Source organism: Nothoprocta perdicaria, unplaced genomic scaffold (assembly GCF_003342845.1).
Source record: "Nothoprocta perdicaria isolate Ctin4 unplaced genomic scaffold, notPer1 scaffold_105, whole genome shotgun sequence".
NCBI classification, from domain to species: Eukaryota; Metazoa; Chordata; class Aves; order Tinamiformes; family Tinamidae; genus Nothoprocta; species Nothoprocta perdicaria.
This window is the reverse complement of record NW_020454150.1, coordinates 1023844-1095932: the sequence shown is the minus strand read 5'-3', so window position 1 is coordinate 1095932 and position 72089 is coordinate 1023844. Positions and strand designations below refer to the sequence as shown.

The window sequence follows — 72089 nt, the reverse complement described above, 5'->3', positions numbered from 1 at the left end:
TTCTAAGCAGAAAATGTATATTATAGGTTTGTTTGTGTAATTTACCCGTCCTCACCCTCTTACCCCACAGTAAAAAATACATCTTTAGGTGTGTTTACTAACTAGTGGAATACAATGGCTCCTCCGCTCCATACATCTGGTGAACTAAATGGTACTAATATGGCCTAATAGGATATTCGTGTTTCAGAAAGCTTCCTAATTGATGGGAGCTGCTTAATATTTTCCGAGCGTAGCGAAGGGAGAGCTGCCCTTGTGGTCACAGACACCGTGTGGGGCTGCCGTGAAGGCGGTGGGCGCGTGTGAGAGGCGAGTTACATGTGCAGCACCAGTGTCAGGAGGACACAGGAGCCCCTGTCTCCACAGAAATTACTTGACAAACGATGTGTAGGTCACTTTCAGAGCTGTAGGTGGGGAGGAGTTATTTATTTTTGAAACCTGCCATAGCATAGAGCCTCCACCTCCCCCTGCCCTTCACATGTCACTGCTCGGCCTGCGGCCGTCTTGACTGCCCCTGTGGGTGCCTTATATCAGTCAGGCTCCCTGGCACATGGCCGAGCTAACGGGTGTCCTCCCCGTGTCCACGTGTGTCAGGGGCTGGGGCCATGGCGAGCGGGGCCGGGGCTCCTGGCACCTCGAGGAGGGCCTCGCTCAGCGTCCTGCCCAGCGCGGCCTTGCTGCAGGGTGCTGTGGAGTACCCTGTGCTCCCTCTCCGAGCTCGTTCYGCAAGCGCTGCTGGTGAAACACAGAAGTCTCCTTGTGATCGTGTCGGGACTTCACAAACTCTTGTGTGTGCCTCCCCGTTCTGCTACAAGTGGCAGCATCTGTGTGTTTCTTTAGGGGGGACTGTTGCTAGTTTAACCTTCAGGGGGGTCTTGACTCCTAGATTCTCCATGCTTTGGGGTTCCCAACTCAGAAACCGCTGCTGAGCRTCAGGAGGAACTGTGGTGATCGCCTAACATGGCGAGTGTGTCAAGCAGATCAGGGAGTGCAGGCATTGGGCTTCGTGCAGGAAGACGTGTCATTCTGGGTGCTACCTGGGGAAGACTGTTTTGGGCCCCCCAAAGAATTTGCAGGTRTTGAAAACAGTTAGTGTTGGTGTTTTCTGTGTGCATTGATGTGAGATCAGGCCAAAGAGAGGTACCCATGTGGTTCCAGACCTGTCCAGRAGAGGGCAGGTCACAATTCTGCTGTATGGACAATTCTTCTCAGTTCTGTAAAGGTTTTTTGTTTTGACTTTTTATTTTTTAGGTATGACTGGCTTATCCAGTTGTGGTATTCAATCAGGAAGAGCTTGCATAATTTCTTCTGGTAGTTCTGTATTTCTGCAGAGATAATCCAGATTTATTTATTTATTAACTATTAGGAGRTGAAAATGATACATGGATTGTAGGTGGTAAACTTTTTCCCCTGATTTTTTGATCTGGGCCCTGTACAAGTTRTTTCATTACTTAGCATATATTTCATCACCTTTTTCTTTCCACTCCCTGTCTAATTGCTGTAGTTAAATTTTGGCTCTTGGCTAGAACATTGTCTCAACTTGTGCTTAGCTCGATGGAGTTAGATTCTCTGTTCTTAGAGCAATATAAAAGGAATAAAAATTGAAGAGAGAATCTCAGAGCCTTGCAGGAAAACCTGTTTGAAGGAAACATCTGTCATTAAATTGCAGAGTGGAAGAGTTCAACAAAAATGCAGATCTGGGACAAATCGGATCCAGGCTCAAACTTCTCATGACTCACTAGGTATTAGTATTAAASTACCAGCTAACTGTGTTTGAGCACCACTACCTTTGCATTGCTGGCTAGAATGAAATGGCATTATGGAAAAGGGTTTTGATGGTGGTTGGTTCCCATCAGCGAATTTCCCGGAATCATTTGTTCCTGAACTCTGGTAGCTTGGCAATGGAAGTACAGCCACTTCTCCTGAAGGTGGATCACTGCTGTGTTGGCATCCTGCAGAAGTGCCACTTGCCTAGCAAAACGCCATATGCTTTTTTGTGTACTTCAGGTAGTGCTGAATCTTCATTTGTCCAGCACTGGACAAATGAACCTTCATTAAGGTTCTGTCTGCATTCTTTTTGCCTCCCTTCAACCTCTTTCTGCCTTGTAACAGTTTCTTCTATCACTTGCTGAAATTCCCTTCTCCCTACCCGTGTTGTTATGAGTTTTAGTTCTATTTGAAACTGCAGTTACTYGGAGTTTTACCTCCTCCTTTCGTGCATCCCTGTGTGTATTCACCTTGCAGTTCTGTAGCTTTGTGAGTGTAATGTTTGCCAGGCATATTTCATCAGTTTTAGCTTGCAAAATTCCCAAATCTTGTTAAAGCTTTCCCTTCATTCCATGTCCCAGCCCAAACCTGGCAATTTTGGGATATTATTTCATCCACGAGAAGCATTTTCATTTATATGCACCTTAAAGACACAATGACCTTGGTGTTATCTACAAGCTGTGGATTTTGCTTAACATGTTGTGAAGATTCCTCCCCACCTGCAGTGTACAGAGCCCTGCTCTGTGCCAGAGCCTGCGTGTCCTGTCCTCAGCCACAGCCGCTCAGTCCGGGTTGCTGTAGAGCACCAGGCTAGGTACCTTGCTGGATAAAGAATAACAGAACGTTTGCTTTTCCTGTTTGGACAGTTATTCTGGGCAGAGTGGTGCTATTTAGTGATATTAAGATCACTGAGATGCAAAAGCTGCTTTTAGACTAAATTCCTTTCCCTTCTATTGCTGTGCTGCAAGAACCTCTCTAAAGGCAAAAGAAATTAAACTTTGCAAGTAGGCTAGTGTGGGAGAATGAAGCCATTAGATTTCTTGATGGCTGCTGGAGATTGTGCCAGATGTTGCTGCTGTGGGGCTGAATGAATTTTACCTTTTTGCTCTGTTTTGTTTTCCTTTTGCGGCACTTGCTTCCCGATACTGCTGGCAGCTGCTTTGCGTCTAGTTAAAAACTGAACCTGAGACATCGTGCTAGAACAGAACGAGCATCATTCCTGTGTGCAGTATTTCAAAGAGCAAAAAAATCATACATTTATTTCAGCTAATCTTATATATGAGATGAATGTGCCTTTCATAATGTTACACAATGTAACCATAATAACACAGCCAAGATGGTAAATTCATTTTAATTCCACAAAATTCATAATTGGTGACATCGCCAGTGGGAGCAATTGATCTCAGCCTTCCATTTGTTCTTGACTGTTTCCACTTCAGTGAATTAAAAGAATTGGGCTGTTGGGACCCCACCCTCTGCCTGTTCATACGGCATATTATGCAAGAGCAATAGCCTTCAGAAAATTGCTTGTAATAGACAATGCCTGTGTTAAATAAAAAAGGCAATAGTCCCTAGCCTGACTCGGTATTTTAATCCTTTTTTTTCTCAGGTTTTTATTATACCTGGTGCCTTTCTGTTCTGCGGTGGAGCTAAGGAACAGGTGTAATTCAGTGTAGCTAAATTGCATTATTTGAAATTAATGAGTTCTGTGTTTATTCTTGTAAATTATATAGTTTCTAATAAATCACAGGAGAACTTGCACTTCTGTGYTTGCCTGCATATTACATCAGTGGGGATAATTAACGTCTCGTGACAGTGAAGTCATATGTCAAATCTGAGATCTTATTGCCAGCCTAGTGAAAATGATGTTGCTAGTGACCTATATCATGACCTTATTGATGCAGTACAAGTTCACTCATTCAAGATGTTCAAATCACAGTCTTGTCACTTTATAGACCTCCCTGTTCTCTTGGAAAGGAGCAATATTCATTTATTTAAAATACAACAAAAAGTCAGAGATAATTAATGGGGTAGACCTTAAAGAACATACACTTCAAAAGGTTTTGAAGGTATTATGCAATTGATCATTCCGCTGCTTTTGCTTAATGTTGTAGGGTTTTTTTTTCTGTAAAAGAAAATATTTGAGTGTTCAAGCTATTCATGCTACTTGTGAATTTTTGCTCTAATTTGGGCCAGGTTAAATGACTTGCATCAGAAGGCAAGCGATTCCCAGTGACATGCTTTCCTGCTTAATGTTTTTAACAGTAATATTCACTAAGTAGCACAGATTTCTTGTGTCTAACTCCTTCCTTTCAAGCAGTGTCACCAAATTATCTTTCAAACTGAAGCACTCAGCTGATAATCTTGCTAGGTAAAGGCACAATATTCTGTGTGTATTCCCAGGTCATGGAGAGAATAGGATAAAGGATTCAGTGATGCCTTTTTCATTTTTTTTCCCCAGTTATGATAGAATTGAAAATATTACTGAATAGGTACTGAATAGGTACTGAATAGGTAATTTCTACTTAATCCCTTTGGTTCTTGATGGTTCAATAGGATGCGAGTCTTTCCTCTGCAAATGAGAGCTGAAAGAAGGCATATTTGGAGAATACTGTGGAAACTGCACATAGAAGGCAGCAGTAGGTAAGAACAAGTCAGTAGGATTTTGTTTAGAGACTGAACTTGGGGATGAAGTCACTCAAAAGCAATAGAAATAGGGTATTTTTAGCTCCTGTGAAAAATGCAAAGGTCTTAAGGGAAAAAAGCTCAAAAGTGTCTTCAATGGGAATGAACAGAATAGTTAAGTTTACTCAGCGGGGCTGTATCGCTAACAGCCTCAGACCAAAATCAAGTGGCCTCTGTCTGGAGGCAGCTGAGTAGATGCTATGAGGCTCTTGCTGCATAAAGCCAGTTTTGACAAGGTTAGGTGTAAATTAACTCATGGGTAGCACCTGCTGTCCAAGAAAATTCCTAGTTTTACAGTCTCAGACATTTTATTTTCTTTTTCTTAGCTTCTGGTGGCTTTTGTGACCTTTTCTTTTCCTCTATTAAGATTGCAAGTAAAACTCACTAGGTGACCTTACTTTGTTTGATGTCAGTGAATGACCAGTGTCTCCAGTTTCCAGATACTTTAAAAACAGTGCCTGTGAAGTTAAAGCAGTCTTACTCATTTCACTAGATTTGAATACAAATAAAAAAAAATTACTGCTTTTTTATAATAACTTAGTTAAATATCTAAGTTCTTGTCATGGCATATGAAAATGACAAGCATAAATAGCTGAGCRTAAAACAGAACTCAGGGTCCTAATTTTGTTCTCCATTTTCTTTAAAATAGAACATAGCTGTTAGGAATAATTGCCGTTCAATTCTTGGTAACTATTTATCACTTTTTAAAAATTTCATAGAAAATGATGCAGGAGGAGAAATCTCTCACTTTTATGTAGATTTTTTTTTTTCCCTCCTTATAGACTTCAAGAGCAATTTCCCTTCATTTAAACGTGTGAAAATGGAGTGTTTGGTGATTTCACGAGTAACTTTTGTTCACTGCTCTATCTGGCCCCTGAGCTCCTGTGTGCTGCAGGGAGCTCTGCCTTCCATGCTGAGCAAACAGCCTCTCAGCCGGCTGGAGAGTGAAAAACTAGCATTTCTTAGCTGAAAAAGACAACTTTTGCAGTTTCAATTAAAAGAATTACTGGGATTAGGAAGACAAAGGCCCACTTCTGAAATCAGCTTTAGTAGCATTTATTAGGATCAAGTGATCACTTCAGGTTTCTCATTCTTTTCTAGCTGACTGCCTCCAACGCCTTGACAATGTAGTACTGTGTTGGCACTGAGAAGGGGAATGTATGTTCAGCCTATAGCTGGAACTGCCATGGTTGACAAAACAAATCTGATTGACCATTTAGCTGGGGCATTTTGTGTGTCCATTAGCCTTTTCTGCAGAAAGTGGCATTTTCTGAAGTGAGTTTTAACACTATTATTATTTTTATTTTTAATAGGAATTTAAACCAGGAAATATCTCTGACTGCAGAGCCTCGGCAGCTCCTGCAGCGCCTGCATCTCTTGCTCTAACAAGCAAGAGATCTTCCTGGGATTAGCAGAGTCAGCGTTGTTCCAGCAGGTACCAAGTTGGAGGAGTGAGTTTGTCTCGTTAGTGCAGGAGACTGGGAAAATTGATTTCTTGGGCTGTCTCCTGAAGAACYGATTCATCTAAGACCCGCTCAGATGGCCGCTGCATTAGCAGGTGCTGATGCTGACCTGCAGCTTGCGTTCGCTTGCCTCCTCAGCACCGCGCTGCCTAATCCGCCTAGGAACGGGGCTAAGAGCTGTGTGTGATTTAAAGTTCGTGGGAGATAAGTCTGCTCAGACTTGCTGCCCTGATGAGATTGAACTTGCATTTACAAGTCTGGTAGAACTTAAAGTAAAAAGCCAGCTCTCTCAAGAGGCCATTAGTCCACACAGGGAGAATTTATGTCAAGTAAGGTTTCTGGCAGACCCATTTCTAGGTCATCTACTTGCTACAGTTTAAGGTGCACCCATGCCCATCGATCTACTTCTGTGCCTTCATGTTCTCCTCTCTCCACAGCACTTTTGGCAGACTGTTGTACAAACGTGTGCATTTGCTGATGCATTTGATAGCTGGTACTCCTACATTAAAGCACAGCTTGCAGAGTGTTTGTGCAAAGATAGCAGATGGKATCTGGACTGGCGGAGACATGGACAGGCGCTCACTTCTGCTGGCTCTTCTCCGGGGCCAGAAGCAGCCAGGGTAGTAACGTGTTAATCTGGTCTAATTGCTTGCTTGGTGACTTGCAGTCAGAGCTGTGCATTCCTGCAGCYGTAATTTGTGCTGGGATTGGGTAATTTAAGATCACAAGGCAGCATTAAATCCTTAATGCTGTGTCCTGTTCCCCAAGCCTGCTCTGAGGAGAGGTGAATCACCCCGAGCTTTYTCAGTATTGAGACATTAGAGTCACGCTCGCTGCTATTAGTACTCTGCTGTCTTTGTGTGGAGTAATTAACACCACTTAGTGCCTTAACAATGATGAGAGTCTCAGGCTCTGCTTTTCTTCCAGGGAAAGAATATGTGTGCTGTGTGTGTGTTTATCCAGGGCGAAAATTGTTCTCCTTGTGAAAGAAAATAATGGTGAGAGTTGGTTTTTTTTCACTAGTTCTGCCCTAATGTATAATCATGAGCAACAGCAGAGCAAGCAGGATCACCCTCTATCCAAGTAAACTAGCATATTTGTTTAAGACTAATTACTGAGGCAAATAATGCCTTGCTCTAAAGTATTTATTAATGAAGCATGCAGCCAAGAAAACCTAGTGGTTTCAGAAAAGAGTGTTTATGCTCTCTGTGCACGTAGTTAATACATGCTCTTCAAAATGGAGATATTCCCATTTTGTAGATACTAATATCCCTAAATATGATTGCAAGAGTAAAAGCAACAAGGTAAAAATACCTTTATTTTTCTAATGGGGATTTGCAACCCCAAGACCTCTTAAGCTGCAGGTTGATGGATCTTAGCTTAGTGACACTAACATGGCACTCCCAGGGAAACGTGTTGTGTAATGCTTTAATCATTAATTACCATCATTTATCATGCAGACCTCCTTTTAATGTCCATTAGCATCATATGCCACTCATGAATGCTTATAAGTGTATAAATGTGCTGGTAATCCTGCTGAGTAGGTTTACATTAACTGTAAATTATCTTTTTGACCAGTTGGTTGGCCTTTCTGGCTGGTGGAGTTGTCTTATTTGTAGCATTAGCAATGAGTTTGGGAAATGAGATACGCAGCAAATATGTGCAGGTCTGTCTTAAAAGCTAGAACCAGCTGGTGCTTGGGGATATGTTGTGAAGTGTTAGCTCCGTTGTGCCAGCACATGTCAACATCTTCTTGAGACAAAACACTACAGTCTGTGATCCACACGGCAATGATCTTGTAGGGACCGCCTAACACCCACCAGTTCCACTTACTTTAAGCAAGTTCATTTAACATCCCCCCCAACTGCTTTTTAAAAAATAATCAAAACGTGAAGTGTTCCACCTCTGCCTTCCCCTGCCAATAAATAAATAAGGGGAAGGGAAGCAAATGAAGAGAGGTAAATGCAAGCAGGAGGAGCCAGGTGAGCGTGTCCAGGTGCCTGTGCCTTTTTTGCCCGAGCCTTACGTGGGCACACTCCAGGAGTACATTGTGGCTTTGGTGGAAACAGCATTATGTTCCATATCATTGTATTAATGATTCATGTGAATCAAAATATAACAATCCAGTACATCCCATTAGGGAGCAGTTAGAAAACAAATGACAGAAACAGATATAGAAATAGTAATTTGTGTTACATGTATGAAATGTTTTGTATGAAATGTTGGTCACTTCTTACTGATAAATCTTATCTTTCTCTTGAATTAGCCCCTATTTTTTTATTCTTCCTTATGGTTCAAAACTGAACATTCTTTCAAGATAATCTCCCACCATGTGCGAAAGTACTTTTGCGTAACCAAAGTCCTACAGGACGCACCTTGCTGGTGGGAACTGGATTTAACAGCTCACCAAGCAGCAGGCTCAGTATGGTCCTTCCTGTACTTCCTTTGCTTGCTAGATGGAGCACAGGTTTGTCTGCTCCAGGATGTGTTGTGGGGTGCAACTAGTCACCAAAGGCAAGATTCCGAGTTCTCACGTGGTCTTGCAAGGGATTTCTAAGAGCTAAGATTAAAACATACTCTATTTTCTTGACTCTGATCTCATCAGTAGAGATGAGCATCTTGGGTTTGCATAGTTACCTTTGGTGACTGATTGCTGCCATGAGGCCACGTTCTCACCCATGCGCTGTATAGCAGCAAGTTCACTTGACAAGATCCACGGGAGATGAGTTGACATGTTGTCACACRCAGTCACAAATATTTGGGTGGTGTGATGCATGCTCAGCATCAAGTTCTACATGAAGCTCCACTAACTGACTGGGTTTGTCAGCAAGAGTCAAATCCTGGTCCTGGCAAAGCTGATCACAGGACTTCCACTGACCTTGAGGGGAGAAACTAGATAAAATCTGTGTGTTTAGTTGAAATGTAGAGGCCACGTGAGTTTAGGGCCTTCAGTTTTGGGATATTTGGAAAAGCAGTCGGCTTTCTACATAGGAAAGATGAGAAGGATCTGTACCTTGAGGCCTGTTCTGTGGCTTACTYGAAAAGAACTTGTTCACTCAGGTCAACTCCAAGGAGATGTCCAAATTCACATACTATTTTTGTGCTTTTTTTGCCAAAGCCCATGGAGTAGCTGAGCCCTGGTGAAGGGAGAGAAATCTTTTTACCAGGTGCAGAGTGCAGGATGGGCAAAATGGCTTCTTCCTGAGGAGAAAACTTAACTTTCCTGTTTTGTTATGCTCTCTGAATTCTAGTTTTCCAGTCAAAAGCCTAAGTGGGGCTATGGGAATGGGTCAATAATTGTCTTGAGAAAAAATACTAGAGTGTTCAGCAGATGTCCTGTCTGTCTCCTTCCGGGAGAGATGAATCCTTCTGCTTCCCTTCAACCAACTCTGATTGTGTTTGTGCCTCTCTGGGGCCTTACTTAAAGGCTCTGGAAATATTTTAAAAGACATTTAAAGGGAACTGAAAAATGTTTGACCTGTTTCAGTGTCCCTGTGTTAAGTTACGATAGTACCTTTTCTGTGCAACATAGAGGTCTGGAATTGAAAGCTGGATAAGACCGTAGGAATGTTAAGCTCATTTCAGTGCCATCCCCCTGAGGGGAGCAGCAGAGTTACCTGTGGGTTTGGGTAAGCCCTTCCCGATGAGAGGCTCTAGCAGAAGCAAAGCTTTAGGATATGCTGGATGCTGGAGGTGGTGGCTGCCTTCTGCCGCTCTGTGTGTCTTCCTCCCAGAGCTGTGTGCTGGCAGCTTTAGGAGAAGGGAAAAGAGGCCAGGGGAGGAGAAGTGAATGTGGTGTCAGGCCCGGGCTGCAGGCTGCTTCCTGAAAGTCCTGCTGAAGTCTTCTCCAAGTATGGCTACTTGCACTTAATGTCATAAAATTATATTTAAGCATCTGTATCTACTGACTTTTGGAAGGTCTGTGCAGGCAGACRTGCAGGTGAAGTCAATGGGGCACTTGATCTGAGCAAATTAGGCTGCTTTCATTTACRTCCCTAAATAGGAACGGAGATGCTCATGTCTTACGTTTTCATGTTTTGTACGTGTTGTCTGTTGTGTGGAGGTTTTGGTCTGTTAAAGACCCTGGAAAAGCCGTCACCTCTCGCGTGCTGCCTCCTCTGCCCTCCCAACCAAAGCCCTGGTGACGCTGGCCGTGTTTGAGGCCTGGCCGAGCGTCTGGCTGCCTTGCCTGGGTTCCTGCTAACGGGCAGAGCCGTGCCTGGAAGGAGTGAAAAGCTGTGCGCTAAGCTTCTGCATTAGGCTGCCGATTAATCAGCCTCCGAGATTCACATTGTTTAGAAGAGGATCAGGGGATTATTATCTGAGACTGACCTAAACTGTGAACTCTTCAGATGTGCCCTCCAGCTCCGAGTTTCCTTTCCCCCTCGGAGGCACCGAGCGGTACCTTTTCTGAGCTGTGCTCTCTTCCTCCTTGCTACGTGAACCATAGCCACCTAATATGAAAAATATTTTTGTCTTTTTTTTTCCTGCTGCTTCAGCTGTAACAACACTGCATGTTTGCTTGGCTTGGGTGGAAAGGTGGAAAATTCTTCCAAAATTTAGAAACAGAGAGCTTTCTGATGTGTGTAGTAATCTTAAAGCAGTAAATTCTTTTTATTTGATTTTAAATGCATAATTTAGTATACAATATAAAAATGTATCCAAGGGGGAAATGAATTTTTTTTTAATAACATGCTTCCCAAGGCGAGTGGCATAACGTGTGTGCTGATGGGAAAGGGAGGGAATAAATTTATATCCTCAAGGCATGRCTTGTGGTTTTGAATAAAATTGCGATTGGTGCTGCTGTTGGCTTAGTTTCTCCTAGGCAGAGGTGGGTTAGAGTGTTCACTGGGAATTCAAGCCCAGGCAAATCGGGTTCACTTGCAAGACTTTGGTGATGCAGGAGTTGATGCTGCAGTTGACACCACAGAAGTTATTGGCTTCTCTGCAGTCCAGAAAGAAAGTCTGTAGAGGGAGAACAACTTTGAGTCTATCAAAGCCAGCAGCGTGATGCTGGTTCTGCCCAGCCTTGCTCACGTGGGCTCCTCTCCAGCATTAAAAGAGGCTCCTTGTGTAATTAGGGGGTTGTGTGATTAGCGTGATGGCAATTTGGTTTTTCAGTCTGTTGCAGACAGAGTGTGTTTCTTAGAGCCTGATTCATGTGGCAGTGATAAAGAATCACTTTTCTCTACCACTGAACAGAGATGAAAGAATAAAGAAAATAAGTGTTAGCCTAAAACTGTTTCTGTTCTGGCCTATCTGGAAGTTCAAAGAAAGCCTGTGTGTTTTCTCACACTTAGGTTCAATACATCCATTCATAGGCTTCATACACTCATTTGTGGAAGTATTAAGTTTCTTATCCCTACGCATAGAAGTAAGAAGTTGTTGAGGTAACTGTTGCCCTAAAGGGGCCAAGCAGCTAGTTTTGTGGGTGCTCATCGGTGTGGAGCTCTGCAGACRTTGGAAGCCCACAGGTCTCTGTAATGGAATGGCTTGTTCTAAAAAGACTTATATTTAGCAGCTTCCAGTATTATTGTTCCAACTGCAGAATTTCAACGTAAATGGGGAAAATGCTGCAGGCAAGGGTTGCAATCCAAGCTTGCCTCCAAGGGAAGTGCTGGGGTTGGGCGACCACCAGCTGTGCCCCCCTCCTTCCCTTGGCACCGTCCATAGACAGGTCGGGCTGGGCTGAACATGAAGCCCTCTGCAGCCTGCCTGCCCCTGGCTTCCCGTGCCATGACGTGGAGATGGCCGTTTCCTTGATGCTGGGTCRCTGAAGCCACCATGGAGCGACCCTTTGTGGTTCTGTGTCTCAATACTGGGACGCATGGGAAACACGGGCAAGGTGGTCACTCCAGTTTCTTCTTTTCTGCCTTAYTGGCCGTACAAGTTGGCACTTGATGGCTGCGGTGGTGCTACAGACCATGTGTCAAATGCCTGACTTCCAACTGCAGTGCTGGGCAGCCTGATATTGGAGAAATTGTGCAAAGTAAGGAGCGAGTTCTTCTTGTTTTTTCCTGGTTTTTGAAATGACTCTTTTCCAGTTGTTCCTCTTTAAATACAGATATATTCTTAAGAACTCAAAATAGCCAATCTGAGCTTAGTCCTGTGCAAGACCAGATAATCGGATGATTTTATTGACCACACGTTGAATGCAAGTTCTCCMCTTTGTCCCACCACGTCAGTTGATGGGTGTACACGGCGCTATAATGAAATCTTTTGGCTCATCCATTTAAAAATCTGCATCAGGTGATTGGCTGCAATCCAAGAGGGCACCGCTTGTCCTGTGGCACCTCCGGTGCATTGTGGGAAATTCCAAGGGTGCTCCCGAGCACGTTGTGCTGGAGGGAGGCCCAGCAGAGGGGGATGTTGCACAGGAGGTTGTAAATCTGCGAGGTGTAGCACCTCGCACAATTATCTGCAGCCATTCCTTAGATTTTTTATCATTTTAATCCACCCTTTAGAGCTATTACTTAAATGATATAGACATGAGTGGTGTAATTAGAATGTGCTGTATCTGCCATTAATTTATAACATATGATAGGCTTATAGATGTCATAAAAGTGTATCTTGAGAATGCGATGAACTCTGGTTAACCCTAATGTTTCAGAAAAGTTTAATTTTTGTGGCCAAACTGTTTCATCACYGCAACAAGAGCTTGCTTTATTCTAGGRAAGATRCTTAAATTGAAAATTAAACATTTATCTTTTCTTTTTTTGTGGTATCACTTACTGTGTTGGAATTGCTACATGCAAAGAAATGGCATAATTCTTGTTGAGAGCACCAATTCCACATATCTTGCCTTGGATTGGATGGGAATTTCCCTAGATTGAGCGGTCTCCACCACTGAATGCACTGGAAAGTCATTTAAAAGATCACATCCAAGTTTTTGGACCTCTTCACCACATCCATGTTTTCCATAAAAGCTTTCTCCTGCTGAAATCTAAAACATAGCATAAAACACCGCTCATCTGTATCTTTGTCTCCCTCCTGTGGTTAATAAATTTTCAGGCATGGTGCTTAAAAACAACTACTCCCATTTGTTAGCAAGGGCTGCCACCACTTGTGCCTCTCTAGATGGTTCCTTTGTGTGGTGCTCTGGCATGCCTTTTACTGGTAGCGGTGCCAGGCCATGCAATGGTGGCCACTCTAGACTCCAACATTCTCCAAACAGTAACATTTTGAGCACAATTTTGGAATTTTTGAAAAAATTTGGAACAAATTTTTCCTTTTAGGCTTTTTCCTTGAGGAAAGGATCTCGCCACCCACAAGTCTAATTACTGGGGAAACTGTTGTTGTTATTTTTGGTTTTCTAATCACATGTCTACCCAGAAAAGACGTCTTGGATGAGCCATTTTTTTCCGCAGATGGCCCAACAGCAGCTTTGACTCATGAGTAATCTTCTCATGCCTCAGAGGGGCAAGGGAATGGATCTGGCCCAAAGGCAGTTTTATGCCATGCCCTGGCATACTGGCCAGTAATTAGACCAGAGCAAAAAGGGGGATACCCCTGTGTGAGGAAGGACGTGGGTTTCCCAAAGTGTCCGAGGTTCACAGGAGGTGCTTGGCGCAATTTGGCCGTGTCGGTACAGCTCTTCAGCACCAGCTGGGATGTGCAGGTGTTTGCTGCCTGTAGTCCTCCAGGCTGCTTGTAGGCTGCCTGTTGAGCTCTCTGGGTTAGGGGCTGCACCACATTTCTAACTCAAGAGCTGTTCAAGCTGGCAGTGCCTTGGAGGAGGAGAACTAAGCTTGAAGAGCCCAGAGAGATGTTTACAAAATCTTTCCCTGTAGGTTTTAGGCAAACTGGGCAGAAAGCTTGTGACTGCACATCGGTTGATTTTTGTGTTATAAAAATTCCGTATAACCTTGCAAAAAAAAAATCTCTGTCTAAAAGAGATCTGTAGTTTCAATCTACAGCATTTTATCATGGTTGATCCACAGAAAGTCAATTTTTKTATAGTGTTTTACAACTCCACCTTACGATGCCTCACATACTGCTGTTGCTGCTAATGTTTTTCTTGCTGGTCTTACACAGAAAGACCTGTTATCTGTGTATGAGAGGTTTGTGAAGAGCTGGAGACCTTTTCCTCTTACAGGCTGGTTGCGGCAAATGGTTTTGAGAGACTGAAATTGTTAATAAACTGCAGATTTTCTGCAGTTCCCCTAAAAGATGGAGACAGTTGCCCATCTTGTGGATGCCACCTGTAAGTCCTGGTAGAGTCAGGGCCTCTCTACCTTGTCACAAAGGGCCTTTGTACAGGGCAGGAATGGTGCCCGGCTCCCACACCATGCAATGAGTGTGTGTGTCCTCAGAACAAAGGGGAGGCCGGGTGTTGTCCACGTGGCACTAGGACCACGTGTCAGGCATGGGCGCCCCTTGCCGCGGGTGTTGCACACAGTCGGTCTTGGCGGTGCCTCTGGCTGTACCGGTTGGGTTGTGCGGGACGGTGCTCACACRCCATGGGGCTGTGCTTGGATCCCAGGCCTTGTGGGGACAATGGGGCTTCCAGCTGTGGTTGCCCTGCGGGAAGTACTGAACCGAGCCGCCGGTACCGAATACATCCTTGCTTTACACCAGTGAATTCCTGGCGATGAAGTTCCTATTTCATGCAGTGAAATAGCTCCTAGCTCTGCTGTTCCYGTGCTCTCCTGCTAAACTATTCTGGTTTCCCCCTCCACTCTACAGCGCCTTTTAAACTACAGTATTACTCAAGCTCTACAGCGGGAGACAAGGCATCGAGCAACAAATCTGTTTTTATTTGTCCTCCTATCAAATAGCCCTAAATCAGGCTGTGATCAGATGTGGAATGGAAGCGCCCCAACCCTTTATAGCCTTCGCTCGGTGAGATAGGGACGAGGCAAGCGCCAGCCCTAAATCTTCTGGGTGCCACCCTTAATGACAGGGAGAGCAGGGTGCCAAAGTCTATTATGTGCTGAAAGGCCCCTAAGTGTTATTGTAAAGGGCTTCTGCAAAGCCACCATACATTCTCATCTGACGGGTTTTAGGCTTCCACTGCATGGGAAGAAGCTGGTGGAGTATTTGTAGTGTGTACCTGCCATATTTTATAGTAAAGAGCCCATTCGGAACAGCTCTCCTTTTTAATTATACCTTAAAATGGTATTAAACGTTGGCTCTGCTCATGCCGATTGCTGTTTGGTTGTAATCACTGCAAGAGCTCTTGCACGTTGAGACATCAATTTTCTTTTCATCAATGCTCTGCTTTTATGTGTGGAAGGGAATTTGAAAGCATATAGGCTGAAGCAGGAAATATTGCCGAGACGCACAGGATGATAAATTTCCCTTCTGATACGGGAGAGTCCAATGAGGAATATATGTTTTGTTCCTTTTAAAAAGTTTTCCTTGCTTAGATGGTGTTTGGAGGAAGGCGGAGGGAGGACAAATTTGTACTTTTATGGGGAGGGAGGGTGTACGTGTGTGTTTGTTTTTCTGCCTCTTAAAGTCTCCTTTAAAGTGGGTAGTTTATTGCCTGCTTCTCCTGACTTACTTATATTGGTAATTGAAGGAGAGTGCTGAACTGCTGGCCTGGTGCATTATTTGTGTGTTCTGAGGCTCCGGGATCCTGAAGGAGGTGATTATCCCCCCGGCTGCCTCATGGGGACTCGAGGGGAGAGGGGAAATTGCCAAGTTGGGCAGAGAGGCTCCCCTCTGTAAGGTCAGCACGGCAGTGAAACGCTGATGTATTGACACCTCACAGACCTTTTCTCCTTAGCTCGACACAAAAGGTGGCTTTAAATCCAGAGGAGAAGACTGCCTTGGCAAAGAATAGTTCGTGTGTTTTTCTGCTCCTCTTTTCATCCAGCCGGGATTCTCTTCCGTAAATCACGTTCCCTCTTTATGTAKGGCTTCTTTTCATCCTCTCCTACAAATGTGCAGGCAGGAAAGCTATTTACTGTAATCAGCTTTTTTTACTTAGCCTTTAAGGTTATTAATTTTGCAATATTAAATCTGGATGTTGTACTGAAGAGACCTTTCACCTGCTCGACTAATGCAGGTTCTCAGAAGCTGCCCCACACCSATGTAGCAGAGGGATGAGGGCTTCTCCTGGGGATTAGGCAGGAGCTAACACGTTTCCTGGATTTTCCGAGAGCATCCTTCAGAAAACCGCACATTCCATAATTCTCTGTCCAGTATTATCCTTCTGTGTTTTAGCTTGGATTATGCACTCATATCTTCCATGACAGATCCCCCATCCTTCAGAAATGTTTATTCATAGAATCATAGAATGCTTAAGGTTGGAAGGGATCTTGGAGGTCACCCAGTCCAACCCCATTTCATATTCATTCTGAAATTTTTACTTTTTGAGGTTTAAGCGTTGATACACATCTGCTTTGTGCTTTGCATTCTCTCTTCTAGAGTGAAAGAAAAGCAATGCCTAAGAGTTTTAAACAGGGAAAGATTTCCGTTCTCTTTGAATCCCTCCTTCACCAAGGAGTGACTAAGGTCAATTAGTGTTGTTGCTTATTTTTAAAAATAAATTTTCTAGCAGGTTGTAGTTAACTTAGCGCAGAYTTTTGGTGGAAGAGAAAAACTTAAAGCATATTTTGGATATGCAAGATCCTCAATGTGAAGTACGTCCTTTGGGTTGCTGTTTTTCAGTTTTTGAAATACTTATTTTGAAAATAAGTACTTCTACGGCCAATCTGTGTCATACTGGAGACACTGCATTCTTGCATCCAGAGAAGAGTGTGGTGGTGGTGGTGTTTTGCTTTTTACATTTACACTRATTTGTCAGTCTGTGCAGCCAACATCAGGAATCCGATGGGAAAGAACTGCACTAGCTATTTTTTTTCTTCTAAGAAAGGGATATTTAAAATTGGCATCTCCCTTCCTGTCAGCTGTGCACCTCGGAACAAAACTGATACTGAATAAAGACTAATTCCCTGCTGCCCATATAAATTCTCTTGTGTGGCCAAATACAGTCCCAGCTTCCTGAGTCTGTCCAAGGTGCCACAAAATGTAAGACTTATGGGGAGAGAGCACCTGGTGCCAGACACAGACACTCCCTTACTTTACTGTTTTTCCTTTTGGATGTTCCTTTAGAGGCATTACACATTCTTGCAATTATAAAGCATCATTTTTCAACCATAGGACCCTTGCTTTATGTAGCGTGTAGGGCAGCACACACACAATATGGCAAAATTCAATTTGCAGAAGCAACYGTAAGAGTGGAATCCATCTCTTGAGGACTAATATGGAAACCTAAATAATGGGTTCACGTGCTTTGAGGTTTTTTTTTTTATTATTTATATTGCATAAAGGGGTCAGCCAGTATAAATCAGCATGAACTACGGAAGCCAAAAGCCCTGTGTTGATTTACACCAACAGGAACCCAGTTCCCAGGGCAAGTTGGGGAGAGTAAATAGACCATTGGCACCTCCCAGCCAACGTTGACAATTGTGATGAGTAGCTACCAAGGGATCAAGTTGCCAAGTGTTGTAACTCTCCTGCTGTACACCCAAATTCATATATTTCTGTGAGAAATGATTTGTGGCAATACAAACTAATTTGCTAAATAGTTGGGGGTCTTTACATGGACATGCAGTTCATGCATTAGCAGATTGCAAGTGCTTCAGGGTGAGGATGTCAGCATGCAGRAAGCCTTGCAATCGTTCTGCCTTTCTTCCTTGCCTTGTTTCCTTCTCTCCAAGCTGGTTTGGGGCAGTGATAAACTTAGGGATTTTGTAYACGATGCCCAATTTCGATTTAAAATTGGGGAGGTCAGCTGGGGGTAAGCAGAGGGATGGGGAAACTATGACCTTTGCTTCTCCTRTGTTTAGAAATTTTGTATATAAAATGTGACATAGAGCATTTTCAACAGAAATTCAGGGACTCTGAAATAAAACACAACAAAGCTGAAGTATAATTAAGTACTACTTTTGTGCATATTCAGAAATTTGTGTATTTGCTGTAATATTATTCTGAATTTTACTCTTTCTGAAGATATTTATGTAGCTGGTATTCTTTGTTGTATTTTGTGGTTGCAGATGGTTTGGGTTTTATTTGTGTGGGTTTTTTTTTTAGTTTGTATTAAATTTCAGTCATTACAAATAACATCAAGCATKCTGGTTCTCTTTTCATCCAGAAATACCTCCTCTCCAGTAAGCAGATGACTACAAAGATGCTCTGCAAATTTAGAAAGATTAATTGTAATGATGGTGAAGTATAATTGCTCAAGACTCTTAATCTGATGGTTTTAAATTGATATCTAGGGCAATCCAGCAGATCAACAGATGTGAATATAAATGAGTGACTTGAAGCATAAGGCAGTATTATGTCAGGAAAGTATGAGGGGCTTGATTATTAATGGGCTTTTAATTAACAGGTATTCCACACAAACCTATTACTATTATCATGCATCTAGTTAGATTTAGCTGGTTACAGTCTTGGTCCATAATTCCTGCCAAGTCATACTGTTTTATGTGAAATTTAGATGAATGTTTGTGTGTTGCTCTTTTTCCGCCCCGATTATGCTGCTGGGTGCCCAGCTGTGGGGTAGCGACCTGCCGACCTGTGACTTGTCGAGGAGACCCCATCCCAGCAAGGAAGGGGCTGTAGGGTGGCTGTAAGGACCAGCTTCACTAGGTGCTTCTGGGGGTGCGTGTGAGGAGCTGTGTGCGCTCCCATGCCCAGTGCTCCCCGGGCCCTTCCAGCTAGGCGTGACTCAACTCCCCTGGATCTGCAGGAAAGCAAAAACACTAACCCCGTATCCATGGGGTATAAAATGGCATGGTGCAACTTTCCTCCCTGGAAGGTTTTGCCCTTGTTGTGTATGTCTCACCTCTGGGCTTATCTCGAGTCAGAGCATTGTATATTTTATGGTGAGYATCAGTTCTCCACCGATTGTGTTTTCAGGTATTTCTGCGTTTCCTATTTCACCGCCCTGCTGTTTGCAGCCTGCTGCTGCTGCACCTTGTGATGCCACTCAACAAAGATGTTTCCTTCAGGGTATAACTTGATCTGTTCCAGATCAATAAATCACATCCATGTGAGTTATCCATGATGTGATCCATATATCATGTCAGCTGGTGTTTGGTGTTTTTGTGGAACTGCTAATGTAAGGAGAGGGTTAATGCAATAATTCGAAGGAGGGGCAACTGCAGTGAGCTTCTGGCCCCAGCAGGGATGATATTTCGCTCCTGCCAAACTCTCAGTTTAAGGGAGTTTCACCATTCCTTTCTCTCCCATTGCTTTGCTGTTAGTTTGATGGGTTTGTTGCTTTGTTTTTGTTTTTCTCAGTCATTTTTCTCCTCCTGATGAAGTTACTGAGTTAAGATTTGGCCATCAAAACCACTGTGGTTTTCCTTGTAGAGCCCTCCTGTTAATGTCTCCTGCATAAAGCTGGTGTAGAGAGAGGCTTGTTGTGTGTCTGCTCAGTGCTTTCTGGTGCTGGAGACTTCAGCTTGGGTCTGAACCTGGCTCTGCACCTTTCCCTTTGGAGCACCCCAGTCTCCTACATGAGGTATCGTTACATTTCTGCAGCCTTCCTAAAATCCTGCCYACTATTTCATAAACATGGTCTCCATGAGATTTCTGGTGTCTGGTATTGGGCTTTTCCTGCCTGCTCCCATCCCAGACAGATCCAGTGAAGGAAGGCAGGCACTTCTAATGACTTGAGAGTATTGCTCTTGCCTCTCAGGTGCTCCTGGACTCAGACCAGGAAGGATTKCTCCTTGCTTTCTCATCTGCACGTGGTTCATTCTGGGCTCGGGTACCTTATCCCCCCTCAAAACTATTTGGGGGAGGAGGTGTGCAGATTCCAAACATTCATGTCCCTGACAACAGTGCACTGGCGAATGCCCCCTTGGATTGACAGTTTCCTGAGGGCAGGAGAAAATGATGTTTATGATATAAGCTACATGACAGCCTTTGAAGTGAGAGTTCAGAAAGTACAGTGGAAAAAAAAGAGGGAAAGAGGGAAGAAGGCCCAAATATAGTGCATGAAAAGAATTTGAGGCTTTCAGAAAGCAAGGTGGCTTCCCTGCCTCCTAGCTCATTAACAATTAATCCAAGTATTTTGTCAGACAGCTTTTTCCTAAATGTTTCTAAATCAAGTCTAAGGAAATCTTTACCTCTGATCTTCACCTGTGTTGCTTATTCCCTGAGAATGTATAAACCCTAAAACGAAGTTGAGGGGATTCATGAAGGAACTGGAATCGAGCACTTGCTTTTTCTGGTAGCTCGTTGCCCCCTGTTTGGGGAAAGCTGAAGTGTTCGTTATCCTCCTGAATCTGAGATGTGCTTAGTGTTCCTGGTAGGGACACGTTTCTGGAACGTGAAGAGCCTTTGCACTGGGTCCTATAGACTGAGAGAAAGGAGCGTTTCCTGTTTGGAGATTAAAACTCTAAATTGCATGCTGTGTGTATCAATTCCTGAAGACTTTAGGTATCAAATTTTGGCTAAAGTAGTCTCCCAAAAATCAGACTCTACAGCTTMATGCTGCCTGCTCAAGGGCAAGGGAAGCTAAAGGTGGATTTGTCTGGGTGGTTATTTCCAGCCTCCTGAAATTGAGCTCCTTTCCTTTTTCCACCTCAGTTTCCCTTTCCCTTTTTCATTTCATTTTCCCTCCTTCAGGAAGACAAATTCAACAGGGCAATCTCAGCATTATGAATAATTAAAAGCCTCTATGCTTTAATATGTCCATGTCTTATATCCTCCCACTTTARGAGACGTTGGCTCACAGACCCTTTATCTATTTGCAACTCCAAACTGGACAAGGCGCTTGCTTTCTGCTTTTATGCCTCCCTGGTGTTGCTCTTATAACTTTGAATGAGTGTTTTWTATTTTTGCTTTCTTGATAACTGCTTTTTTTCCCACAGCCTAACAAGACCTCGTATCTTTGCTCACCAAATGGCTTACTCTCTAACACATAGTTTATAAGTTATAGATGAAAAATTCAGGCAATGCTGTTGAATTGCTTTCTGTATAGATTTTGTAGTCCTTCCTTCTCACTGGACAATTTAAAAAAAAAAAAAAGTCTACTCTTTCTGCAAGAACTAGAAACCCATCTGCAGTCTGACCTCAGATACAGTTATGTTCATAAGATGAAGCTCTAAACTATTTTCACTTCATTTGGGTTACGTCTAAAATCTCTTTCCCACGAGCAGGTAAAACTGAGGCTGCAAGAAGTAGGACTCATCAAAAACTACATAGCAGGAGTAGTGTTTAGGTTCTCTTCGCTTGGAAAGCTGTTTTTCCTCTTTTTTGGCCCTTGACTACTTTGCCTTTTCTCACCCTCTGAAGGCCGCTGCATGTTCCTGTAGAACAGGAGCCATTCTATAGACTAGATTTGACCCCAGCTAATGACTTAACTCTGAATTAAAATTCAGGTATACAAGAAATGAGCAGAGGGCTGCAGCCTTGGYGTAGTGCTTGCAGTTCTTGTGGGTGCCCGTGAGCATTTCCTTTGTGCGTCGGGGAACACATGAAATACCAATTCAGAAAAGACTAGAGGCGGATCACAAATGAAAACGCCCCTTTGTCCTTGCTCCCTAGCAGCCTGCGATCCCGGAGAACAAGTCGGGACAAAACTTTGTGTAGTAAGAAACATATCAGTAATTTTGAGAATAGAGATCCCCTCTTATACCAAGTCTTAGCGTGTTCTAATCTGGGATTTAAAATGTCAGCCTTTGAAGTGCCTCCCCTTACCTTGTATGTCACTACACAAAAATGCAACGTTCTTGGGATGAAGGATAGTGTCTTTGACCCRATGTTGGTTTGCAGGGGACTGCTTTGCTGGTTGGGCATGGTGTGAGAAGTTTTTGTTTTGGTTTTAAACGTGTCTATTTCTATTTGTGGCGAAGTTTAATACACAAGAAACAATGGCTAAGTGCTCCCGAGCTCACATGTCCTCTATGTGAGTGTGTGTGCATGTCTGCTTCTTTGAGGTGACAGAGCAGGATGACACATCTCCCACTTCTGATTTTATACGTTTTTTATTTTGAAGACAAGAAATGCATCAATATTTGATCTTTTCTTTCTTTTCACAGTGTTGTGTCAGCATAATTTTCCTTAACAACAATGGATGCAGATTTATGTCTTGGCGGGTTGCTCGATGTGCTGAGATGCTTCCTAGTGTTCCCCTGTCTTTAATTTCCCAACTCTGACAGAAAAACATCACGTTCCTTTTATCTGTCAGACCAGAAATGTTCTCTTCCAAAAAGCTCTTGGATTTCAATTTTAGAAGTAAAGATAAAAGAAAAAACCAACAAAACAGGGGTAGGAATCCAAAGTTTTTTTTTCTGGCCAGGATTATCCCTTACCCAGTCAAATCTTGGCTGGGATGATTCGACTGTCATCAATGGAGTGGTGTTGGCCGAACCTTCGGTACCAAAGCAGTTTCTTCTACATGCCAGAACTGCAGTTTTGAAAGAATCCCAAAAAAATGATGTTCTGCCTCTGGTTATTCTGGCCTGTAACGTTCCCTTTGGATGCAGCACCGCGCGCGCGCGGCCGCACAGCAGTGAACCTGCATTCCTCAGCAGTGCTCTTCATCACTGGTTTGGAAAGTGAAAACCACTCCAGTGCTTTCAAGTGCATTGTAAACAGCAAAACTGGAACTATTTAATTTTATTCCTCCAGTATTGCTGGAAGGATAAATACTACAACAAATGGTAGTATTGGGTGGTTTTTTTAATGCCAAATTGCTATGATACCATAATAAATTAAGCCTGCAGATACTAACTACAAGCATGTGTGATCTGAGTGCTATTTCTAAATGTCCTTTTAAGGCTTCTTTTCATCACTCTGGACGTGCAGCTTCAGAAGAGGCCCCCTTTAAGGAACCAGATTCTGAAATCTCTTCACGTGGCTGTTGCCTTGCTTGACAGGATCTCTGTTCTTCGTAGGATGACATTTGGCCTTCAACCACCAAAGCTCCCAAAGCTCTGCTCTCTCTCCTCCTCCTCCTCCTCTTTTAAATACTATTGTGTATTCCTCTATTCTGCTCTTTCACTTGAGGCTGGAGGATATTCTAGTGTGGAAGGACTGAATAAGTTAGCTTCACACTCAGCAAGTTTCTCATGTTTTGTGCTCCTAGCATTGTGATCTGCTTACCATGCAGAATGAAACGCTCACCCAGACAGCACCTGCTTTCATTAAAAAGGGAGAGAGGGGGGGAAAAAAAAAAAGTAGCACTAAATGACACTCTRAAGACAGTGGAGATTGCACATGACTTCTTAACACAATTTGCAGTGACTGCATGTTGGAAGCAAGTTAGTATTGACCTTCTGGAGTCATCCCAAGTGTCCACGAGCATCCTAATGTAAAATTATACATAGACTCACAAAAGCAGAAGTCAGATTTGACTGAGGCTTCTGCATTTATGTGAATTTAAAAAATAATAATAATAAKAAGAAAAGCATGGCATATATTGAAGAGCACAACAGAGATTGCTCTGTTTTGAARTTGTAGGCCCCCTTGGCATCTGATATCTGTTACTGCTGGGACAAGGACACAATGTTCAGGACACATCCACAGCCAGTCAGGGAACCCACACACTTGCTAGAGGTTAAGTCCCACCAGGTTTTGAACAACTTCTACTAAACACCGAGCATCCCTGATTCCTCCTGGATGCTGCAACCAGGCAGCAGTGGCTGCTTCAGGTCTTGCATAATCCGGTCGTTTTAGAAAATATCAGAGGCTTCAGACACTAGCTGTTCAGTTTGCAAGCTCCCCTCTTTCAAAGGACATCTTTTCCCCTGGTGAAATTTCTCTTTTACATTCATCCCTCTTTTTTTTTTTTTTTTTTTTTTTAAAAAAAAAAAAAATGGAGAGAGAGAGAGAAATAGGAGGAGAAATTGCTTTCTTCTTCTGTTGGTATCCTCCATACCAAGGAGTTTGGGGAGTAGGACTGCAGATGCTGATCCCATAGAAGTGGGCAGCTTTCTATTGAAGTTGACATACTAAGACGAAATTAGGCTGTTCTGTCACAGAAATATCTTGTGTTGAATTCCGTAGGATTTTCTCTTTAGAAGTGCATCTCATGTCCAAGTATTAAACAATATTGAATCAGAATACAGTTTTCAAGCAGTTAATGTGCAAACAACTGTAGAAGGCAACAGAAATGTGGAATTTATTGTGCTGTGAGTAGGTGGTATTTTCAATGTCTCTGTCTCTTKTTTCTTTCAGGATATTACACTGGGTGCAACTTTTCTTGAAAGAACCATAACAAATCAGTAAGCATAGTTGTCATTGCACTTAAAATTGCACCTACTATCGTATGGTATAAATTGTTTTGAATGTGAAAGTTTTCTTGTGTAAAAATAAACTGAGTTTCTTCATCACAAATCAGAAAGTCAATCAGAAATGTTTTTCCTTCTGTTGCAGATCCAGGGGTTGGTGTATCCTTTGGGGCTCCAGCTTTAAGAGGAGTTAAGAACTCTACCTTTTTTGCAAGGTGGGTAGTCTTGAACATTGTGGAAATTCCTACTAGAAATATATATATTCTGCTTCATTTGCTGCTTAGTAATCTTTAATTTTAAATTATCCTAAAGTCTTTACACACGCTAATAAACTAAGCCTCATGACACATGATATAAATCAAGGATTATAAAGTCTTTCTGCAGAAATGACCCCCTTACATTCTTGTGGCATTCTTGCRTAGAAATTCCAGTACCTTCTTTTCAGTGGACTCCTCCTCTGGCACCATTTGCTTTCACCCCAACTTACACACTTACGTTTGTAAAGTTTAGCCAAATCATTTAACTATTGTTTATATCACTGCAAAGTTTCGGGAATCCTATTGTGTTATGAACATGAGAGGCCTGAAAAAGAAAATAAGTAGAACCAGTGTACCAAATAATTTGAGTAGTGGAGAAAAAAGAATAGCTAGATAGATATAGTTACTAATATGTACTGTTATCTGTAACCTTGGCTATTTTCTGGAACTTACAGATCTCTTTACAGAGCCTTTCACACATTTTTTAATGTTATTTCTCTTGTAATAAAACATTGTATAGTCTTACAGTTAAAGTATTTTGCTGAAATTCAAGTGATATCTAATAACTGTATAATGAAACCTCCTTTCTATGTTGGAGTGATGCCTCTTTTATATAGAGGATGTTGAAAGGTATAGCGATCGTTCTTCTTTTAGTTAATTATCTCTATCTTTAAAATCTCCCATTTGTCCCTACAGGMCTCCAAAAATCATAGTATATAATCGATATCCTAATCAGACTATATAATTATGCTTGTAGAGACCTATTCAGAGTACCTGCCTATGTGCAACTGTGCCTGCACAGAAGCAAGGGTGAATCTGCACATAATTATTCACCTAAACAATAGCAGAGTAATATTGAAGAGTACTTAATTCAAATGTAGCTGTCTTTATAGTGCATCAAATGGTGATTTAGAGTAAGAGATATTGTCTAGATATTTGAAGATAGCTATTACTGCAACTCTGCAAAATTAAATTTGTTTGTATCACTTTCAGAGACTGTGTCAGTGGGGAAAAAAGACAATATCCTGTGAATTCAATAGAAATAGCAGTAGAACACTAAAATAACAATGCAATTAAAATCCTCCAAGTCTTGATTCACTTGAAAACTTTGCTTCACAGTTGTGTGTCAGTTTGCAAAGAGACTTGTTCTTTCTGTCTCCTCTGTGTTCTACTTAAATTCCAAGCATTTCTCTTCTTCCACGATGTTCTTATTTTTTTTTCCTTACTGTTATGTACTATATAAATGTGGCTTTATTTTTTAAGGCTATAAAGTATTTAAAGGAATTGATGGAAAGATGCAGGACAGAACACAGTAGTATGTTACTGCCTTTCTTTTTTGTCTGTGTTGTCTATGAAGCAGCATACCAAAATCAAGGTTTCTTCAAATTGTATCAGTTAGTTCTGGGTATCCCAAGGATGTTTCATAACAAGCTGTTAGGTCACTCGGATACTTATCTGCACCACTTTGCTGGTATCCCCTGAGCTGGTCTCCTCTCTGGTTCATCAGCTCTGTTGGATCTGAGGGAGCAAAGGCAAAACAGAGAAATCCACTCAAGCCAGGTCAGCAATGCAATACGTGCAGCGGTGCCCTTCCCTACAGCACAACCATGTTCAGGCTCTTGAGCACCCCTTTGCAAAGAAAWTATTACTAGAGTAAAATGGAAGGACCTACAGTCACAACTGTTCTRCTGAATAGGTTTTCTGGGTGAAGGATCCACATACATACTTCAGCAAGCAGCCTCTTCATTGAGAACTGCAAAATCTAAAACCCAAAAATGTCCCACAGCAGAAACTGTGCAGCCTAGGAGATTTAGCCATCCTGTTTCTGTCAAGACCTATTTGTGCTGGCTGCTGACAGCTGTACTGCATTCAGGAAGGATAGGGGAAGAGGGAGAAATTTGCTGGAAAAGTGACTGAATTTGTTGAGTTTCACCTGGGACTGTGATGTGAGAAGCATAAAATCCGAACTCAAAATGTTTTGAAAGCAGAAAAAAAATATAAGCTTTAAAGTATGTTACATGGGCACTTTTCTACTTGCTTTTAATAGGAAAGTCGGTGAGGGGTGAGAAGGAAGTTCAGGCCTTACAAACTTGCCACTTCTCTGTATTTTGCTGATCATTCCGGGACAGGCATCAATTCTAATTGCTTGTTGGCAGGATCACAAATATCTAATCACTGGACGTGGAAGAGATTGTGTAGTGAGGTGGATGCAGAGAGGCTGGAAAGTAATTTAATGGAATGCAGTAGTGGCTGCTGTGCAGACTGTATCTAAGAGTGAGAATATTACATACAGAGAAGGTGGGTAGGTAGGCTTGGCATGCTCCTGGCTCTGGGAAAGAACACAGATATGGGGAAAATCAGGTTCCTCAGMTGATTCCTTCCTTTCTGTCCTCCTGCTCAGTTTTATGGATTTGCTTCTGTGCCTTAGATTACTTCTAATCATTTATATATGCCCATAACCTTTAAACGGAGCACCCAGTTCTGTGTCAGAAAAGTTGCCCATRAGTGCATGATGCCAATTCTGGCCTGGTAATGGCCCACAGATGAAACCTTCAGAAWCAGTTAGGAGGTATTCTTTAACTTATTTTCAGTTCAAATGCTCTGAATTATGCCAAACTTGCACTGATTATATACCCGCTAAAGGAAGAAGACAGCCTTTAGTTGCAAAGTGACAATTGTGCTGCTCCTGCAGAAAAAGGTGAAGCCAAGATCTAGCCAAGATAAAAGTACATCCTTGGGCAGCACACCACAAAAAGCCACCGGCTAAAATCAGACCATGTGTTTTTTAAGCATTTTGATGGTTTCATCCTTCAGTCTTGCCAAATACTTAACCCTCAGCCAAGGTAAGGGCAGGGAACCAATCCCATTATGCAGACTGTAGAAGGGAGCCAGTTATTTAGATGGCTTCCTGATTGCTACTGAGATGAAACAGATGACCTATATTGGTTGCAAAGCAAATACTTTAGGTTATGAGTTGGTAGCTGATAGTAGAGTTGGCCTTGTGCAAGCTTAAGTGTGTTCTTCCCTGTTACGGATTTTTGCTGGTGATTTATACATGCACATAACTTTTAGCCATGTCTCCACTTCCAAGGTTGTGGATAAGCTGTTGTGAGTGCAAAGATTCTGCTTTGTGCTGTTTCCAGTGATAACTGGAAAATGTTGTAGTACCTGTCCTCACAGCGYCGAGCCAGCATCAGCTCAGGCATCTCTATGCTCCACAGTTAGGAGGATCTCTATGCTCCACGGTTAGCAGTGTCATTTTCCCTTGGAATAGCTTCAAGATTTTTACAACTATTTTCTTATCTTATGCAATTTAGGTTTCTTTTCCCCCCCACACACACTCCTACTTTTCACCACCACTRTTAGTAGACTAATCTAGAGTTGTCTAACCAGTTAATAATGAAAGAGGGAAAAAAGCCTCTTTTGACCTGAGGAACTCCTGCATCAGTCCAGCATCAAGACTGATTAGCTACGTGCAGTTTTTGTGGGTTTTGCTGTTGATGTATGTTAGACTTCCAAAGAACAAAGGGCTCTCCAGGATATATATTTTGTGTCGGACAATTATCCAAGTGTCCTCTCGTGATATCTTCCATGTGTGCTCTTAACTACTTCTGCAAACATCTGAAAATGTGTCTTTGATCAATTAAGGCACCAGTTCCAGGGGACTAAAAACTTTTTGCCTTTGCAATCAGGGAATGTTCACCAAGACAAACCAGCTGTTTTCCCATAGCAACTAGGAAGTCTATCCCAGTCACAACATTTGACAGTTTGATTGCTTAGTTTTTTTCTTATATAGTCAAACCCTTTCTAAACCCACGCTACCAAATCCAGTAGCAAATATAAATGAACACAGCTCCTCCAGTTTTGACATATACCTGGCAAATGATAGAATCAAACTGACTCAGAGTCGAGCTCTGATCTTTGCTGTTGCTTGAGATAGTTGCAGTTTTTGGGCACCTTAAGCGTTGGCCATGTCTGCTTGTCCATGCATGCACCTCCTTCCCACCCAGTCTTCAGTCTTCATTTCCTATCATATATCTCYCTGTGGATCTTAATCTTTTCTGTCAGTACCTTAATCTTTCTCTTCAACATCTTTTGGTATAAGCATAAGAAAATAGTGAATATATTTTAAGTTTACACGACTTGCAACCACRTTTCTGCAGAATTTCCACAGTCATTCCTAATAACCAGTCAAAGCATCCATCCTGAGATGGATGTTCAGCAGTCAGGTATGGATTCAGCTTAAAAACAAAATTAGTGTGTCTTTGGTTGAACTGCTGTGCAAGTCATCGTCARGGAAAAAAATCTCATAGCACAAATTATATCTTTTTCAGCATGAAAAAATGCTCTGATCAACTGAGAGACCTTCATTGAGTAGTAGTATTCTTCCCTGTAAAGAAATATAGCCTTTATTTTATGTGCGTGTGTGCGATCGCAGGTGGATTCCCCTTTATGTAATACTTCATTATCCTAAAGTATTCCCTAAATAAATTTAGTTAACTCTTATTAACTGATATTCACTTGGTTTATTCATGAAGATTTCCTCTCATTTATTTATTTTTATTAAGGAAATTGATTGAGAACAAATATCAAACATAAAAATAAGAACTAAGAGCTGGTAGAACCCTTGCCTTTTTAGCATGCAAGCATCTCTTCTCCTGTTAAGAGAAGCCATTTTACATAGTCTTGTTGGCATAATTTTTTGCAAAACCAGGCATTTTTGAAATAATTGCAAATCTAGTGTCTTAACTTGCAGTTCATGACACAGACACCACCTGAATAGACCTGCCAGTTACATATGTGGGTCAGACTTCAGGCAACATTCAGTCTTTAGATGATACAAGTTAGATTTCATCTCAAATTATTTCACAATATTGCTATTTTATTACAAGAATTTCCCGCACAGCTTTGCCAGCTGAAGATGTTTAATAACATCTGTGCTGGCGAATGCAGTGCCAAGTCTCCTTTAACCCAGTAAAAGGAATAGTAGAGACCCTAGAGGATTTAATGCTTTAATTTTCCTAAACATGATAGTTTACCTTTTCTCTGCTTATGCTTTTTAATAACAGCATCCTTTCATTGTTGTGATTCTCCTGATAGAAATACTTTATTATGAAAAGCCTCAGGTGTTTACTTTGTGCCTCTTCTCTCCAGGTGTGCAGAGATATATTTTAGCAGGGAGTCTCAAGCCTGTTTTCCYGGTACATGTTTTTATGCATTTGAAATGCACGATTTGGGCTGCATGCACTGCTGATTCACCTGAAGGCTCAGCAGAGATCTCTCTTCATTCACTAAGAGAAACAAAACTGCTAAGTTTTAAATTCCAAGTAATTTTTTTATTTAATTTGAGCAAAACATTTGATCTTATCTAGCAGTCTCTGCCTTTTAAAAAGGTGCTTTGAAATAATGCATCATGGAAAGGGCAGGGCAATTTCTAAAAAGTAGTTATTATGAAATATCTTGAAATTATGCCTCTGCTCAAGATGCTGAATAAGCAGTGGAGAGGAACACAATTAAAATAGCCAAGGCGTGCCAGTAAGTATTTGAACTGCATTTTAAATGTGCGAGTTGCTTTAGGTGTATGTGTTAGTGTTCACACCTGTGTTTTTATGCATGTTATTTTATGGGGCCTTGTCATGCATTGATATGGGCCAGTGAAGYGTAGGGTGCTGTGTCCTGGCACACTGTTGCCTCCTCTCCTTCCTCTTCTTTTTCTTCCCCCATCTCCATTTAGAACAGGGCAGCATCCATCCCTCTTAAACATCTAATTTACATACATTTACATAGATACATACATTTACAGGTAAGTAAAATGACTAGGCAGCCTCTCAAGTTCCCTTCAAACTCTGTGGGCCTCAGTCAGTCACTACATAATAAAAATGCATCTGAGCAACACCTGCAGACCAGGCACCACAGCTTGTATTGCTAACTCCCACCTACCTTCATGACACCCTCCGAGCGAGCAAGCAGCACTGTAATTGCTTTACAGAACAAGCTGAAATGGAGGTATTTTAAGTGGTTTGCTCAGAGTTATCACAAAAAGGAAATTGTGGCATGGACAGAAATAGGTCACAGCTCCCTTTTCTTATGCACATACTAAAACTGCAGATTTCCAAGTTATAGAAAATATATCCCATTTGACTTGCCTGGCTGATGTATGTGTGACTGAGACTTAAAATTAGTTCTCTCATCCTCTTGAACTAGCAGATGTTGTCTTGTGTAAGGTCTAGACAAAAAGTCTTGATTCTGACCATCATTTGGGGAACGTTGCTTTTGGAGGCAAGAAGACAGTAAGTAGTCCTTCACACTTTGCAATGAGCCAAGATAGCCTAGCAAGCAGCCCCTTTATCCTGAGAACTTTAACTCCTGACTAGAACTGTTCTGTTTGGCAGCAGCCTGTATTGGGCATGAACATGCTTGTCTTTCTCAGCATCACACCTCTCCCTTGCATCTCCTTCTCATCTGCCCCTTCCYTTGCTCTGTCTTTTTACTTTTCTGTTTATTTCCTCCCAGTTAAGATTCCCTCCTCCCAATTTTCACCCAGGAAAATAAAATCATAAATCCATCATGATATTTGAGATCAATATGTTGCTTTCAGACATACAGCTAATTAGAGCACCTCCTTCCAACTCCTTTTTCATCTACATTATAAACAGCTTGGGAATCTACTRTGATAGCAATAGAATAATATCTACTATTGTCATTGTGTAGGGTACTAAACAAAATGGAACTTGATGTAGATTGGCACCTATGTTTTAACATGACTTAATTGTTAGAGTGAGAGGGGGGTGGAAATTTCATTTTGTTAAGGACTTTGGTTTTGACATCTGACTTGATTCTGACATGTTTAATGAAAAAATCTAAAATTTCACTTGCTGTCTTTTTTTAGATATTACTTTAAAGCAGATAATTAAATATGAAAATCTAAAAGAAAAACATTGTTTCAAATGAAAAGATGATACTATTAAACTATGGAAAAAAACAGTTTCCTCAGTCTTTTTAAAATTGTTACCTTTCTGTATTTTTTTTCCAGTGCATTCTTATAGAAGCAGTTTTTAAGCACCAATTTTAACTATTTTGCATTGCACATAAGCTTGAATGGAAGTTGAAATTAGTGAGTCTAAAAGCCAAACCTAAGATGTGCTGAGTTGTGACCTAAAATYGTATGGTATTTTGTTTATATCTGAGTCATTCTTTCAAGATATGCATCCTCTTTTATATCTGGGCTCCAGTTCCTGTCTTTTAATGAGAAAGTGTATGAAAACATATGATTGCCTTGATCTCTGGTTATTTGTAAATAGGGGCTCAAATTTGTAGATTGGATGAGTGTTAGTATGATTACAAGAGCTTGTTTTATATTTAGTCATGAAAGCATTTAGTTGTTAATCTTGGTCCATTCGCTTCTAGTCTGCGCATGTTTGAAACACAGTCTGAAGTCCTTGTTTCTGCCTTGTTTCTTTTTACTTCATAACCTCTTATAATGCTTTGCAAATTAAATATTGTAATTGAAACGGACAAGTTTCTTGATCACGAATTATAGCCTGTCTTGGAATGCATGATCTGTTTCATAGCCATTATTGTGACTAAGTGGGTTGTGTGGCAGGAGACCCAAGACTCCAGCTAAATAAATCATTGCCCGCTTGGTCAGTTTTAGGCATGAAAGAACAAAAGCATAATATAATTTCTGGTTCAAGTAAAGGATTATCAAGAAAGATTTGTGACTTGTGTGCAACCCCCTAACCTTCTGGGAAAGAAGGCATTCTAAGACTCACTTATCTTCCTAGGAATAAAATAACACACTCTTCCCAATTAAAAAAYCTTTATTGATAACCTGCGGAGCTATTTTGTGCCATAGCTAGAATTGCACGACAAAGTTTAGGTCAGTTGTGTAGACCTCCCAGCGAGATGTAAAAAGTATGTGGAAAATAACCCCTGCTTTCCTTGGGAATGTGAAGTATTGAGAAGCACATGCAACTTCATAATCAAGTTCATCATGGCATAGTCTGTGACATCGTTTTATTAAGAAAAGACAGACAGCTTATTTATTAGAGTAGAAGTCCAGCACAGGGCTTTAGTGCTTCAAAAGTACAAAACATACACAATTGTGAATGGGAATCTCTTCAGAGTTAATTTAGGATCTTAAATGCATGTAGATTAATGATGATGCCCTAATTCTAGACAAAAAAAAAGTTTAACTTATCTCCACTCCAAGTTATCCCCACTTATGACTGTAGTATATGGTACCCCCATAATAAAAGCCAAGTGCAGAAGCTAGTTATGTCACAGAATGATATATTATAAAGGAAACAAAACTGAGGTGAAGGCTTATGATGGACATCTTTTTYTAAAATCAGCCCAATCAAAAAGCTATCAGATCTAGTACAATCGCTGAACAGGCCTATGTTTAAAAGGTTTCTTTCAAAGACGTGTCTCACATGTTACTTCCTTCATCCCTAGGAAATCTTGGAAAGGATCAAGAGCCGAGAGAAGGTTTTTGAAGATGAGACCTGCCTTTATATTGTGACCACAGGGCTCAGCTGATGGAGCTGGAGTGTCTGTCATCCGTTTATGGTAAGTACATTTAAGAATTCTACTTGGGGATTATCTCTGCTTTTCCCCTCCATCTCCACTGCTATACCTTAAGAAGATAGAGGAGTCCATACTTGTTCCTTTAGTTTTTATGCCAGCCTAGCTCGTATTATAGAGCTTCATTGATGTTTCYAGGGCTGGGCTTGATCATATATGGCTGTAAATATGTTGAAGGAGATGGCCAATTTCAAAAACCTGAAGTGATGGAAAATCTTCTGCATCCTTTCATTTTGCTGTGGATAGAAGTATGTGATTCTGGGAAACTAGATGCTTCTAAATTAAATTAGGTGCCGGTGCGCTTGTTTAGCCTGTCCATGTCTATATCCTCATTAAAATAAATAAGGTGCTCGTTTTCTGCATTGTCTTCTACAYTCATAATTCACAGCTATATATCAGCTCTCCCAATAACTCCTCGGAAGTTGCAGTACTGTCATTCTTTTTTTCAGCTTTCTTACAGGATGAGTGGTGAAATTTGGGATTTTTCGTTTGCTGCTTTATGGACCAAAAATCAGCATAGCTTTTTATTTATTTTTTAATATCTCTGTGTGCTCAGTGTAGTCTTGTGGCATACCAGGAATAATGGCAAAAAATCTATAGTTGCTCCTGTGGTCACAGAGGAAGGCATTATAGATGGTGTTTATTTGCTTGAGTTTGGCCAAAACTTAAAACAGCATGATAGCAAAGTTTTGAATTAAGAAAATAGCTCCTTGGAAATTCTTGATTTTATGGTCATTTGAACTGGGATGATCTATTTAGAAAACTTATCTGACATTATTAGAAACAATCTATAATTTAATATCAAAGCCAAAAGGAGGGATTAAGCAATATCCCCTTATGACACCTAGCAAAACAGTATACGTCTGCAACAGAAGGATTCAAACAATAATTTCTGCCATTGCCAGTTAGGGGAKTTTTAAAATAACAGTTGCGAGGAATAATCTGCAGGTGAAGAAACTGCAACACATGTGCATTCTGACTGTCATTTGACCTGTGTGCAAGCATGTAAATCTCCTATTATTCCCAAACTGAATAATCCTTGGATAAAACCAAAGCCATCAAGCGGAAATAATAGTCAGAAGTATGTAGCACTGATAGTACCCAGACCCYAGCCGCCTTTTCTGGCTTTTGTTGCACTGCTTGCTGAGCGAGGGGTGAAATAAAACAGTTGCAGGAGAGTGTGTGAATCTTCAAGTACAACAGAATGATCTGTCCAGACTAAAAATACAGGGAAAGATGAAACAGGAGGAAGATTACAGTTGATGTACAGGCCTGAGACAACACAGCAACAACTCTTTTCTCCTGCTAACGGGTATGGGTTTGATCAGATGGGTCAAGCTCTGAACTGAGGGATTCCTAGTTCCTCCTCACGTCTGCCTTCAGAGACCAGGATACTCACAAAGCTATTTGGTTACAGGAGTAAAGAAGCACCCTGGCAAACTTTTGCCATATGTGACAAGAAGCAGATCCTCCTGAATGGAACRGAACATACGTTTTCCTTTCAGATTTGCCCAAAAAGAATTTTCATTGTTCCTAATAGTTTAATCCAGGTTCCTTCCTCTATATGTATGTTATTTGCAAAGAAGTTTAATGTATAATTTTGTTTGTTTACTTTCTTTTGTTACTAAAGAGTTTCAGGAAAATGATTTGAGAAAGTTAACTATAATTACTGTTCTCTTCTTAGTCTTGCTCTTGAGCCTGCCCTCTTCAGGCAAATCATCACGATAATTTTTCTGATGCCTGAAAGTGTCTAATGAAGAGAGGTTCTGCTTCACTTGCCTGGTCCCTCCAGACTTATTATACAGTCAATAGAGAAAGAGAAGTTTGTCCAGAGGATAAATTCAGAGCATCTAAACTAATCTCTTCTAAGTAACCTTCTCTAGAGATTAATCTCTTCAACTGATCATTGGTGACACATAAAATTTGTGTTGGTCTATAAAGAAAAAAATAGTGCCATTCCCCCAGGAAATTTGTGGATATCCAGTGCAACTTTTAAATTTGCTTTCTTATAAGTAACTTTAACCTCCTTTTTCTAGCTTTGGCTGGGAATATATCKAGGAATAAGTGCAATTGGTCCAGAGTCCGCAGGCAGTTCTGTAGTTTGGGGGTTCTGTTAGGGTGCAAGGTAAGAGGAACCTTTGAAAGTCCTCAGGCCCCAACACAGTGTAATGATTATATTTCATGAGATGTCAAGGATCTACAGTTGTAGAGAAGGGAAGCTACTACTTAAAGGACAATTAGAGGACAATTTTGTCAAAGCTGTACGTATAGTCCCRTAGAAGATGTTAGTGTGCCAAGAGTCAGAGTTTCAAGGTCTATCTTGAAGTAGGTGAATGACATTATTAGTTCTGTTGTTTTAAGTAGGGAGCTGCCCCATTCATGTTGGCAAATTCTAGTTAAGTCGCTCAGAGTTGATTTTTCAAGGCAACTGGAGCAGATGTCCAAGTGTTGCTACAATCATGCAGGCTCCCAAAAYAAGTTGATTATACAGTAGATAGAACTGTGGTTTGTGGCTATCTCACCAGATTCTTGGATGAACGCTTGAAGGGGTTGAGACAATTTGTGGCTATTGKGGCACTATGGTTTCACATGTTGCCTCTTATGTAGCATGTGTTTCAACCTCAGTACCACATATGTTGTGTCCAGCCAGAATGTCCTTGTGCCTGCAAAACTACATAATAGACACTGTTGTGATTGACTTCCTTCTCCCTTCCAGTTGATTCCAAATATCTCTGGTAAAGTCATTTTCCCCTCATCWCCCTGACTGCACCAGCTTCCTGTCATCTACCACATCACCCTCGCCACCAGTGTGATCCTCCATCTCAGTCCTCAGCCCTTTCTGGCCATCATGTGCTCCTCAAGTACCTCTCTGTCTGCTCATTCTGATTCTCATGTTTCCAAATTCCTGCTCTTCTGTTGCCAAACTTGACATGGCCTCTTTTATGTGATCCAGACAACAAATTCTGAAAGAGAAAGGACTATTTAGACTTCTGCATGAAATAAGATTCAATACATAATCTATACATTATAGGGAGATCCATGAGTTTGAACTAATTTGACTTGAGGTTTTTTTTTACTGACAGTTGGAAGAGTTTCAGCTGCATCTCATTGATGCATGTTATCTCACTTGAAATTCACATTTTCTCCTATGCCATTGATAAAAGCTTGTCTTTGAAGACAATGACACTTAAAATACCTTTACTTCTGATAGAGAAGCAATGGATTTTTTTCTTGACAGACTTTATTCTGAATAACTCCTGTTTTACCCACTTGTCTTCCAAATGATTTTAGTTTCAAGACTTCCCACCGATCCTCCCTCTATATAGAATGCAGCTAGAACATTTAAATYAACTGTGGCGTGCTAGTCAATAGAACAGAAAATGGAATGAGATTCATGTCTCTGGATTGCTATAAATTATTGGAGAATTCTGTGCAAGATTTGTTAGAGAAACTCCCGCTATCTGATCTGGTTTGGGTCAGTATGTAAGCCCATGGATAAGTACACTTGATTTTCTTTAAACAGATGTTTTATCTGTCACACATAATGCCTATCAGATTAGGTAATTCCAGGTGATCTTGACAGTTTATTCTATATAAGTCTTCACAGGAAAGGCAAACTTTACAGCGCAGTTCAGGGAAATCATTTGTCTTCTGTTCATTTTCATATTTTGCTGTCACAGAAAATCATTTCTCACAATACCATATGTGCTAGAACCATTAGACTGCTCTGTGCTATATCCCATTTATTTTATGCTGACTGATGCTTGATTTTCACATGTTAGTTCCAGAGGAGCAATTCAGTAATAGGTTTGGAAGGTGTTTATCAAATCCATAGCTCTTACCACAGTACATCTTACAAAAATGAAAATAAATGCAGTTGGTGTGCATTCTGAGACCAAGCATTACTGTTTGATATAGGTATTGTAACAGTAGTTGTTTAGGAGGAAAAAAAGAGTTTTAGTGTGTGAAATCAGATGATCCTATCTATGCGTTGTGGCAGATAAACCAAATTCTTTGGATTGCATGTTAGAAAGAGGAAGAGATCCTATAACCTGCAGCTGTAATGACTTAAACTGCTGGTCGGCGGCAGGACTTGACATTCTACCCACAGAAATAATAGGAAGAGGAACTCTTAAAGCTTCCCATTGTCAAATGGGCTTTGACAGTTTGTCACAGATAACTTTCTAAGTCCTAGAAAGTGGCTTTCAGCTAGCTCAGGTTCCTACGTGGGGCTTAATCTCACTGGGTGACAGGTATGTGAGCAGTCATTGGAAGTCTATATGGAAGATCGCTTCTTATATGACTAGATCACGTGATTCAAGGTACAGCTTGTGGAAACTGGCCTTAGGATAGAAGCATTTTCAGCTGATGCTTTAAATACTGAGGACATCCCTACAACATGGGTCATTTCATCACTGAGGCATTTCATCACCTTCAAATCACATGTAATAAAAGCCTCAGTTCCTGAGAACTGCTCAGGGCACAGGTAGGGCGTGCATAATAGCCAGGGTTGCTATTTGAATTTGGCTATCGCACCAACAATTAGGGATAATTAATATGGGGGAAAAAAGTCTTAGCTTCAACACAGTTATGTTCTTGATTTTTAATATTTGCACTAGATGAGCTACGTGCCTTTGAGAGAGGAGCTTGTCCTGCTTTGGCACAGTCCTCTGATGGTGCCTGAGCATCATGAGCGTCAGTGATATTCTGGCTAATGCTACATCTGCTCCCCACMAACTTTCATGCCCTACCACTCCTTTCTCACCCTCATGCACCTTTGCACTGTTCAGACCTTTCCTCATCCACCACCTCTTGGAGGTGCCCCAAGAATACTTGATTGCAGCCTTTTGTCAGTACTAAATCATATTTTTTCTTCAAGGCTGCCAGATCTTCCCAGTTGCTGAAGGGCATTTTCTCTTGCTAGAAAATTTGGCAGAGAGTTTCCACTGTGTATTAATGAGGAGCAGAGATTCAAACTCCCTTGAAGAATTAGCTTTTCAAACGTAAGTAGTCAGAGAGTGATAGAAACACGATAAGTTTTGATGATTGTGCAATGCTGTTCTGAGCAACAGCTTGCCCTGCTTTCCTCCTCCCATCCCATGGACATAGCTGAATTCCCTGCAGCAGTATGTTGTGGATTCCTCATCGTTGCTTGCCATTAAACACTCACTAGAGAAATTTGTACAAGAACAATCTGCAAAGGGGTACTAGACTCTGACTTCGTAACTCCTTTGAAATCCAGTGTGCTAGAGTTTGAGAGAATATACGTGATTTGATTTATATATAAAGATATATATATATAGTAAATAAAAATATAAATATATAAAAATGTGTGTGTGTGTGTATATATATATACACATCTCTGTGGGTGCGGTGCGTGTGCCCATGCTTGTTTGTGCTTGTGCTCTTCCCTGGGCACCCACAGTTGTCTCTTGTCAGAAAACTCCATAATAAGCTCAGTGAGGCTTTGGTCTGGCTCGGCACGGCCAGGCGTGCACCCTTCCTATGTGTTCCAGGAAGGGGCTGTGGACAGTACGTGCTCCAAGCATTCTTGAGGAGGAGGAGCAAAGAGGAAAATGGATCAACGTTTTTGATAAAAACGCATCAAGACTGGTGTTTTAACACGTCTTTTTCTGCGTGTTTTTTTTCTCATTCAAGTAGCCTGTCAACCTGTGAGCTTGTAGAGCTGATCCAGGTATTCTTGAGTGGCTCATATTTTTCGTCGTGCTGCTCAGACRTGACCCATTTCTGTCTACGATGATCACTCCATTCTGCATCGGAGCACAGGCTTTGRCTGAGGTGTATGTCAAACAGCCCAGAATCTCTGTATTTATACATATGCAAGGAGCCTCTCCACCTGGTCTGCTCAGCCCTAGCAATCTGATCACCTTTTCAAGCCTCTTTTTGCGAGAAGGAAGATCAACTGTCACGTATAACAAAGCATTCATGTGCCTGCCATCAATACCAGGTGGACTTCTGTCAGGGAGAAGATGGTATTAAGACCTATTGCAGACACAAGAGCTGAATTCTCTTTTTTGTACAAACTTCTTTTTTTTTTTTTTGAGAATAATTCCAATAATTTATTTAGAAGACCTGAAGTCACCATCTGTGCTGGCAAATAAGAGTTTTATTGCCCACTGTGGTTGCAGGGTTGTTATATTAGCAAACTGACGATGGCACATCGCTAGTGAAATACCAAATGGATTACAGAAGACCTTGTGACTGGGCATTGCTTAGCAACAACACATGTTTAGGTCACAAACTTGGTGACATAATTCGTGCTGGGATGAATAGGTAATATCTGACTATGTAAGAAACTTGACATTCAAAGCAACTAGCCCTTTCACTGCCTTCTGGCAACACCAAGAAGTGAATGCAGAAATATAAAGCAATGTTAAAGATGAGAATTCCTTTTTTTAATTGGAGAGTGATGAAGTTAATGAGATGGGTTTTTTTTTAAATTGGAGAGTGATGAAGTTAAGATTTCTTCTGCTGCAAAAATTCTGTGATTCTGTGATTTCTGACTAAAAATATTTTGTTATTTTGTTCATATCTTAATATACAGGACATGTCATAGGGAAGAGTCAGTATTGCTGTAGAAATCTTGACTTTTTCTCTTTCCTGATTTATTTCATTTATGTATGTGGTTAACACTGCATTTTAATATTATGTTATGTTTACTTATATGTTTTGATGTTTTAGAAGGAATGTTCGAATTCAGTGTGGTTAATTGGGTTGTAAGGATCATGTCTGAAAGAGGTTGTTTTCCTGCTGCTGGCAATTTGAATTCCTTCTCTTCACATTAATAGGGCAGGGTACTGTTCCTACCTTCATGTCAGTGATGGTGCCTGCACAATAGACAGTCATGCTTGTGGCAGGTGTTCTCACACGGTACTTTTGTTTCTGTAGCCTCAAAATTGTTTTTCTGGATGTGTTAGTTTTTCCTCTTTAAGTAGACATATGTTACATTACTCTGTATTGTGTAGAAATCCTATGGGAGATAGCAAAGAGGTGGTTTGGTTCTTCATTGGAATCTACTGTAAGGATATAAGCGTATCCCGGGATCTCAGTGTTGTGCATGTGTGGACTGACTTCTGGGAGAGCGCGCTGCCAAAGTGCTGGTTGAGTCTGTCTCTATCCCAGGATGGATGTGTTTGTGCTCTTAAGAGAACAAACAAGTACTGCAAATTACACCTGACCTCAGCACTGATTTGGTTAGTAATTTCAAAGGGAAAAGCTCTGAGATGTTCTGCTTGTTCTTGGCAGAGAAGCAATAACAATATTTGTTTTAAACAAAATTTGTAACCAGGTAGGAGCTTTTTCATTCCAAAATAAGAAGTCTGACATTAAAGGGTCTTACATATTTTAACATGCATGATCTAAATACTTAGAAACTGTGGTGGGTGTCTTTGCCATGCTGCATTTTGGAGTATTCCACTGGACTGTGGTACTTCATTGAGATATTATGATTTTCTCATATAGTGATTTCATTGTTTCATCAGCAACTCAGAAATATGCCCAGTAGAGCTGTCGGGACAGAACTGTGTGGTGTGGTACTGCAGGGCTCAGCTGCAATTTCAGTGCTATTCTTTTCCCCCTGTACCTCCTTGCTAGGCAACTGTTGAACATTTTTAATTATCTAAAATGTTGTTGCACGTGGTGGTGGTTGGTCAGATGGCATAACCCTCACTTGTCTACAGAAACATGTAGCTACGATTCTGAAACGGAAAGCCATAATTTCTTCATGTAAGTCTAAAAATTTACACTGAGAGAGATTTAACTCAGGCCAGACTATGTGAAAGGATTCATATTTAAATGAAAAAATGAAAATTGTAGACTCGTTGTTAGTATCCAAGTCTTATGTAAAGCCATAACATATATCTGAAATTTGAAACTTTTTCATGTGTAGTTTGTTTATTCAGCAGATGAAGTCATCTTTCTGATATTACATAGTGCATGAAGTGTGAATGGAACTGGTAGCTCGAAAGCATATATGTGAGTACTGTAAAAATGAAAACTTTGTGACCCGTTTGCTGTGTTGAAGCGATGAGGCCAAACTCCAGTGTATCAACTTGGACACAAGTGTCAATGCTATCGGTAAGTCTAATTAACACTGTTGATCTATGACAGATCAGGCTTAAAATATTTCTTGCTTATAAAAGGAAACAGCATGTATATTTGTGTGTGTGAGAAACATAAGCAGTTGGGTTCATCTAACACTGTTGAAGCAGTAATATCTTGCTTTTCCTATGTTGTCTATCATTTCAGGATCTTAATATGTCTTCCCAAGTGGTCTAGTCTCAATCATCTAGTCATCCCATGACACCACCAGGGAAATAAAGGCAGAAAGAAAGGAGGTCATTTATTCAGTGTCCTAAAGGAAATATGTAGCAACGCTAGAATTAGAACCTGGCTCCTCTGAGTCCTGCTCCTTTGTCCTAATCAAAGGATTGCCCTTCCTCTCCAGAGGAGTCCAATGCATATTTCAGTGTCCCTCTGTGTTGCAGGATACCTTTTGTTTCAGATCTAAGTTTTATTCCTTTTCACACACAGCTTGGTTTTTCTTGCTGAGGTTATCCTAAATTACAAATCCAAAAGGCTGATTCACCCAGTAGAAAAATAGGTTATTGTTAGAGATGGGAATATGATACTATTTCAGAAACTTTGTTTTAGTTCCAGAAAATTTGAATTGTTTTTCCCTGTGATAAAGCCCAACCGTTTATGGCCTTGACTGGCCTTGTGTAAGTGTTAAATGMGTGACTACCACTTAGCTGGTTATGGAGGTGGCGTCATCCGAAAGTCATATACAGCTAGATCCCAAGATTTTGTCTCATTAGTATGTACATCTATTTTTCTCCTTTCTGTCTGTCTGTCTTTTTTTAATTGTAGAGGCGCGAATGTAGTTTCTTTAGGGTTAAGGACAGAAACATACGCTCATCAATCTAGATGGTATCTGGGACCTAAGGATTGTCTAGACACAGACTGCACAAACAAACAATTGAACTTATTTGCTTCCTGCTTCTGGGGAAGGGCAGCCACAGACATTCCTTCCCCAACTAAGGGAGAAACCAGTCATGGAATGGATTTACCGGAGCCACGCACCCATTTATAGCACAGAGTGCAGTTCACACCCAGGTCGTGTGCCTGCAGAGGCCATGTGGCAGCTCTCAGCTGTCCCATTGCTGATTCAGTTCACAGCTCCTGTTAGCATCAAAGCAGCAACTAGTTGTGAAACATGAATGGTTCTAGGGTTATTAACCTGTCAGTTTTCCAATCTTGTCTATGAGATCACGTTCTGCGGGGGAGTGGATAACATCAGACCTACTGGTTCTCAACTTCCTTCCAACAAGGGCAATCCGTGGTCATTTGCAGGGGGCTCTGCAGAGGTCCTTAGGAGGTTTTCTAATACAGCCCTCAGGTACCCATCAGTCTTGTCCTCATGAACATACATTTTTGAGAAGAGTTAATAGGAGAAAATTTCCACCTTCAGATGGGCTTGTTTGCCTTTCTCCTGAAGGAACATTGATACTATCTGTTCAATAGTTTTTATAAAAATGTTTCCATGACAAAACACCTTGAACGACTGTACAGAGACTTCAGTACTTTGTCTTAGTGGTGTACCAAGTTTTTTGGTAAGTCTAGTATTTTATTCTGCGTCTTAGTTTGTGTCAATGCTTCTGTTGGCTGACCTTTCCATCTTCCATCACAGGAAATGGTGCGTGCATTTTTGGAAACAATGTGCTATCTCTATAAAGATRCATATTTTTGTCCCTAGATGTAAATGTTCAGGGTACAGATACCGTTCGTGATGTAGAATCCCAGCCTGAGGCTTTTCAAGTAATTCAATTTTGATGGTGAGGGAAATATTAGGGAAAGAAAAGCRTTAAATTGAGAAAACATTGTGCTAGAGACAGGTACCAGGGCATCTCAAACTCTTGGCTGGTGGCTATATGACCATAATTTAGGGGTCTGCTTTACTCAAATTGTCTTTCATCTTCATTTGTTAGTAGCAACATACATGGATTCAAATTAATCTTTTCCAGAAAATCTTTCTGAAAAAAATCAGTTCGCCTATAGAAAAGAAAACAGCCAAAGACAGCTCTGAAACTACGTGTTTGATCTGAATATCTGTCTAATGGAAGGGTTGGATGCAGAGTGCATCTGGCTGCCATCTTTCAGATGAACTGTTGCAATCCCACTCCCTGTCCTTATGTACTCCTGCAGGGAAAATACAGAGTTAGGTTCAAATCTATAATTATTATCTTTTGCACATATGAATCCTAGATCCTTAAAAGCTCCAGCTTTGTGAAAATCCATCTGCAACACCTGGTGTTGGAATGCCTTAAAAAGCTGGCTCTGAAGCCTAGTGACATTGACCTAAGCAACCTAAAAATCTTATCAAAAGTGTGTTTTTTCTAATAGGCACAATGTGTACAAACTCTCTAATACTGAGATCCTTTGGATCAAGATTTTACTGCTTTGATTCACTTCTGAAAATGAACCAGCTGCTTCTGAGGAGCRAAACAGCAATGGCAAGAGAGGCCCTTGTAGCACTAGGGAATGTGTATTGGCATTTCTCAAATGCTGAGTTTCAGAACCACCTCAAGGCCGTTCMCCACATCTGTTGTCCACTTGCACGGTGTCCATTATCCATCCTTTTCAGTTCACACCTGCAAATTTGGAATAATTTKCTGTTCAGGGATAAGTGACTTACAGAAACAAAATCTTATGAAGCAGCCATCGTGATTTACCAGGAAGCACACCCTGCAAACTGCACCTAATTTGCAACAACAGCAGCAGAAAGCGGAAGGAAAGGAGAGAATGGTTCTTTCATCGGGGGTGGTTGTTCGTTCAGCAAGTTGCAGCTTGTCCAGGTGCTGTTTCAGAAATCACTTTCAATTTGATTAAATAATTGGGGGAGGAATACATTGCCCCATTCATTCCAAGTCCATTAGTGGTAAGAGGAAGCTGGCTGCAGCTCTAAGACGTGCAGGTGTTGCTCATATTCTGACTGCTATAAATATTGCATGAGTGAGGATGAAAGTTGAGGGTAGTGAGTAGTGTGGAAGGGAGCAGGCAAAACAATCACAGTAAATCTCCTGAGAGGATCCTTTTCCTCTCTCTACCTAGGAGCATATGAAGTACATACCTGGTAGTGATTTCAGCTACAATCAAAGCTTGAAAATGGTACTTACAGTGTAGCAGACCAGTTTTAAGATGACTGAACAAAGGAATGATAGAGATATGGGAAGGGTGGTAGTTTCTGGAGCCTGTTGGGGAAGATGCAATGAAAGGACAAGGAAGTTCTACAAATTGGTCTGGGTGATAAATGGTTCAGATCCTCAAAAAAACATTTCGTTTGCCACTCTGCTCTGAAGATGGATAAAACCTAATGTCTCTCCAGGCACCAGGAGTGGGCATYGTAACAAATACGGTAAGAGAGAGTTCCTCAGAGGCCAGGCTTGCCACACTAAGTGCTTCAGTGCTCAGTTCCCTTCCAGGGAAACAGAGGGGGCTTTCCTCCCTTCAACTATGATTTTATTCCCTGACATCACTAGTGCAGGAGAAAACAAGTGACCTAGTTACAATGATGGCCAGGATTGTGCGGTGTGTGCATCTGGTTTCTACTGTCAGATAAATACACAGATAATCGTGTGATAGTTGTTTTAATGTGGTGGGCCCTGTGAGTTTTGCCTGTTGTGTTCCTAAGAATAACAACATGTAAGATACGGTACTCCTAGAGAAATTCCAAACAGTGCGTCAAGTGACCCTTTACGGAAAGCATGGCAGAGAAATACAGTAATTTCCTAACTAAAATCATGTTTCAGTTACTTGCCAACTACATACTTGAGTGTTGCTCAGCACCATTTTGCACTTGTTGCCCTCAAACACTGTACATAACGCTGTGAGTCAGCCTGTAGATGTGTTTATCCCAGGTCAGACCTTTTCCTCCAACAAGGCCGTGCTCTAGTCAGTCGATGTTCTGCTGGTGCCCTGAAGGCCTCCAGGCAATCCCAAGTCAGCTGGGTTCACGTTAACAGGGATAAGTCAGCAGGCATGCAAGCTGCCCAGCTGTAACTTTGGTCATAAAGTCATGTTCTGATTTATGAGGAAACTATCCCTTAGTCAACAAATACAGGAAATGGATCCCACTGCAGCCAACGTTGGCCCCGTGGCCAGTTTGAGTTGTGGTTCATACAGACAGTCTCTTTCTCTTTGGTTCCATCTCTTCCCAGCCAGGCTATTCACAGAAAGCAATGTTTGTATGTGGTAGCTAATCTTGTTATAAGCAAAAGTAAATACTAAATATTTCCAGGAGAGATTATTGGTCAATGAATCAATGCTTGCCTGTTTTCCTTTTTTTTTCCCCCCTTTTTTCTTCCTTTGTCACCTCAAAATCTGAAGTTCTACCCTTTGCAAGGAAGCTCCTCATAGAGGTAAGGAAGTGAAAAATACTGAGAGGTTTGGTGAGGAAGGAGTTTCTGGACAGCATATCCATGAATGTTGGTCTTCAAAGCCTTCAGGTCTATATAAAAAATGGAACTTTGTACGATGAGGTTTCTCAGTTTTGCTGAATTTTTAAACTATACGTCTTTAAATTTTTGGAAGTGCTAGTATCCACAGTAGTCACTGAGGGTTTTTTTTTGTTGTTGGTGGTGGTGGTTTTTTTTTTTTTTTTTGTTTTTGTTTTTTTTGTTTTTTCTTTGGTGCCATTTCACTCTGGCATTCCAGTTGTCCAGTGAGGGTGGGTAGGCTGAAATGTCAGCCCTTTAGGCATTTCCGCAGAGAAGCAAAAAACATCATAGGGAAGGAAGACAGACTCGCAGGAGTGCCTTCAAACTGGGAATTCACTCAGCACTGGAGTGGCTCGGGACGTGAGAACACTGGAGGAGGTTTAAATCCATATGGACAGATTGGTGCACTGGAATAGCTACCGCCTCCGTGAAAACCTGGTCATTCTTTTGGAGCCACTTGAGGCCACTGCCTGTCATATCAGTACAGGCAGCCCAACAGTCACACAGTCCTCCACCAGATTAGACAGCTGTACGTTGGTGACATCAAGAGAGAATCTGAAGGGAAAACTGATGGCCTTGTTGTTATACTGGCACACGATACGACTGTAGTCTGTCTAATGCTCCCAAAATAAACCTCCTGTTTGAAAACGATTTACGGTGTATGCCCATGTCTCAAGGGCAGCCCTGAGAGCACTTTCAGTCCTGCACAAAATGGACAAAATGACAAAGCTATCACAAGTCATGTTTGCTTGTTGAGGAGAAAGACCCTACAAACTTCCTGGGAACAAAAGTCCAAGGCTTTATTTTAAGATGAAATAAGAGAATTGCCTAGGACAAGCTTTAAGAATACCCAGGATCAGTACACAGGGTCTCTTGTGGACTTCTGCATCTAACCTATTACCAGAAATTTTCTAAAGTTTTAAGTCCATTTTTCACATACTTTTTACAACTGAGAAGCTTTAAAGGCTACCACAGTAAGAAAGCAGAATTTAGCGATTAATATATGTTTTATAAATGCAAGCACATTTTTTTCTCTTGGTGGTCTTCTGGATGTTCACAGTTCTCCTTCTGTATGTTCACAGCCATGTTTCATGTCAGCCATGAAAAAAAAGAAAAGCAAAAAAAAAACAAAAGGGAAGGGATGGGGAAGCTCTGCTATGGCAGCTAACCAGCTAGCTTGATGTGGCATATGGCGCATGAAAGAAATGAATATGTCTTGTTCTGACTGATTAAGAGGTGCAAGAAAGGAGCATGAAGAACAATACATGCCTACTGTGTGCAGTATGGTGCATAATCCTGAAAAGTGAGAGAGAAATGCTGCTGAAATATGGATAGGGTGGGTAGAACCTAGAATGATTGATGGGATATATGTTTACCTTGGAAAGTTTAATTGGATTTGTTAACATAGAGGGTGGAAGAATGTGGTGCATTTCCTTTAATGTCTTTCTTCTCTTTTTTTTTTTTTTTCTTAGAGAATTAATGCCCTGTGCATATGCTTTTCATTGTTTGCACAGAAAAACAATTATTCCTCTAAATTTTAAGAGTAAGGAAGTTGCATAGTGAGGGCAAAAAAAAAGCAAGATGCAAAACAAATTTCATTGCGTTTTATTACTCATTTTTTACCAAGTTTTATTACTCATTTTTACTTCTTTCACTGAAGAATGGCAACTTAAAGGGATGAAGAAGGGAAAAAAGAACATGTTATTGACTGCTGGCAGAATATTGTGTTATGATGCCAGTCAAAACAGAAATCTCTTTTGAGGACTTGTTACTCTTATGCTGTACTCCAGCATTATAGTGCTTTTCTTTTTGGCTTTTTCTCCATTACCATTCTCCCCTCATGTTGCAAGACTTGAATGTGGGACATTAAACTCAAAGGTGTTAAAATCTACCAATGAGATAAAGCCCAGAACCACCAAAGACCTGACAAGCCTAATAATTTGGAACCATCTGTTCTCTCTCTGTGTCTAATTTCTGCTCATTCTGGTGTAAATCAGGAATTCCCCTGCTAACAAACAGAAAACCASTCTGGATTTCTAATTCCTGAAAATAGGTGTTTTGTTTTGGTTGTTTTTTAAATAAAACTAACTACTTTTATCACCTGTTTGATTGACTTTTTGCATTGAACTTAGTGTTGGTGAAAAGTCTCAGAGGTGACAGCTCTGGAGTGTGAAGTTTCTTACCCTCCCAACAAGCACAGCATAGATGACAGCTGCAAAAGCTTTGCCTGCACTGCTGGACTTACGTGGCTATGTCCTGAGGTGGAGGACCCACATCAACTAGAGGGAAGGTGCTTTGACACCTTCCTCTATATCTTAAGCTTTCGCTGTTAAATTTAACAAAAAATCTAGTTATTTCACACAGGAATGTGGATCTGGAATGGACCTCTGTCCAGACCTCTGCTGTCACAGGTGAACTTCTCCAGTTCCATCTGAAAATGAGCTAACTATTTCTGTGACTGCAGTTACAGAGCTCTCCATCTTCTGACCTTTATCTGATTTCTTTTCAGGTTTCGCAGATCAGAGAGCTGATCATGAAGATGACAGCTTCCAACATGTTTGAGAGAACTTCAGACTATTCCTGGGCTAAATGGAAGAGAAGTCTGGCTTGCTGAGAGGTGGGTGAAGGAAAAGAGAATTTAAAAGGGGTTTTATTTGTATGGAGAAGATTGAGAACTGCTTACAAAATACACTTCACATTTTGTAAAAAGATAAAAGTTTTTACTTGTTTCAGGTCGGAATTCAGCTTGAATCACTAGCCAGAGACTTTTCAGTCCCTTTCAAAACTTGTGAACTTTCCAGGCCCTCTGGCATATATATTAGAGTTGCTGGTATTTCACGTTATTCCTTTTCCTTTTTGTCTTTGCCTTGCYCTGCCCCATAAGCAAACTTAATAGTCTAGAAATGTGTAGTTAGATACTAGGAGGTGGAACTTAATGACATGTTCAGTCATCTCTGAGCAGATGAAGCCAAACAYGTTTCTGGTAGCAGGATATTTTTGGAGCAGTTTGTCTGTTTTCAAGTAACAAGATTAATGTAATAATGTCATTACATAGCTCTAAATGCCCAGATGTGTTTTCACAGAAACACAATAGAAGCTCTGCTATCAGTCAGATACTTCATTTTCATTGTAGTAAAAGAGTTTTGCTGGCAGAAGTATTTCCGAATTTTCCTCTCTTACTCAAGAGTGTAAGATAAAAGCATTTTGAGACTGATTAAAAGACTTCTGGGGGGAAAAAAAGAAGAAGATGGAGTGTAGGAGAACATTCTTTGCTTATTTGTTTGATCTGATTTGTTTGTATTAGTGTGTGTGCTAAGTTCAGTCTCTGGATATTGATGCAAGAAACCAAGCCTCATTTTTCTGCTCTTGGTGCTATACTCGTTTTTCTGTGAAGAGCCGGAATTTCAGGGAAAAACAAAACAAACAAACAAAAACACAGCAGAAACAGCATTCATGAAGTCAACCAGTGTCTTTATTACTCTATTAGCCATGAAATTCCCAGCTACTGCTTACCATAAATCTGTTCTTAGTGCCCCAAATGTTAACTCTATGGTCAATTCTCTTTAATCTTAGCACCCTCTGGTGTGGACAGCTATAATAACAGCCTATTTAATTATACTTGATTTATTTTACATTATAATTTCTGTACAAGTGCTATACAGTCTGTGTCAATGAAGCTGCATCTGGTATGAAAAATGTGCTGTATTTTTTGTATTGCTCTGAAAGATAGCATGGAACAATCCTGTGTAACATGCTCTAGGTGAGCCAGCGTCTGTAGGGGGGTTGGACTAGATGATCTCTAAAGGTCCCGTACAACCTTTACGATTCCATGATTCTATAGCCATTTTGAAGTGTTTACTAATTGAAAGATGTACAGAATACAGAAAACAAGGAAGCCATAAAGTGGATTCTCAACAGAAATGGAGTCTGGAAACCAAAGAAGGAAAACAGATGAGCTRTGGTCAATATTTTAGCATTTGCTTACAGATAGAAAATCTCTTTCTCTTCTTTGCCTATCCAGTGAAGGTCCTCAGATCCACAGGTCCTCAGATGGGGCCTCCATTTTCAGTGACCCATTTTTCTCTGAGACTCCGTTATTCTGCTCTTTTTGGAAAATAGCAATAATTTCAGTAACACATACGCAGTTCTCTCTGCTTTCAATGTCTTCCTTTAACTGCTTAAGTATTTGTTATCAACACTCCTTTCACATGTTTTGTTTTGTCTTTTATAAAGCAGCATGTGTAACAGCAATAGCCATATGAATSAGGCATTTCCCTTCTTACTCATCCAACTCCATCTGCTGATCACTCATACGAGAGCTCTAACATCAGAGCTGCTTCTGAGGAGTAGGACGTGGAGCAGTGAAAGCATTCTTGTCAAGCGTCCAAGAGCAAATAGCAGCAGAGATGAGATTTTGAATACATTAGTAATAATGCAGTATTGATCTCTAAACACTCTGAAAACATTAACTAATTAAGCTTCAAAACACTAAAGTAAGTTTATATTAATAAAGCCCATTTAGCACTTGAAGAAGTGGAGGTAAACAAACGGTGAAATGACCAGAGTTGAGCAGGGAACGAAGGTCCAAAAAAGATGTGCTGATCACCGATTCCGCCCTTCATACAGTCCTGGAGAGTTTTTGCAGTGAAACTCACAGCCATTTGAAATTAATCTGTTTGGAGTATTTTGTTACAAGCCTGAGCATCTCTYACAAGCTTCAAGATGACATAAAAGTCCTCTAAGGTGATAAATAATTTTTTACCCCTCAGTTCTTGCTTGACTGATGTAAGGCTACTCTGAAAGCAGGTGGAACAACAGTGGTTGTAGAGCTTTCCTCATTCTGAGCCTGTCTTTTTCTCATTTGTTTTGCCTTAGTGTAGTACTAACTGCCTTAACCTGCAAAATGAGAATTCCTGGGCATGATCACACTGATGTCATGCATCTCTCCCACCCTTCCTCAGGGAGAAATAAAACCTTCCCAAGGGAATGCTGTGCTGTGGTGATCCCAGCCAGTCTGTGGAGCCTAGAGGCCTATTATAAAAATGGAATAGCTTACAGTCAGTGGAGTAACCCTGGCTTAAAACCAATATAACCAAGCAGGGAATCAGGCACAGTAAGTGAATCACTCAGAGCCGTGTTGACCCAAACAGAGGATGATGGCTTAGAACAGGTTCCTCAGAGACATTAAGTTATCCTTGGAAAAGCAAACCTCAAAGCCAAGGTTTATACTTTCTTAATGGCTTTCATTAGGACAAAAGGAAAGGAACTGAAAAAAATAGGTGCAGCTTAAAATTGAATGACTCCAGCACGGTCTAAAATTTGTTTCACTTTTCAATAAAAGAAGCCAATCCTGCCTTGAAATTCATGTCCCTTCAAAGTTCAAGGAGGCCCGTATGGTTGGCCCGTTCAGTCAGAATGCTCCAGCCACTTATTGTATGTGGATTGCACTCCAGGGATTGACTGAAAAAATATGATTTAGTGAAAGCTTGTACCCAAAACACATCATTGGCCTCTGATCTCTGAACATTTAAATATTTCAAGCTTACAAGCGGACGCTGTCACGAGGACAGACCCTGATCCCTAGCTGATTCTAGAACATCTGTTGAGGCATTTACCAAGTTAATAGATTAGCTATGAGAATCAGGCAGGTGTTTTTCACCAAAGCCAGAAAACATCAAAATCAGATTGCCCTCCAAGTCTTTCAGCACAGGCAATCGAGTTAGAATGACTCATAGAGTCTAACAGATAATAAAACACACATAACATTTGCTTTAAGGTACAGGTGGGGATATTTGGTACTGCGCTTAGGAGAAAGAAAAACTAACTCTATTTGGGAATAGAGTAATTGAATACAGATGGGAGGAGGCAAATGAAAGAATTTAGCAAATATCTCAGTGGAATAGCTAATGGGAACGAGACAGAATAGGAAATTAAAAATTATTCGAAGCAGATGGACCATTCTTTGAGTTTTTTAAAATTTATTAGGCCTGCGAAAAAAATGTGTCTGTTTATTTTCCACGGCCATGAAATTAATGACTTGGTGAGTTGTGCTTGTGCAATTTTATGACTGCCATGTCATTTGTCATAATTTGGGTGCTGTTTGATATGGATTTATGAATATTTCCTCCCCCCAACATGATTTATGGGTGTTGGTCATATGTGAATTAGACTGTCACCTTTAGTATGAAAAAGTACAAATGACAGATTATAAAAAAAGAATAAAAAGAAAAAAAAGAGGCTCTGAAGTCCTTCGTGCTGGAAAGCAGAGTTCACAATCCCCTCCTCAGCTTCTTCATTGGGAGTTTTTGTTTGGAGCTGACAATTAAGTTCTTGGACTTGAGTCAAGCATATGGCCATGTTGCAAGGGCTTGARTAGATCTGAACTCATCTGAACTTCACCTGCAAAACTCAGCTTGAGTCATCCTTTCCTTGTTCTGTGCATTGAAAAGAAAAGACCRTATGCATTACTTTTCATAAGAACAGCTGATTTACTTTATCAGTGCAGCAGGCTGGCTCTGCAGATTTGCTGTCTTTTTCTGGTAGTGGTCAAGACCCAGGTGAAGCATCCATGACCAGTGAAAGTCAGTCTATCCAGTTATGCAGCACTGCATAGCTTAAGAAGGTAAAGGAGATACAAAACTGCTTGGGTTTGTGTAATAACAATATAATCCCATGTTTAGATCCAAAGCKCTGACTTTCATACTGTTATAACATCCACCAAAACTGTTGGTATTTGTCATTTTCAACACACAACATGCGCTGGTATGCACTGGTTTTGAATAGCAGAGGCAGTTTTCCTGGGTTTGAGCCAATTAACTTGAGGCAGGCAACTGGAGCACCTCTTCTACCCAATTACCCTTGTAGATGTTGGAGTGATGCAACCCCTCAAGAGAGCTTTTTAGTCCACGTGTCTCCGTTCATTGACTGTGCAGGAGGACTAAAACAGGGCCCTTCTTTAATTTGGCTTTCCAGATTGGTACAGAAAGTCATGTGGGAGGAGATAGGGCTTAGGGCAGGATGAGAGTTTGAAAAGAACAACACACCTTGCATAACAGAACACTGCTGGTCGCCCTAAATGCTGAGCTGACAAATGTTTCCTTTACAAGGAATGTAAGTAATTAATTTTGCAGTTCTCAGAGAGCCATATGCTGAAACCCATTTCCTAAGCCCTCAATGGTTCTGCTCCTCCGATGGGAGGTTGGTTATTCTTAGTAGCAAGTATTTCTCCACTTGTGGGAAAAGAATGGATTGCTTTGCAATCACAGGGAGTCACCAGGCAGCCACCACCATCTCTTTGCTGATCTGGATAGCGCTTAATACTGCTTCGGGAAAGTAATCATTTTCTTCTGTAACAGGTCAAACAAGAATTGATATTAGCAAACTGGTATCATCTTTGCTGTTGTGATGGCGGCTAAGATGCTTTGCATTGGTGACTACCACTTTCATGGAACTGAAATTTCTTGCAAAAATAAACCTTTGCAGAAAGATATACTTATCAGCTGTGTATATATGTTGATATATCTCAAATATTTCAGCATTGAATCTTGGTTTTCTAAATTTGATAGTTCAAATAATCAGTCTATTCCAGTGACTTTTRTTGTGCCAGTTGCTGGGTGATCGAAGATTTTCAGAATTCAGAAAAACAGTTTGGATCAAATGAAATATCTTGCTTTCATGAAAATGAAGTATTTTGTTTGGGATTCACTTATTTTTAAGAGATTTTATTTTTACACTTGAAATATATTTGCAAACAGCCTTCGTGACATTTCTTGGAATTCTTTGGGATGAAACAAATTTGCAAAACATGTTTGTTTCACCAAATCTTCATTTATCATCCAAAAGTTTTGGTCAAAACCTTGAGGATTAGCTCTCCTTTTTCTTTACTTACTGAGTGGATTGACTGACAAGTCTTGTATTGTGTTGTGCCATGTTTTGAAATTGGTGAATTAAATATGAAATCCTTTTCTGCAAAAACAATTATATCAGGTTTGGGGTTGGGAGGAGAGGATTTCTGCTGWTGGGTAAGAGTGCCATTCTCGCTGTGCTTAGATCAAAGCTGTTTTGACGGTGTCTGGCATTTAAAAGGCCAACCTGCTCATACCCTGTTACCATAAAGAAATCTGCCAGGAAGGCAGGTGTCTAACTATACAGGCAATCAGATTACAGAGCAAAGTAATCATGATTTCCTATTTTGAGCATAGCTTGCCCCATTAGCACACATACTTTGGAAGAGAGGGAGAAGTAATCAGAGATAAGGACAAGGGTGGAGATCATTTGAGACTGTACAGCTCCAATTGGCTAGTAAATTTTATGTGGGTTTTATTAAAGTATTTTGTTTCCTTTATATGAAGAAAAGGTCAGAGCTATTTGAAAATGAGAAAATCCCTGATTTTGCTTTCATTTGTTTTTTGAGAGTTACTGAAATGTAGCAATCTGTTTCTTGGGAGGCACCATTTGCACATACATGTCTGCAGCTCTGAGCAAGTCGCAGCTGCAGAGTTTCTTTAAAGCATGCATGCCTGGCTTTGACACAACRAGATTTATGGTGAGATTTAAGTTCTTGTACCAATGGTGACGTTTCCTGAATGGTTTTCATCCAGATGGTCTCTGAGAGGATAAGGCTTAATAAGATTTATTCACTGAGAAGGGGCAATGTGAATTAAAATTACCCAGCATACTGTGTATACACTACTTCTTTCCCATTCACTGCCTCGTGAAATGTAGAAAATCCTTCCTCTTAATGCACCTCCAAAAGAAGTTAGTAGTAGTTACTTCTTTCAATATGCACTTCCATTCTAAGCAGATTAGGGCCCTGGCAGAGAAGTGCTATCAATTTTTGGGGGGTGGAAGAAGACATTTCCACCCTTGATGCCTCCTCTGCCACATTGCCAGGGGCTTCCACCCTACTAGCAGAGGCAGCAGATGCAAGCAAGTGCCAGTTTATCCCCTGTCATAGTCTGCAGATCATAGGCAGTTAAATTTAATGTGAGCTGTATGGATGAGGGCTGGACCATGTTGCCTTTTGATGGCTCYGTTTCAGCTTCTGGTGAAGGACCACAGCAGACAGCTGAGAGAGGTAACCTCTTTCACTATTACCACTGAATCCAGCAGAGCCTGTCCGATGGAGCTCCAAGCCTTCAGCCTTCAAAAGCTGTTAGGACTAACATCGCTGTTTGAGGTCCTGAGGCTGTATTTTCAGTGGGCTGAGCATTCAAAGTCAGTGAAGCTCCAGTGATTTATGCTAGTTGAGAACCTATGATGATAACTCAAGTTGTGACTGCTGAACCTAGTTTTTCTGGGAAGCATGTTGCAAATGAAAAAAAAAAAAAAATGATGAGAGTTACCTTGCAGATTTTTATCTGGCTATTGACGCATAGTGAAACAATTAAACACATGGTTAATTGCTGCAATATTAGTGTCTCCATCAAAGAGAGTTACAAGTTTTGTCTCCTGTGCTTTAAATTAAGCATATCATAAGCATCCTACTGGGCAGAGTCAGAAAGTTTAGCAATTTCTGGGATTGGCTTTAAAAAAATATGGTATTTAAGTAAGTCACTGTGGAAGTTCTATTCTTATATGCTAATTTTAGTTCTACGTAGAAGATAGGTTTGTTGTTATTAAAACATTAGGATTTTTCATCCACTTGCTAGTTGGTCTCATTTGCAGGCTTTCTTTTTCTTAACTCCAAAATATCTTTTGCATGTATCTCTGGTGTTAATAATCTGGTTTCTTTAGTAGGATCAGCAAATTTTGGTTTGAGCATCTTCGCACCAGGTCAAAACTCCCAAGACAGAAGGAGGAAGAGCTCCTCCTAAAAGAATATCTATAGGAGAATACCCTTTGCTACTTGATGACCAGGAAGAACACTTCCACCTGCATTTGGGACTTCAAGCATTTTCAAGGTATTTTTTGATTTTGCTTTTTAATCTTCTATTTGGAGATTTTTTTTCTACTTCACCAGATGTCAAATAAGCACTAGCTAGTAAGATTTTAAAACTCAATGACTAGTCTAAGACCATTTCTAAGTGATCAACTTCAGATCCTTTTATTTTTCCAAAGGTAACTAATTACTCAGGTTGTCCTAAAATCACCTGCACATTGCATCGTCTCAATTTCGTCAGCTTGGACTGCAGTTACTTAAAAATCACCATCTATTTTGAAATCTTGTCCTGGGTGAACACTGTCCTTTGAAAGCAATGGAAAATAACAAGTGAGAAGATTTTGTGGCTAAGGATGGGCAAACTGAGTAAAACATAGACGGGTTAATCATTGTAATGAAATAGGCCTCATTGTGTTGTTGCAAGTTAAAAATATGTCTCCTGCCGCAGGGCTTGCATTAATATTGTTTGAGAGGAGTAGCATCGATGTACTGTAATAGACTTATATTAATAGGCTAGCACAGTCATCAGTCTCTGGGTTGCTGTGATGGCTGAATACAGTGAACATGAGCATCTTGACAAGCAGGTAACAAAATCTATCTATCACTTTCCAGCGTGAAGATGCTGTGATAATTATRTTTACAGTAGTAATAAAATATGGATAAATAAAGTGTTGAGACCCATGGAAATTTTAGGGTCCACAGTGAATATCCTATGAAATATAAAAGACAGCATCACCATAAATTCACCTAGCTGCGCAGGCTAAGATCATTATTTTCTTGACCCATCATGTTATTTTTAGAATAAATTTCATGCATTTTCCATTCAGCACAGTTCAGTGGTGAAATCGCTTGAAGGCTGAAGGCCCAGGTTACATTCCTTTCTCACTGTAATCACATATAGAATCAAACAAGGATTCTTGGTGGCCATCCTGTTTATGCTGATGATATTGCCGGAATGGCAGTTCATTATGTTTTTTATTTTTTGCATTAACAATACCAGCTACTCTTTTCTCCAGTATCAGTCATATAAAGAAGGAAGCACATTCTGGTCCCATTTATACTGCTCTTTGTGGACAGTTGACTCCGTTTATTTCAGTGGAATTACTCTAAGTTTATGGTATAAGGAAAAASAAGCTGCTTGGTCCAATGGCTTCTGATGTCAGTGAGTCTCAGTCTCCTACTCTGAGAAAAGATCTGTCATGTGGTTGCTGGAAACAAAAAAAACCCTGATTTTTTTTTCTGCCCTAGGGCCATGCCCCYGGCAGGACAAGGAAGCCTTATGTGATGGGAATACATTACGTTTACATCAGGTTTCAGTCTCATTACAATGGCAGGTTAATTTTCACTTTAGGATAAGGAAGAATGTGGCCCAGTTTGAGGGACTAATCCACCCYGAACTGAACAGCATGTGAAATATTTTTAGAAAATTAATAAATTCACTTCCTGGGAAAAAAAAGAAAGATGCAGGTTTGAGATCCCTTCATACTGATGTCTTTGTGCTCGTCCCCAGCGCAGCCCTGCTCAGGCAGCAGCGTTGACGGCATCTCCTGCCAAAGCATCTCCACCCTGGCCCGTAGTGGGGCAGAGGTAGCCCTGCTTCCCATGCTTCATTTACCTCTTGGCTCTGTTTGCTGAGCATGGCACTGGAGTTGCCAGTCATGGCATGCATATTTATAGCTAGGAACTGCGCCAGAACCACCAATCCATTTTACACAGACACGGAGCAGCAATGGTAAATACTTGAGTTCAATGCTAACCCAAGCTGGTTTGAACCGAAGGCTTGCAGGTGAAAGACTCTCTTCCATCTCCTTAGAATTTGTCTGCCTCAAAATTTCCTTAAAAGCAAATGTAACCCTTGTGTATAAAATGAAATCCAGGAGAGAGAAGAAAATCCAGGGTGAAGCCTGAGTCCATTTTCATCTTCAGCAAGCTCCTTTGCTAGTAGTGACCCTGGAAAATTGTTCTCTGATTATTCTCTTGAGAGATTACTCTAATTTCTTGCTGCTGTAGATGGCCATATGATCAATTGTCATCAGTCACTGCCTGATGATGGGTCATTACTTACCAGCGCATACTTGGGGGAAAAACACATGCGACTTCCATTAGGAGGCAGAGTGCACCTACATCAAGTATGAAGTGTACAGTAAGTCCTCATTAATAACATTTCAGGACTGTCCTCCTCGAGTTCCTAGCACAGAAGCTGCCTTCACAGTAGAAGAAYAGAAAGTAAGAAGGATTTGCAGCTTACAGTCAGGAAAATGATTTTTTTCCCATAAGCAAAAATTTGATTTTTAGTCAGCCAGTTCAATAATAGAGATGGTGGTGAGAAAGGTGTAAAGCTCATCCTCTTCTCTTCTTTGCTTCAGCATCTTCTAGCTTCAGAGCACTTTTGCACTTTAATCCATTAAATTACAGGCAGTGTATATGTTCCCTCTTGTCCTGCTTCAAAGTTAAGAATGCATATTTGATACCATAGAAAATGCTGCCTTTGGTCYGTATTGTATTGATCTGGGTTTCTGCAGGAATATAGCAAAGGATTTTAGTGAGACTTTTAAATATTTCTTTCATACTTTTTAAACATTGTAGTAGCAACTCAAACCCAATAGACCTTCAGCTGAACAAACTATTGAGAATTAAACAGCCTAAAAATGTCCTGCTATGCTGAGTTGCCTTCTGACTCGAGGACAGCCTCTTTCCTATAGTAATGAATGTGATTTCTGTCTGAATTTTAGGTTTTCAGGGTGAATTTTGATAGACCAGGAGGAAGCAAAGTTAGAAGTAGCTGAAATTGGAAGAAAGGGTCATTCTTTGGTCTGGGCAAGTGGRGTATATTGGTAGAGATGCAACCATCTAGAGGTTGTGTCACCTAGTCACGTTTTTGTGTGCTAGTCTAGCACTAAATGGTACTGAATCAGTTGCAGGCTGACATAAGTGACTGCTCCATACATGCACCTGTTTATTTGTCTGGAAATGGCCATGTTCTGTGGGCAGGATTGATTTCCACACTTTTTCCTCCTTTCAGCCAAAGTCCCGCATCTGTGTGGAAGAACTCTTAAGAAAAAGCCCAAAGAGCAAAATAAAAAGGAAGGTTTTTCCTCTAGACCTGTCTTGTTTAAACTGGCAGTAAGGACGGTGTATGCTATTGGTGGCTCAAGTTCTTATTGCTTATCATTAAGAAACTGAGAGTTGACCTCGCTCTTTTTTTCCCCGCCCTCTCTTCTTAAACGTGACAAGCCATATGAAAATGTAAAGTCTACTGCAGTGACTCCATATGAAATGACTATCAGAGCATTTATTTTCAGTCACTTCAAAGTCAGTGATGGAGCTCCCCAGATGTGGAAGGGAGCAGCCAGTTCAGCCCCCATTTTGTCCTCATGTGTGCAGGCAGGACTGTGCTTCAGCGCAGGGAGATGATTGCAGTTCACAGTCTTTAATTAGCTTGACTTCTGCAGCTGTGAAAAATCTGAACCTCAGCCTCAGAGTCCTCACCACCCAAGTTCCTGCTGAAGCCTGTCCTGATCTCCATGTTTGAGTTAGGTAGTTTAAGCTACTTGGAGTTTGTGTCTGTCTCTGGACACAAATGGAAGTCATTGCAGTGAATCAGAATTGCATAGTTTGCCTGGAGCGTTTATCAGCTGAGCTTTGGTCTACTTCTTGATCACAAATTGGCACAGTGGCTTCTAATATGCTGTTGAACACTGAAATGTACTTTTGGGGCACATTCTGGGGAAAAATCTCCTTGGGAATAGTCTTGGTTTCCACACCTTCCAGCTTAACACACTGCCCGCTCATCTGTGTTTATTAAGCTGTACAGTTTTAGACTAGGAATTTTATAGAGGAGTTTGCAATCTCATTGAAATGTAGGGAGAGCCCAGCGTATCACCTTCCCTTAGGTTTGTTATAAAACTGTAGAGAAAAACTCTTTGCAATTGTTCAGTATCACAAGTTCCATTAGGGATTTGTGTGCTTTGAAATCACATATAGCTGTATGGATGTCAAGGGATGTTACCAAGGATTACTAAGCAGAGCCTGACATCCACAAGAAGTCCACAGGATTTATACTCTTTCYCTTCCCTCCCATCACTACAGTGTTTCTTTAGACAGTGAAATGTGTTCAGAAATCTCACACTTTATATTCTTAGAAATCCCACCCTCGAGCTGGTGCACTTCTACTGCAGATTAACATAACCACACCACTGCCCAAATAAAGCTAAAAAGCACCAGAGTGTTACCAAAATGTACATTCCTCTCTGGCACCATCTAGTGATTCTAGAGGTGGGTTTCCAACCACTACTCTGTTCCCATTGTAGAACAGGATGTGTTTTCCCTTTGCAATAACTTAAAGTTTAGTTCTGTGCAGATGCCGCTCTCATGAAATGAACTTACCTAAGAGCAATGGCTGCAAAGCCRTTTGGGAGACAGCTTTGTAGTATAGCCCTTGTACTAACAGCTTAGATTTGTAATTCAAGGTGCAAAACTGCCAAAGCACATAAAAAATAATGTGAAGATCTTGTTATAGATATTTTGTTACAGTAAGAATCAAGCAAGGGGGTGTATATGTGTCTGCTTTAAGACTGTCATAGTCTTTGAGCATCTTTTCTAGTCCTAATAAAATAGCTGAGAACAAAATGAGCATACTTAAATTATAGAATGATTCAGGGCATCATGTTGTTAATAATGTAGAGAAATGAGATATAAAAGCTTTTACTCAAGCATACCCTAAAGCAAATTTAAGTAGAGCACACAGCTATGATGCTGATTGTTTTCACAGGTGTTGGCACCATATGAATTAAATGAAGAAAAAAAAATGGTGAAACATTTATGACTCATTAGAATTATGTGGTTTTCTACCCTGTCCTAACAACTGAAAAAAGGTGTAATTTACATTTGCAGCCAAATGGCGTGAAGTAACATTATACTTTACCAACATGAAAAGAGGAGACTTCCAGATGAATACTATTCTGAACTTCTCTAGTTCTCAAATCCTGGATTTTCAGTTTTTCATGTGGAATTTGAGAGCTAAAATTATTGGCCCATAAAAAAAAAAAAAAAAAAAGGAATATGGTTACTTGGCGTCTATGGAACATGTGGTTTCAAGGAGCTAAGTGCCATTCTCTACATATAACACCTTTACAATCAGAATATTTTCCCTTTTCATTTAAGAGTTCACATGATACATCCAGAAAGAGCCACATCCACCTTTTTCAAATAAATAGAACTCAGTATCTTCCTTTTTCCTCCCCTCTTTTCATAATTTTTTTTATTGGAATTGTTTTCTTGTAGGTTGTAAATATTTACATGAAGGAGGTATCCTGACAGGCTGATCGATAGCAGGAAAGCAACAAATAAACAAGCAAATCCATGTCTACAGTATTTCAGATTCTGGTTTCCTGAGCTGCTAAGTGTTTGTTTTTCTTATTGTAAAAACCTGCATTGAAATACATTCAAAATGGAGTTCACATGGCAGCTTTCATGCAACATCTAATGTTTTTAACAAAGCCATAATACAAGCCTCAGCTTCCCATACGCTGCATAGTTGGCTAAGAAAGAAAGCAGCTGATTTATCAAAGCCTCTGTGCTGTAGATGAGTCTTTAAAAAAAGAACATGTYGTACTTTGCAACTGAGACTCTTTTGCAGACACCTAATAAACCAAAACCAGAAAGTTTTACTGGGCTTCGTGCACACATTTTTCTCCTCTCACCAGAGCACCAAACCCAGTTTGTGATCCTCCGTTCATTTATTTCATCCTCCCCTGAAATTTCTCATAGCACAAACGCCTTCAATTCTGGCTGGCTAATTTGCATCTCATGGCCTGCAGTATCTCTTTAGGAGGTGGACTATTAAAAATACATTATCCTGGTGTGGATGGTAATAGGCCAAATGCTGCTGGTTTTGAAGGCAATCTGGGAAGCCTCTTCCTCCCTCATGCTCTCTCTCACTCTTGATAGCTGTGCAAGTTGTTTGCTTTCGCTGTCCTTGGACTTAAAGAGTTTGAGCAGGAGATACAGGTGAGATGATTGTTCATTTGAAACTGTGGATTGAAAGAAGCACTTTTTTTTTTCTCTTTTCCAAGCTTGCTCTAAAGTTTAATGTTACCCTTATTTCTGTTCTGCCAGAACTGTGTCCTATTAGCATCCAAAAATGTTACACATAACTTTGGCTTGCTTACAGAAGATGATCCAACTGCTAACATTTGCCTTCTGTAGCTGAATGCTGAAAGAAAAAATAATCCACATTTGAAATGTGAGACTTTGCTGCTGTCAGTTTCTGGAGCTGATTATTAGGGCTGTGATTTTTATCTACTCACTTGTACAGTAATTAAAAGCAATTCCCTCATCAGTTATCATCCTGCAAAGCCAGCTTTTAAGCAGTGCTTGATGTACAGTTTATTAACCTAAGCTCACGTTGAAGGAAAGATGACATGGTTTGAAAAGTAAGAATGAACACATCTGCTCAGAAACAAAGAGCTGCATATAAAAGAGATGCTCATTGTTAAACTAGCAAAATGGAGATGTGATTTTAATTGGCAGAGTGGGAGTAATCACCTGGCCTGGGCCAGGTATACCTTCATTCTGTCCACTCCCATCTGTGTCCTTTTTAATATGAATTGTTTTGTGGATGTATCCTATAGAGGAGGCAGTTAATGGTAAAAAACCAAGCAGGCTATTGGGGATTCAGTTACACAATGCCTGTCAATGTCAACCTAGAACCCCGGATATTTAACATTAACTAGGTGTCCAGCCATCAAGGTTGTAGCTGCAGACATCTTTGTTGCAGGAGAAAGACAACAAAGAATAGTTGATCCAAGATCRTTATATTTACCTCTGATATCTCTTCTAGGTGGGTGCTGAAGGCAGAGCATTAGGCTGAATGGAGACAAATGGAAACTGAGCAAAACCATGGATCCATCACATCAAACTCTTTCTAACATCCAAGAACCGTGTGGAAGTGCCCCAGCCAAACAGTGTGAAGGGTGTTTGGTACTTTGTAGTATGCACCCTATACCTGCCAAAGCCCTGTAAGCAGGTACTACTGTGAGCGCGTTATCTAATGAGAATGCTCAAAGACGGAACAAAAACAAGAAGAGGCAGGTATTAAGAGAAGAAAATTGAAAGCAGAGCGGAAGGTCCTAGAGCATTGCAAGCCTGCAGAGCATCTGAAGCAGCAGCAGCGTAGTGGTGCCTGAGAAAGGGGAATAGCAGCCTGATGTAAAGATGCAGACTGCAGCATTTGCTGATAGAGTGGGCACAGAAAGGTAAACAGGACGCAGTGACTGTGCTTTTTCAAATGGAGCAGCTCAAGGCCATCCAAGAGAACAGCAYGGTAGGTGACAGGCAGTAGAGCAGTTCACAATCCACAGTCAGCTAAATAGCAAGGAGTAAGTGCAGGAGGTTATGGCCASCCCCTGCTCCACTAGCAAGTGAATGAAGAACTGCATGGATTTTGTTTGAAATGGAACTGAACAGTAATCCYAGCGGATTTCAGAGCTGAGATCATGCAGTGGGTACATATTTCACACCTGGGGATAGAGACATGCCTGAGATGAGCCAGGAAATGTATCTACAGGCCAGGCATGAATATCCAGCTGAAAGTATACATGGAACAGTGCAAGCWGTGCAAAGAATATAGTGATTGACAAGAGACGCCTCGTGAAATCCCAGCCMAGCCCTGGGAAAAGGTCAGAACAGGCTTGTTCATTTCTAATGAAAGAAACTTTATGGCCACAGTAGATTACCAACTGGATTTTTGGAAGGTGTACAGGGAACGGCAACGATCAGGAAACTGAAGGCACAGTTTTTCAGATAYGGCATATCTGACTTTCTGCGACTGCATTGATTTAAAAATTTGAAAAGTATGGTGAATTAAAAAAATTCCACGTACAATTTATGTCTCTAAAAACGTAAAACAGAGTGAGAAGACGGTGTCAGTCTTAACTACAGCCAAGAAGTCAGTGACAAAAGTAGACAAGGGAAGAGTTTGGACTTACTGTTTTGAACTTCAAAAATGCAGTTGATTCCCATGGATAAGATAAAGACCTTCGCTCAGAGAGGCCTCTGTCCCAAGAGAGCATGTCTACTGAAGCACTGGGTAGATGCAATGGGTACTTTTTTTCCTGAAAGATATTAAGAAACTAAGTACAAGACAGCTAAAATCTAGAGTTTACTGTATGCAGGAAGGCAAATATGAAACTAGCTTTGAAATTACTAAAAATAAAACCAAGGCAAAAAGGAAATTGGCCCTTGACACAGGTCATAAGAGGTTATTTTGGAAATTAAACTGGAGACACCATGCTGTGATTGGGATCTAAGGTAGCGCCAGGGGACCATAGTCTGCTAGACTAATGTGAGACAAAAAAGATATATGATCAACAAAAAAGATCAGTATGATTACAGATGACTGGTTGTAGCTGRGGCCCTCAATAACAGAATATGGAAAAGTTAAACAGTACGGACACAACTGGGTTACTTCGTTGTAGGTGTCTAATGTTGCTTTATCTGTTACAGAGTAACCTGCCTGGCATCCAGTTGTTGCTCCATTGGAGCGCCAGTCAGCTTTGGGTCCTGCGTCGTATCTGCTATTCCTGTGCAAATGTCTTGGATACTTCAGGGTATCTCAAATGGCGCCAGGCACTTAGGCCTAGGTAATGGAAACCTGGCCTCCATTTTATAGCACAGCATGYTTTGGAGGGGCTACGGCAGCGTGGTAACAGCCATGGCCAAGTATGACGGTGCTGAGCAAGCTAAAAAATTCTTTAGATGCACAAATGTGTGCAGTCTTGAGTGTGGGCCTTTTGAGGCCGGCTGTGGGCTTAGCCTAGCAGCTTCCTGCTTTGGCTAAGAATGAATTGCCTTTGGGGAGCTGACATTCCCAGAGCAGATCGGAATTCACAGTCAGATTCACCGTCAGAAATGATGGAAAGGGATGCAACCTGTATCAGATCCCTTTCAGGAATAGGGGACAGGTGGGTGGCTCATGTTAAAGAAAGGGGGGATATCACAGATAAAGATGTTATAGGAAGATATTTTAGTAGACAATTGGGCCTCTATGAAAAATACCAAGAGGAAGAAGCAATTAAAAGAACTGTGGTTCATTAAAAAAAAAAAAAAAAAAAAAAAAAAGACTTGAAAATGGAGTTACTTTGAGAATAAACTTAATGCTTCTATTATCATCAAGGTGTCCTTGAAGTTTATCAGACCACCTAGTGGTGTAATATCCTAGACAAGGAATGAGTTCTCAGAAATACTCTTCATTTAATATTTTCCTTTTTTTTCTTTTTCCCTAGCCTAGAAAGATTGAATTGTTTTGGTTTGGTTTAGTTGGAAGACTAAACTAGCTTGCCCGAGGGAAAGCTGAGGAAACCAGAACGTTTTCCCCAAGAGAAGGTAAGGCCCAGCCACACCTTGCAACATCAAATCTTTAATCATGTACTTGCCTGTATAGCAGTAACAATATTCAGTGTTTCTGTAACATCATTCATGCAAGAATTTCAAAGCACTTCATAAGCACTAATTAATCAAACCTCAGAAACAGTCAGCAAGAAGCAACTTTGCCCACCAGTGAAGCGTAATCACCTCTAAAATGGAGCATGATGGCAGTTTGATACAGCCGAACATGACGCAACAGGTCAAGGCAAGTAGAGCAGGAGCAAATGAGGGCACTTGAGGAGTACCCTCCCTTAAGCAGCCTGGTGCAGGCAGCGTTTCCCTTGCATTGGATGTGCTGTGTAGAAATACTAGGTAAAGATGAATTAKTTTTGTGAAAGAGCAATTGTTGCATTACAGCTAAAATAATGATTTGAAGTATTTTTTTGATTCTTAATAGAGCTGCTGATGCTTAAGGCAAGTATCTGGACTTTGCAGAGACAGTCCGTTAGAATGCTTTGGCTTTTGCTGTGGGACCTGGTGTTTTCATCTCTCTGTCTAGTGGCACGTGCATAGTGTGACATAACCACACGACTGCACGACTCTTGATTGCCACGCTCTGCCACAGGAGGCTGCCCAGGACGAGGGAGGAAGCTATGGCAGCTACTGCAGGCTCTCACTTCTGCAGTTGCTCTAACTTTTAAGGGACCTCCAGGCCYGGTGGCTCTTGCTACTTTATCTCTCTCTTGTCCTGATCTCCAACTAGAAACTCTCCTTCCCATCAGAAGCCAATGTCTTCCCATCATCACGCAGGGTCTGCATGAGGATGTTCTCCTGGTCCAGTTAAAGCCATCAACATGCCAATTGACTCCAATGGGAGAAAGATTGAGGCCAGCCCACTTTGTTTAGACTTCCAATCCAGTCTTGAAACACAGACTAATTCAGAGGTGTATACGTTTCTAATACTCTGAGCATGTACCTTCCCAGTTTAACATATGCTGAACAATCTTGAGATTTTCCTATTTGTAGGCAAAACATCCCTCCAGTTCTCATATCCTTTCACTTCTCATCTCTTTCGGAAGCAAATGGGACATGGATTTTTTTTGACATCATACAATAAAATTACATTGTCCTTGTGTAAAACAATGTGCAAACCATTAAGTAGAATAATGAAATGCTGGAAGTTAAAACAATAAGCTTGGATAATTTAAACCTTGCTACATTTTAAATGTGCAATATGTTTGCAGGAATTAATTGGTCTTTGGGGCTGAATAAATAGCAGAGATATCCAGCCTATTTTGGAAAGAAGTAGTAATACCTTGGAACATAATTTAAACCAGTGTTGTAATTAGCTGGTCATTTCACATTATGGAGTTTTGGTTTTGTTGTTTGGCTTTATAAATGACCCATACAATCTTCTTCTAATTATACATGATATGTTAAAAACAAAAAAGAAAACAAAAAAAAAAATGTTTGGATGAGAATCTTTCCTTTGGCAGAATAGCGAAGAGCAAATTATTTAGATGGATTATGTGGTACATTCCCCATTAATATGCTTTTGCAAGCTTATTTAAGAACTCAAAGTCTGRAGATTCCTTTAACCATACCTTCAGGATATCATAATTCTCCCTGACTTCACTTCCTGAACRTGAAGAAACACAGTATTTTAAGTCAATGCTTATTGCATTGTACATGTAACTGATAAATAATGGGCATTACTATGAATGCAAAGGGATGGTTTTGTTCCTGATTATGGTAGAGTGTAATTAACTCAGTCAAGCTGTTGTGGAACTGCATTGAGAAGCTGATATAAGAGGGACTGAGCTTTTCTTTGTGACTTGTCCTCTGTCTGTATGAAAATGGCTTTTAGCCATCTTTCTGACTTTCATGGTGGGTCAGCCATGTACCACCCCAATTCTGAGGTAGAAATCAGAGCTGTCTTAAGGAAGAAATCATTTCAGTTGCCTGGGCTCAGGGAGAGCGATGTTCCCAACCACAATTCCCCTAACACTCCCCGCTGTAACCGATTAGTGAGTGAGATGTCAGAGAGGAAGAGTTTTGCCAAGTTGCTGTGGGGATCTTTTGCTTCTTGTTTTCCAAATCCGACATTCTCGCAACAGAGCAGAAAGTTACAGGTATGTGATTAAACGACTTTCTGTCCAGCTTACTCTGCTGAACTGCTGCAAAACAGCTAAGGCAGGAGGCCAGCATCTGCCCCCATGTTCGAGTTGTGTGAAGATCCTTTAGTGGGCAGAGTTGTGTCATTAATCAAAATCAGCATGTCTCTGAGTACGAACACCCTGTTGAAATAATGTCAAGGTGGGTCCTAGATGGTGAATTTCATGATAATGTATTGTGGAATTTGGCAAAGCTTCTGCTGAGGTGTAAGGGGCTTGCTGAATCTATAGCTTTCAKCCCTCTAACTAGTCCCTTTTCACCAACCTGAAAATTAGAAGAGGAGTACTCCTGCCTATATATATTCACCTCTGTTGTATTCTTCTGGCCCAATAACTGGAATGAAAATCTCTGCTAATGTGTATTTGCTATAATAAAAATACATTATGTGTACTCATACACGTACACTAGGAATCAAAATTTAGGGGTTAGAAATAAAAAATTCATAGCCTTGGATATGGAGACAGAGTCAGAACTGCCATCTCTCCTTGAAGTCACCTAGGTGAGGCTTTTTGACATAATGGAAGCATCAATGAGTTGCCCTTGATTAAATGTTTGACAGGTTGACACCATCCCTGTGAACAGAAAGACCAGGGTTGAAAGAAAATTATAATACAAACAGAATTTCATTAATACCACAGTTTGCTGTAATGGGGGGTCTTTTTTTTTTTCACCCACTGTTATTTTTGCTTAGATGGTGTCATTGCCTTTTAAAGGGGAAAGACTATGTAGTTATGCTTTGTCTGAAAAACAATGTCATACTAATGGAGAGAGAGCTTTCAAGTAAAATGTGAAACAAGCTTGGAACAGCTCTGATTCTCCAGGCAAAAACATAGCCAGTTTTAATAGGGTGGTTGCTTTAAATGCAAGCTGTATTCATTGAGCCAACATTTAGTTTGTAGAGAGGGTACAGAAATTCATTAAACAATATAAAATAATCAATATAAATAGAATATCAGAATGGCCTTACATCCAAAAGATTCAAAAATATAGCCTCACTTCACTTTATTTACCTTTTGAGAGCTTTTTTTCTAATGTGGTAACTGTTAGACTCTATCTGCTCTGCTCAGTGTTAGGGCTGTCATGATGAAAGTGCATAAACAGTATAAATAATAGTTGTTGGCACATGAAAGGAACTTTGAGTGGATTGTTCTTTTGGAATCTAACCGTCAGGGTTTTGTTTGACTCTCTGGGATTTTTTTTTTATTATTTTTTATGTTTAATCCAAAAATTCTTATAATCTTAAATTGATTATTTGAAAAAGCATCATTCTTTTAATATTTACATTGGAGTTTAATATTTATAGCTTGATGCCAGGCAATTCTTATACAATTTAGTAAATATTTATTAAATCAGACTTGTATTTTAAGACCTACAGTTTTGTAACTACTCTTTAGCGCTAATAACTCTTTGAAGAGGAATGTCAGCCTGTGCAAGTCAGCTTCTATATTGTCTTTCCCCTCCTTGTCTGCAATGATCCCTCTTGACTTCTTTTCACTGCTGAATAGTTAAATAGCTTAATCTCTTTGTGATCCTTGATATTATCAGGTTRTATAACCTCCCACTCCATTCCCACTCATCATCTCCAAAACGTAATGTTTGCACATGAATCTTTTGACTTCTCATTTGAGATTTGCAGAGGCCTTTATAAACATTGTTTGAACCCACAAAATCTCTCCTCGTGATGCATTTTTAATTTCTCTTTTTCAGGCAAGTTGACTGGTTAATTGAGAGGTTGCAGTAAATATTTTCCAGATTTCATTTACTTGGAAGTGTTCAGTTTATAGATGCTGACCTGAGATATTTATTTGCCACCTCATTTGTTGACTCATTCTAACTTTTTTTTTTCTGAATATGATTRTCATTGACGTACTGAGTCACTATGGGAAGAAGACCATGTACATCTCCATTTGAAAAGCTAAGACTGAGCTATTTAAATCAATGGACACAATTCAGTGTTACACACAGGTTACTTGGTCACCAGCAGTGAGTAAGAGAATCTGGGCATCTGATTCACATTTTCTTGTTTTTTGGCTATGCCATTCCTCTCTTTAAAGCAGCAGTGACAAATTGAGCAAACGTGGACGTCTGAGAAGTGAGCGAGTGGAAAGAGACTGTTGAAAACAAAACAATTCAGAGGGTTTTGTCCTTTCTGTCCAAGGCAATGGCAGATGTTCTGCATCCTATTACAGCAGTGATGGTGTGTTATGTTGCATCATTTCAGCACACTTCCTTACAGACTGAATACCTAAATGTCAGTTCAGATAGCAGATTTCCAGTCCAAATGGTCCACCCTTGGGTCGTAGCAGGTGAACAGAGGAGCGTGCAGTTTAGCAGTGTGCACTACCAGTCCAGACAGAGAAGGCTGCAGATATTCCGAGCCTTGTTAAATGGGACAAGCAGATATAAACTGGAAAACATTTTTTTCCTGCGACTTTACAGTTCTTTCATGTTGGATTATGAGTGTATAGACGCTGGAGAGGCGAGCTTTTCAGAATAAATAGAAGCAGTTTAGATTATCCATCTTCCAATTTATTGACATAAAATGGGCAATAGGTAAGTGTTACCAAGAAAAAATGTTTCACTGCATTAGAAACCATTTTTTTGCTAAAACGCCCATGAAATCAGCCTCTTGACAGATTCCCTAGCAAGCTAATCTGATTGTGATTGGCTCTGAGTGAAATGGAAATGAGAAAATTCCAATAAGCACACAAACATACAAACTGATTTTCAACCCATTTTTAACATAGGTTGGCTGAAGACATTAGTTGTATAGACCAGTAAGTGAAAAGCTGAAGTACATCTGAATGTAAAAGCCAAAATCAATTTGATTTTAAATGATTTTCCACTGATTTTAAAAAGCAATGGTGTGGAACTTATGTGCAAGGTTAAAAGGCTTCAATTTTATTCCCTTCAGACTAAAGCAAGCTTATTTTTTCTCCTTTATTCAATTTGTTATTTTTTATTCCACTCCTGTTTTCAAGGGCTGTATATCATTTTACWAGCTTTAGTCAGAGTTATTGGACCAACAATGCAAAGTATTTTTATACACAGAACTGAACAGCAGATGGGACTCCATGAATATTCTATTTTTCAGGGCCATTAAATTAGAGATGTCCTAAAAACAAAATATCTAGTCTGCTGTGGTATGGCATCAACTGTATGCTTACACTTTAGCCACAGGTTTCTTTTAGCTACATCCATTGAGTAACCCAACAGATTCTGATCAAAATCCCTTTTAAAAACACTAGTCAGTCTGTGACTAGCAATCACTGAGCAAAATGGGTTTGCAATACAGATCTCATGATAACTCTTGAGAAATCTGGATTCAATAWTTTTCCCCTTTTTGCAAAAACTTTGGCAAAACATTTGTTCTTCCAGCTTTTGTTTTCCAAACTATAAAATGAGAGTTCCTTCKCTTTCTTCTTTCCTGCTTAAATATTTTGTTACCTCTCATTTTGAACATCAATATTTTTGGCTAGCAGATTGACTTTTATCGCATGTGGACCCACCTCCAATGCCTGTTACCCTATTTAAAAAGTAAGTATACGTTCTGACAGTAATTGGAATACTGTGGTGTTAATTAACCTAAGATTCTAGATGTGTTTTGATCTAACAGCAATAAGGAAATATAAGATAATAGAGCGCTCAGATTGGCTTGACAGACATTAGCCAGTGAATTCAAGCTATTCTAAGAGGTTGCTTTAGAAGATGATTCTTGATAAGAGGTATCAAGGACTCTGGATATGGTGCGGATATGGTATAAGGACTCTGAATTGTGGTCAAACCCATGTTTACATTTTTGGAGACTTATTTTACAGTAATTCTCACTGAGTTGTCCAGGATTTAAATGAGTTTAAAGTGGAGCAGAATACAGCTTGCTGAAATCTTTATACAAATATCCTTGAAGAAGGATAGTGACAAAAACATCTGTGCTATTAATTGTAAAATCCCACATCATAAAGAATTTGAGAAACATACTCTATTTGTCTGGTACTACTTTAAAAGAAGAATAAACTATTTTTCATCTTCATGACATCCCTGTAAACTGGAATGGATTTTTTTCTAGAAATTAGTCTATATAAGTAGATATCATGAGATCATTTATATCCTATCCATYTCTCTGCATTCCAGTCCTTATGACTTCCTACTCTGTGATTAATTTGTTGTTTGTACGTATAAAGGTTTTTTATCTCTAATGTATTTGCATGATGTAATTAGAATGCAGTTTCCTTACTGAATACTGAGGCTCTGAGTCAATGTACCATATTTGATACACCCTGCGAAGCAATATAATAAATTATATGTGTAGAAATAAAATTAAGGATAAAACCTTAAAAAAGGAGGAATTTCAAGTTAGACATCTCCATATTTATTAGTTATTTCAGTGGAAGTACTTAAGTTCTCAGTTTTGGAACATAAGCTTTTGCTGAGGACTGAAATCTCACTCAATGCACTTTTTCCTTCACTTCCATTTAAACCTTCTTTGTGGTACAATATGTTAGTTTCYCAATCTGCATATTTACTTACTGTGTTCGTTTTTACTACTTGTYAAACTATTCATTATTTTTAAAGCATCTGTCCATGTGACAGTAAAAATCTTTCGTGGCGTGAAGAAGTAATATTTCTCAAAGTAGTGAAAGTGCTTAAGCAGATAGAAGAGCTTTTCCACACTAAACCATCAATAAGCTGTAGGGTTTATTGCCACAGGATGCCCCCCGCTTCCACAGAAGTGTAATTAGGATAGAATTTGACTCTTCGTTTACTGTAAATGCTGGCTGAACTCATGGCAAGTATCACACATGGTTTGGTAGAATGTTGTATGATATTTCAAGACAGAAGTKGGTCTTTTTATTCTTCTCCATGCGTCAAGGCGCATTTTCAGACTCTGAATATGCTCCATGAACCAGCTGATTTCCACTGAGGTCAGGCGCCATGAATGGCATTACTGCATGACAAGGAATGTGAGTCAAGCCATTAAACTGGTATTTTTGTGTTAGGTCTTCCAAAGGAATAAAGTCAGCCTTGTTGAGCTGGCTTCCCCTTTCCTGATCCAGAGAACACAACAGCCCTTCTAGTCAGCCCAAGTATTTGACCAAAATTCTGCTCTCTACTTGCAAGAGCAGCTTAGCAAGACATGGATCATCCTTGGGCTCGCGTGCCGGCTCGGAGCGCAGCATTCACCCTCTGCAAGGTGAACA

The 72089-nt window shown here is 40.5% G+C and overlaps 1 long non-coding RNA gene across 2 annotated transcripts; it reads left to right on the top strand.

Annotated features, from left to right (window-relative positions):
• The first annotated feature begins 24283 nt into the window (after positions 1-24283).
• LOC112951915 lies at positions 24284-55635 on the top strand. 2 transcript variants are annotated; one of them, XR_003250294.1, is made up of 5 exons: positions 24284-24327; positions 32827-32940; positions 47980-48087; positions 55209-55372; positions 55530-55635. It is a non-coding gene; the product is annotated as an uncharacterized LOC112951915 (long non-coding RNA). The 2 variants fall into 2 exon arrangements; XR_003250295.1 differs by having other exon boundaries at positions 55206-55372.
• The last annotated feature ends 16454 nt before the right edge of the window (positions 55636-72089 follow it).